This window comes from Gallinula chloropus (genome assembly GCF_964237585.1).
Source record: "Gallinula chloropus genome assembly, chromosome: 10".
Taxonomy (NCBI): domain Eukaryota; kingdom Metazoa; phylum Chordata; class Aves; order Gruiformes; family Rallidae; genus Gallinula; species Gallinula chloropus.
This window is the reverse complement of record NC_140095.1, coordinates 10,069,489-10,141,577: the sequence shown is the minus strand read 5'-3', so window position 1 is coordinate 10,141,577 and position 72,089 is coordinate 10,069,489.

The window sequence follows — 72,089 nt, the reverse complement described above, 5'->3', positions numbered from 1 at the left end:
CCAGGGCTGTGCTCTTGGGCTTCGTCCTCACCAGAACCAACTGTATTGTGACATGGCTGTGCCTGCAGCTGAGACCAAGGAAAGCTTTCAGTGAGCTACTGCTTTGACAGAAACTCTTTAAGGCAAAGATATTTTTAATACATTTTTTCTTGTTCTTTAGTAGTCTTGCCCTGGTTTAGAGAAAGCTGAAGGGCAGCAGCATTTATTTGTTGTCCCTTTGCTTGTTCTCTCTTCTGCTGCAAAGCAACTGTCTCATTTAAGTGCACATTGAGGATGATTTTAAGATTTCCCTAGTAAAATTAAATAACTGGTGAGTGTTTATCTTTTAACTCTAATTTAAATCATGTATCAGACTCTAATGGAAGCTGATGAGGATGTTGTCTGCTGAAGAGCTTCCTGTTACAATTTATGTACCCGAATTGTCATGGATTTTATTTTTCTGGAAAAAAGAGACTGAACTGGGCCCCCAAGTTGAGTTGAGCTGTCTGTATAGTTTGGAGCTGATAAAGAATCAAGTTTGTAGTCCATCCAGAGGTGAAGAGGAGATGTTTATAATAAATGGATGAGCTGGCTTGGTGTTTCATGTCTGTGGATGGGAAAAGACTTTGGGTTTTCCAACTGGAAGAATTGAGTAGATGATACAGGCATATCAGGGCTTGGTGAGGGGAGTTTTGTGCAAGTACCACCAGAAAACATGTTGCTCCATTAGGCAGTCCACTGAAATAATTAGGCAAAGAGGAAATCTGCCTCTTCATGTGCAACTTTACTTCTGAGTTAAATTTATCTTCTTCCCTTTAGATGATCTTTGCAGAACATGACTGCAGAAGTCATTAGAAGCTCCAGAGATAAAAAACAATCAACCTTTGCCTCCCTCTCTCCCCTCCAAGAAAAACTCAACTCTAAAACACCTCCAAAAAGCCACAAAACATCCTTCCTTCTGTCCTGAGTTTCCTGCTAAGGTCCAGCTCTCCCCATCCTCAGCAGGAACACAGCCTGAGCAGCCCATCAGAGCTGAGAGGTGATGTACCAGTATGAGACTATTTCTGAAAGCAGAAGATATCTATAAGTAACCCCAAATTTAGCTTCAGACAGTAAATTTCTTAATTCCCTTCATGAACAGTTTCTTGCAGGAGTTAATTACATTTTAAAGAGATGATTGATTATCCTGATGTGGTTGAAACCACTGCAATTAAATATAAGAGCAGTCAGAACAGTAAAAGCAATATTAATATGCAAAATGCTCAAATAACCTTTTTTCCCCATCTCCCTCAAAGTGTTTCCACACCTACGTGTGCTTAGCTCTTTTTTTCCTCCCTTTTTTATTATAGTAGGTAATTAGCAAGCAAGTTAACTTGACAAACACAGCCGCTGTCTTCTACCCTGGCAGCTGTGATATGGATTTCAGTATTGATATATTTCTTCTTGAAATCTCAGCTGCACAACTTAAGTTGTTTAGTGGCTCTGTAGCAAACTACTTCTATCTGTTTGTATTTGTGGATTTGTGGCTATTGATTTGTTGGGGAAAATAAAAATTTCAGAGAGTAACTCTCCATTTAAAGAGTTAGGGGTCTCAGCTCTCCCTGGTTTACACCAGTTTTGCAGCTTTTGAGAATTCTCCCACTGGCTCTTTCTGATTCCCAATAGAACCAGCCTTAAAATGTTTTAGAAGTTTGAAACGGGTTCAGCTTTTAGCACAAAAAAGTTATTAATAAACAATATTAATAAACAAATATTGTTTTTAGCATTAAAGATGAGCCAGTTCCACTGAGCTCCATCAGTTTATTCCAGCTGGGAATATAGCTGACATGTTTGGCAAAATCCTACCTAAGACTCAATTAACCCACAGGAATGTTTGTGAGGTGGAACCCAGCAATGTGACCACAAGCTTTTCTATTTATATCTGCTGAAAGATTTGCTAATTGTTCTGCCTAATGGGGCCTTGTAGAGTCTGGAAAAGAAGTCTCATTTCCTGCTTCACACAGGCTTTCTGGTTTATTTTTTTTCTCCTTTGCTGTCAAAAACTCCCCAAACATCCATTAGTTTCATTTGCTATATAGACAATGAATTAATTTCCTTTTTTTTCACTGTCATTGTGCTCTCTGCAGATCTAATTAACAATACATAATCTCTCTCTATTCTCGATGCTTGTTACTTCTGTTCTCTCTTTCTTTATTATTATTATTTTTTTTTCCCACAAAGGATCCATCCCCAAAATATCCATCCCCAATCAAATTTCTCAAAATGACCTTCTGGAATGACAAGGCATTCACATCTTCTCCCCAGTCCATTGGGAAAGGGCTGTAAATACAGTGCTGGGATGCAGTGGTGGGATGGAGAGACATTGCATCTACTGATGGAGACTAAAACTCAACCATGCCCAACGCATGCCTCTGTTAGTTAACAGCTACTCCCATAAGCTCTACCTCACAAGGAAACTATATAACTGCCAGGATGATTTATGGGTTTCTATTGCTAAGCTTCCAGTCAGATAATTTTTCAGTGTCCACTTTTCTGCAGTACTGCGTAAAATAGAATTAAAATTTGGAATTCTCTTAGAGCCTTCACTTTGGGAAATGACTTATTTTAGGAAACAATTTCTTTTTGGGAAGTGGGCTGCAAGGGCATGGAGGGGTGCTCTGGAAAATGGTCTCTGCAGTCGGTGTTGGATCTGGTGGGGTTTTGGGTGTTGTTCCCTATGTATCCAGGTTTTGCTGGGGCTTGGATGTTACAGGGAGCAGCTGAAGTGGGGGTATGTGCTGTATGATTCAGCCAAAAAGCTGCCCAGGGAGTTGCAGGGGATCTGGGAAGAGAATTTCAAGGTTTTAGGTGTGAGCAGAGGAGGTTTTTTTGCAGGAAGGTTTTTATGGGAAGGTTGCTGGCATAATTCTGGATTGGCAGGATTATCCAGCTGGAGTCTAGCATATAATATTGTAAGGAGAAACTGTGAGGAAGTGGCAGAGGGGGAGGAAAGCCCACTTGTAAAACAGGGACAATTCAAGGGAACATCTTGGGCCATCCTGCCCTGTGCCTGCTAAATGTGAGTTTGTGATTTCTCTGTTCTTAATGTCCTGGCTGCCACACTGGAAGCTTTGGAAATGGAAAACCACACCTCAAGTTCTGTGGGCATAGCTAATAAATCCTCAGTCATTAACACAGGAGTGGGTGCTGGTGCGACTTTGTTCCTCCAGGCCAGTGGCAGAGGGATGCCAGGTCCTCTCTGGATGAGGCTCCATGCCTTCTGAAGCATCTGTAGCTGCTTCTCACCCTCTTGGCTGTCGCAAGGTGGGATTAAACCATGTTTACAAACCCAAAAGCATCACTTGGTACATCTCCAAGCTACTTTTCTGCAGTGGGTGATGCAGCAGCTCAGCCCCTCAGGGGACTGGTACACTGCAAAGTGTACCGCAACACCTCTCTCAGTATTTCAGAGCTCCTGCTGCCAGCAGCTAAGGGGCTGAGGGAGGGTGTGTTTTAGTGCAGAGAGACAGAGATTCATTACTGCTGCACTTTATTTGTGACAAAGGTGCAGAGCATCCACCGGCAGCAGGAGGCAGCTGATGGCTGCTCTGAAATGAAGCGCTGAGATTTTCCTGCTGGGAACTTTTTCAGCACATCACAGGGTGAAACTCTATCTTGCATGTTCTTCCTCAACCTCTGGTTTCTGAGCTCTTGTTATAACAGGGTGCCGACTCTTCTGAATATTTGATTAATGAAAACTGGCCTTTTGCATGGGTGCAGGGTGCAGTATTTTATCTGTTGTATTAGGTGCTGTGGTGAGCCCGGCAGCTCTGCAGAGATAGAGAATTATGCAACACAGTGATAAAGGATGAAAGGTGATGTGAAGTTCACAAGAGGAAGGAAGGAGTGGAAAAAAAAAAGGCAAAGCATAGACAAATGTGCCTGGGTTTTACAGCTGCTTGATATTCTTGATATAGCAGCTGCTTTGCAATTCTCATACACAAGCATCTCCCCTATGAGGAAAGGCTGAGTGAGCTGGGACTGTTCAGCCTAGAGGAGAGAAGACTAAGGGGGGACCTTATTACTGTTTATAAATATCTTAAGTATGGGATGCAGGGGGAAATGGCCAGCCCCTTTTCAGTGTCTGTGGAGACAGGACAAGGGGCAGCGGCTGCAAGTTGGAGCATAGGGAATTCCACACCAACATGTGGAAGAACTTTTACCCAGTGAGTGTGAGGGAGCCCTGGGACAGACTGCCCAGGGGGTGTGGAGTCTCCTCCTCTGGAGATATTCCAGACCTGTCTGGACACTGACCTGTGTGACCTGTCCTAGGGACCCTGGTTTGGCAGGGGAGTTGGACCTGATGATTTCTCGAGGTCCCTGCCAACCCCTGTGATTATGTGATTCTGTGAAGTGCAGCAGAAGCTCTGAAACACCAGATTGAAGGAGACAAATTTGCCTTAAGGATAAATCTTCATTTTATTTACATTTGTTATAAGCATGTGGTGAGCTACAGATTAAAAAAGAAACATTGTAGAGCTGCTTGGCAGTATTGTAACAGGCAAGCAGAAAGCTCTGGATGTAGGTGGCAGCTAGGATGGATGGGTATCCTTTCCCTATCCTTCTCTCCCCCTCCCTTTTGGAAAGCAAGAAATGCCTGGCTTAGATAAAATAAGTGTATAAATCGCTGTAAATGTGTGTAATATTTACAGTGCTAATTTGTAGTGTTGGATTTATCTCCTGCTTGGTGAAAGAGTCTTTGCTGCTGCCCTCCATGGCTGCCGCTTCCCAGTTTATATCGCTTGTTGTCATTTTTTATATCACTTGAAAGGCGACGTGTGAAAGTGGAATTTGTATCAACATGTTACAGCCTGGTTAAAAATAACTTTGGTGGTTATCCAGGTTTCCTCCTGTTTCCTGGGAGGAACAGAGGGCTTTCTCTCAGAGGAGTGGTTAATTGGGACTCTTGTCTACAGGTATGAGTTTATTCCAGGATTTAAAGTGAGTGATGTGGAGGTCTGGGCAAAGCAGAAGATGAAAGATAAAATGTAATCCTACTTTTTGAAAGTGTGCCCGGTTTCTAAACCGGGCTCTTCCTGGGAAGAGCTTAATGATGTTAAATGGCCTTTCCCTAAGAAATGTGATTCCATGGTGATTTGGAGGAACAAAACTCCCTTGACTTTTTTCTTTCACCTTTGTGAGAATTTGTGGTCCTGGTTTCCTCCAGACAAAGGGCAATGGCTTCCAGTTGGAGCACAGACAGTTCTGCACCAATATGCAGAAGAGCTTCATCCTGGTGAGGGAGCCCTGGGACAGGCTGTCCAGGGGGTGTGGAGTCTCTGTCGCTGGAGAGATTCCAGCCCTGTCTGGACACCAACCTGTGTGACCTGTCCTGGGGAGCTGCTTTGGCAGGGGGGTTGGACCCAGTGAGCTCTTGAGACACCCTCCAACCTCTGTGATTCTGTGATATCACTAAGAAACTATGCTGGTGGAAATGCTGATGGGCATAGGACAGGGTTGGAGGGCTGGGGCTGAAGGAAAGCGACCTGCTTGCACTGCGGTTTTGAGACAACTGTGACCAAGCTTTGATTTTTAAATACCTCTAGACAAATGAACATCTAAAACCTGTGTTATGTTCAGGTCTTGTTCTTTGAGGTGATATTTCTGAGACCAGCAAGACAGCACAGCTCCTGAGGTATCAGGTTAAACCATTTTACCTTGAACCCCACGTATGAATTATTCAAAGCTTCCTCATTAGTATTCATCCATATAACCTCACTTGTCACTCATCAAAGGTTACGTTTTCCATCTATGCCCAATTCTTCTTGTCCCTGTCTAGGTCTCCCAAACCCTTGTATTTCTTAATAAGCACTGAATTGCAGGGGGACAAATCGTTGTGTCTCTTCCCCCCTCTCCAACTTCTGCTGGTGCTGGAGCTTGTAATTTTTGTCCAGGTCTCCTAAATGCCAAGCCAGTGGCAATGCAAGCTGCTGTAGTTAAACCTGTGAAGGACATGGACAAGCAGTTTGCTGGTGAGTGCTTTAATTCCTGAGTTTACACTCTGCAGCTGACTCCATCAGAAATCAAAGGGTACAGACTGGAGTGCTTTTTGTCCCATCAGGACTGGAGAGAGAAGTAATCTGGAGGAGGAAGCAGTGAGGGACAGGCTGGTGGCAAGTGATTGAAGTAGGAGGTGATGTGCAGAGGTAGGGACAGATGGAATGTGCAGGTGTTCAGCTGCCGAGGGCTTGGCAGGGAGCTGGGAAGACTTGAGACTGTTTTACTAAGAAGTTGCAAGTGTTCAGACATGGCAGATTTTAATAGTTTGCTTTTTTCCGTTGTTATTTGGAAGTTGTGTTCTACATGTGCCTTACACACATCAGATGCTTGAAAGCCCCTTCTTGCAAAGCAGCCAGGTGGTGAAGAGGAGCTTCTGGGGTCTGTGGGTGCTTCCCACAGCTTCAACTTGACTTTGACTGTGCCCATCTGGTTTCTTTGCTCTTGGTTTGGGTTTTAAACTCCTTTTAACATTTATCAGTGTTCAGTAAGGAAGGATTTCTTCTCAACTGCTCCCCAGAGCCTTAGCAAGGTCCCAAATGTGGTGGAGAAGGTGGCAGGAAGGGAGATGGTTTCAAGGAGGTGCAGGCACTCCCCAATATGATGAAGGCCAAGAGGAGCAGGAAGGAATCCATGCAGTAGGTTTTCATGACATCCTACACATGTGATAGTAACTCAGACACCACCCAGCCCTAGGCATGTGTCCGGGCACAGGCGTGGGTTGTGAATGGGAACAGTGCTCCAGGCAGCTGAAATGGGGCTTCCAGCTGTCTCTCCTGGGAATCCTTCGGGGGCCTTTGGAGGACCCACAAAAAGCCCCAGGAAAGGGAAGGCTACGAACAGCATGTTCAGACTTTGCCTGTTTGTCTGCCTTCACTTCCCCAGCAGTTTTTGAAGCTTTTCCGTGTGCATCTTAACAAGGAGTCCGAGGGCTTAAAATTCCCAAGAAATTTTGTCAGAAGAAACAGTTGTCTAGAAGAGGGAAACCTAACAGCCATCAGGAAAAAAATCTCCACAGACAAGCAGGAGACACAAACCTTTGTTTTTCCTTGGAACACATCTTTGCTGGCCCCAGGAGGTGAAAACCCATGCCCCGTGGCTGTGCCTTTAGCAGAGCTGGGAGTGTGTAGTAATGGAGGGAAGTGTTGAGCCAGGTCAGGCTGTGTGCTCTGGGGTTGTGGGGGCAGAAAGACTGCAGGCAGAGGGAAGCTTTTGGCAGCTGGAGAAGACCTTTCTGTCTCATCCTGCTGAAAGGATAAAGGGAGAAAAACCCCACTCTCCATCCACTCAACTTCCTTCAGTCGTGTTCAGCTTCATCCTGAATCTGGATTGAATGCAAGTAGTGCATCCAAGCTAATTATAAAATTAAAACCTTTTAGGAAATAATGAATTTACATATGATAACTACAACTTGTTTAAAGGTCACTGGGTGCAAGCTGTTTAAAAATCTATTAAAGATCTTGTGCCGTCCTCAAGACTGTGTGATCAAGCTGTTTGCTCACTTGGTTGCAGGCTTTTCTGAGCTATTCAGGTTTATTCTTGGGTAAGTGGCAGCAGAAGGGGACTTTCCAGTTACTTCTATTTTAGCATTTCACCATTTCATGTGGAAGCTGATGTTTCAACCTTGATTGCTGTTGCGGTGGTGACACTGGATTTTTTTTCATTGCTGTTATGGATATACAGTAAGAAATCTACTCTGCTGATGATGTCAAAGCAAGCAACACATTACACAAAGCAACATGTTTGTGTCCAAACTGAAGCTCAGCAGACCTACACAGGGACTTCTCACTTCCTGCTGCCAGATCTGTCCCTTCTCCTACCCTGGGTCACTTGTTTCAGGTCTCTGTTGCAGGAGTCCTGTATCTGGTAGTCTCTTCCATGCTGAATTTGGACCCGTTCTTGTGTTTGTTAGAACTGTGACAGCAAAGCTGTCATGGGTAGAATGAAGAGCTGGGGCTGGACTGGAGAGTCAGGGTGGGCAGCTTGTCCCATGTAACTTCCAGACTGACACCTCCATAGCAGGGAGAGCAGAGAAAGCAGCAGCTGGACATTGGATGCCTGAACCGGTGACTTCTGAGATTTGATTCCAAGAAATGGATGCTCTTAATTAGGGCAGAGGAATTCCTAATAACAGGAACTTGTGAAGAGTTGAATATCCCCCTTGCAACCTATGGTTTAGCTGCCTTGCCTCCCACCCATCTCCAGGGCCATGCCACTGTGTTTTTCCTCTCCCTCTGCCACAGTGTAGCTGGTGGAGATGTGTCAGCAGGGACCAGCTGAAACCTGGCCCTGCTGCTCCATCACAAGTCCAAACCTGTGACATCTGAGCAACTTCCAATTTTTTTCCCCCAGAATCAGCTGCTATTATCCCAGCTTCTCTGGCTGAATGAACCGACACAATTTATTAAATTAGCCGTTTGTTATATCCCTTGTACACCAGGGAAAGCAATTTCGTAGACTAATGACTGCAAGGCCCCTCACAATAGCAGGAGTGAACTCTCCCAGCTGCAGCCAGCCTTGCTGAGGATGGTGTCACCAGTGCTGGCACCGCGTGGGCAGACACGGCAGCACTGGTGACGTAGAGCAGCTGCCCTTCTCTGACATAAAGCACCTGAACATGGGTCTCGCATCAGATCGAAGATGTCCCTTAGGCTCTGAAAGGGGTTGTATTCTTCCCTTCCACCTTCCACCCCTGTGTGGTGCCACTGGGCTGGTCACCATTTGAAAGAGGGGCTGTGGCTTGTGCAGTAGATGGTGGTGGGACTTCTCCCCAAACCACATCCATTGGAAAGGAAAACCAGCCTGGGTCTGAGGGAAGTGTTCTCCATCCCTCCCATGCTCACAGAAAGATGCCCTTGAAGACAAGAAATTAGAGATTGAAAAGAGAAAAATATAATTTTATAAATGTAGGATACATGAGGAAGTGTGGAGAATGATGTGGTAATGTCAGGAAATGTCTTTCCTTGAGGAGGAGGGAAGGATCTGTGTGTTGGTCTGGAGGAGATGGCAGCAGGGAGGCAGCACTTATGCTACTGGGACTATGTTGCTTTAACATGGAGTTTGGCTCCTCTGATACAGCAACTGCCCCTATGTTGCTCAGCTATTTAGAGCAAGAGGGAAGGTAAAAAGTAGGTGGCTGCCAACCGCTGCACCCTGCTATTCTACTCCTCCAGCCAGCCATGAGGTGTCATCCTCCTTCTGTAGCACCCATGAACTTGCTTTTTTTTTTGTTCTCAGAAGTCTCCAGAGATGGTAGCTCTAAAAATGATGCCTTATCCTGGGTCTTGTCTCTGCAAGTAGGTGGAGTTATGAATTGCATCCCTTCTAGAAAGTCAACGGGTTCCTCATCTACTGAGGCACCAGGATATTTATGGAGCATCTCACTGCATTTCTGTCAGGATCCTTTCTCCTACCATACATGGTAGAAATTTTGAGCTTGGCGTGCAAGAAAGATTATAAAGTCTGCACAATAAATCTGCTCGGATTAAAGCCATGGCTCTCTTGTGCAAAGCCTTTTTACTGCTCCCAGCACCGAGTAAACACAAAGCAAAGTCAAAGCACAATGATATTTTGGAACAACTTGGGGGTGATGCATAATGCTGAGGAAGCCCACACAGTCCATGTCGGAGCCAAGCCGCAGGAGATGCTAAGCCCTGACAAATGGCTGGGCTTTTTTTCCTATGAGCTACAGCAGAGGATTCCTGGCAGTGCTTCAGGTGGTCTGGTAAGCGCTTTCCGATAGAGGACAGTGTTGCACAGTCACACTGGCTGCTTATTAATTAGAATTCAGAATCCAAAGTCATAATGTTATCTAGTTTAAAAAATCCTGGCCCAGTTCTGTAATGGGCTTACTTCTCCTGTTTAAATTCTTGCTGTTGTGGTGTTTGATCCCAAAGCACCCCCGCAGTGGGAAGCATGCTGTGTTGGGCTCTCTGGCATCTCTTCCCACTGTTGCTTCTTCGCCCCTTTTTTTGGTGGGTCCCATGAAATGTTGCTGTTGGACAAGGAGGATGATCATATTGAGAGGGAAATGTGCCAGAGGACATGATGGCTACCCAAAGAGCTGGGGGTGGCTGAGCAGGTGTACCTACATGCCTGGATCTGCAGGCAGGGTGCAAGGCAGGGTGCTCAGACAGTAAAGCCTTACAAGAAGCTCAGGCTAAACAGCCTTGGGATTACCTGGTCTGAAGTTATGTTCCCTGCTAGCATGGATCGTGGTCCGGCCCTTTGGACCATCTGAGTATTTTGCCTGGCAAACTCTTTGCTGTCGCAGAGACCCCGAGCATCCTCCTTTTTATCTTCTGGGGCATCTTGGTGGTCTCTTCAGTAAAGTCTTTGGGGATTACAGACCCTGGGGAAGAGGGTTTGTCGTCTTATCCAGGGAGATATTCTGTAGGCCTTCTGTGGGCTTTTCAGACGCAAACACCCGTTGCAAGGATGTGTGTGATTGCCAAGGACAGTATTGGTAAGGGAAGGGACTCCTGTTCTTGCCTCTTTAGAGTGGACTGAGGAGTTAAATTAGCAAACTAATGCTAATTTATTAGCAGCTAAATTATCTGCTTGTGACTCTGTGGCATGAACAGCAGCCTTCATGCCTAGTGTTGGGGTCTCACACTTTTTAGGAGCCCGGGTGAGTCCTGCTGTTGAGAGGATGCTTGTCTCTCTCTCAGACAGTGAGCTGGTCCAAATTTTAACCAGAAAGTAGCTGGCTTTTTCTGGGAAGCGGTTCCTGCAGCATCCACTCACCCTTAACCTGGAGGGACGGGCACCATCAGTCACTGCCAGATCCCTGGGGAGAAGCCAGTGACATCTGGCACGGGATCAGATACTGCAGCAGATTTCCATCCCAGCGTGTTTTTGGCTGTAGCATCAGAAAACTGGGGAAAACCTCTTGATAAATAGGGCAAATAGATGCTGCCAATAAACCCCATAAGCAACCAAGCCTTTTTTATTGCATTGCAAGGCCACATTTTATTGGTGAATTAATAGGAATAACAGAACTATTTTAGTGGTTAACTGGGAACAGTATATTAGTAGCAGGATTAATAAGTGTGGAGTGACAGGAGACTTGTAAGAGTGGGAAAATGAGATACAGTATTTATCCCTTGTGCAAAATCTCTTTTATTATTAAAGACATTTGGTTAACTAGGGATAGATTTAATACTTCAACTCTATTTTTTTATTGGATAATTAGAAGTGAGCAATCCCAACCCTGGGACAAGGACAGAAATTTAAAAAATCAAGGAAGTAGTGAAAGAAAAAGAGAATACGTAGTGGGTTTGGGGTTTTTTGCCTTTTGATATATCTGTTTACATAGCCAGGCACAGTGTAAAACTTTGGAGCAGGTGGAGGGGCAGCTCCTTGCTCCCTCCACAGTTGCGTGATGGGAAAGGTCTTATTTCATTTCAGTTTCCCAGATAAAATCATGTATCAAGCATAATAAATATAAGGTTTGATTTTTTTTTTTTTTCTTCAAAGAATCAGAATGAGATTTAAAAGCTGGGAGTTGGACTTCTGAAAGACTTGGGAAATACTAAGTCTTGATGAAGGGCACATGGGATGCCAGCATTTTGGAAGGGGTTGAAATGTAACCTGTGCTTCCTTAGGCTAATTGTGCAGAAAAAGAGCCTAGAGCTGCAGTTTCCTCCCCAAAACGGTGTGGCTGACTATGGAGCCATCTTATTTCCCCTGTTTTTTATTATCAGCAAAACTTTAATTACAGCTTACCTACCCCCTTCTGCCCACGTGTACAATGCAATGAATTTCCAGTCTCCCCATGCAATCTGCATCTCAAACAGCGCAGTGCTCCGGCAATGGACGTTATTGATTCCTTGAAGAAATTATAACAGCGTTTGTTCCAAGGAAAACAGGAACACAGAGGCATACCCACCTGCCTGCCAGATATTAAAATGTCCCCTCTCTCCACCAGCACTTGCTTGTCTCTGCTTTATTGAGTGATGCAATTCCAGGTTAGAGACCCAGTACAATTATTTCGAAGTGATTGATGGGAGTCAGAAGGAGCAGAAGCAGGAACAGGGGTTTGGATTGAGTTTGATTCTTGACTTCTCCAAAAACAGAAGCAGATTTTATTTGGGATTCCCCGACTTGGGGCTGTAGGATTATTTTAAACTAGTTTAAATACAAAATCTATTTGTAGCATTTATCTGCTTGTTCTGTTCGAATATCTGGAACAGATGTGGCTGTGAACAGTAATTAAAGGTGGAATCAATGGATTCTTAGCTGTTGGGAAGGGAAAAAATAGCTTGAAATGGAATAAATGCAAAATTTGAAAAGTACTCTGTCAGATTACTGCTGGCTTAAAAACACATACAATGGAATTCATTAAGAGAGTCCGAAGGTGGAAATTTACTTCTCACTTACAGTTTGTGTCAATTTGTCATTAATATTCAATGATTTAATGACAAATTGAAACAAACTGTAAGTGAGAATCAGCAGCAGTTAACTGCAGCAGCATCTGGCTGAACTCAGATGAAGTTCTGTGTGCTTCCACACACTTAATGAAGAAGGCTTCCCAAATACCTTAAATTCATAAGCATGTTGGCCATATTCTCAGGTCTTGTGAACCAGTTTAAAACAAAACCAGGAGAGCTGTACCCATTAACGCCCAGTGCCCATCGTCCCACGCTAGAAGATGCTCAGTCCCAAGGTGTAACCCAGTGGGTGCAGTGCTGGTATATGGGAACTTCCTGTTACTGTCCAGGAAAAAATTAGCTAAAATGCTATGAATAGGGGAAAAAATTAACAGTTCAGGTGATTAGTGAAATGCAAAGTCTGTGACTTTGCTGCTGTTAGTGTGGCGATGAAGGGATGGGTCAGAAGGGTGATGTGATTCACTCAATCAGTGAGCACCCAAAGCATCGCTGCAGTTGGCTCCTGCCTCCTGCTCCTTCCAAAAATGAGCAGGACTCTGCAGGCACGTGGTGGGTGAGGTGTAAAACTGTGTTGGGGACCACATCACAACTCTCCAGTGTTTGTCCTAAGGAAGAAAAATGTCCCTGTTCTCTTACAGTGCCATGTATTGTATGTTGATAACGATGATTTATCTCCTGAGTTAAGCTGGAGGAATATTAAAAGGCTGTAATTGTTGGAGAACAAGCCTGATTTTAAACGTGCTGCATCGTATCCACCTCCATGAGGAGGAGGAGAACTAACTTCTTTCTTAATCTGTGCCTTGCTATAATCTGTCCTAAAACAGCCTCCTGCAATGCTATAGGCTGGGACAGCTTTGTAAAAAATAATTAAAAAAACCCACAAGAATTCAGGAGTGAGGGATGTTAGTTTATTTTGCCAAAAATATCTTGAAGAAGAGGGGAAGGTTGGTGTGGGTCAGGCTGTCCCTGCCAGCCTACATCACCAGAACATCAGCTGGGGCATGGGGCGCACAGGAGCGGTGGTGTGATGCTGTCCTGGGTATTTCAGCTCCACACTGGGATGTACATTAGGTCCAGGCTGTGCCTGTTACTCCCCATCAGATGCTGCTTATACAGGTGAGAGTATTAGTGTATATTTACCCAATGGTCCTGCCTGGCCTTGCTTGTTAACGGTGACTAAAGGCAGGAACAGGGGGCTGGGTTTGGCCCAATACACACCCCAGTTTGCTGAGAAATTAATCCAGCTTCCTTCCATTGTGTGATTCTTTTTTTTTTCCTGTTTTAATTTTCCCCCCAATTTATGCAGTGTCTCTGTTCAGTTCTCAACCTGAGTGAGACAGGGTTAAATGTACGGAGTTTTCAGTATTCTTGGGAACTGCTGATGTAGGAATGGCTGGGTTTAAGTGGATTCTGGTGAGTATGGCTTGGCTTTTTTGGGTTTGATTTTTTTTGGTTTTGATTTTTTTGGTTGTTGTTTAATGTAAGCTGTGATTCTTGGCTGTGGCACTAGATGGTGTTTAACTAAACAGGAATGGGGAGATAAACTGGAATCCCAAACAGAAAGTCGTTGGGTTGAATAAAGGAGTCTTATGATTCAGGTGTTACCCAAGTGAATGAGCACTGCTTTCTCTGCTCTAAAATTTGTTTGAAAAATCCAGGTTTCAGCATCCCTTTTATTCTGAAAATCAATAGCACTGACATGTAACCTGTTCTTAAAAAAAGAAATATAAAAAAATTTAGATTCCACCTCAGCCCAGTCTTCAGCCCTTATATAATCAATACTAATAAAGGAATAAATCTAACAATAAACCTTACGGATTCCAAGAAAATGAAAAATATCATGCCTGGTTCCCTTGAGGAATTTCAATTTATACTAACTCTTAAAGAGGAGGAAAATATTTCTCAAAATGAATTACACTGTCCTTGTCCAAAAGGTTCCCCTCAGCGTGCATGGTATATATGTGAGCATAAACCCTGCTGTAAACAAGTGCCAGGTGGAGTGCAGTTCCACCAGCTCGGCTCTCCAGGGCTGTCTCTTCTAGGTGAGATGGAAATTGGGTGCTGTGTCTTTGTAGCAAGAACAGGACGCGTGAAGCCACCTGATGAACAGACCTGGGAAAAAACCCCAAAGCAAATTAATAACAACAACAACAACAAAAGCAAATTCCTCCCATCCCTTTCTCATGCCAACATTCCCCAAAAGTGCTTCAGGATGCTTAAGCCAACCCAACTCAATTTGCCTGCTGGCACTTTGTGCACTCCCTTGGTGTATAATCCAAAAATAGCCATCATGAGGACTTATCGAGGAAAACCATTTACAAAAATCATACAAGAAGTGTGTATTTTGGCAAGGTCAAGTGTTTTCCCATGTGCTGATGCTGTTTAATACCTTCTGTTACACTGTAAACCCCAGAAAACTCTGGATTTGGTCCGTCTCAAATTAAGTTCTGAAGCTCTGGTAAGCAAAATGTGCACTGAGGTTAAAATAAGCGGTTAAAACAAAGTGATTGATCCTTCTCAGCTGGATCTCAGACCTGAAATACACCTACAGTGATAGAATTAGTGGCTCTTCTATTTTCCTCTAGGTTTACCATTACTAAATGTTTTCTAAACCCCAGCGTATGAGGATATGTGTACAGCTGGGATTAGTCATCTCAGTACCTAGAATTAGCACAATTTACCCCCAGTCATTGTTATGGAGAAGCACTTACAGCACTAGATGCGTTCTAGTATTCCTTGTCATATTCTGAAAGAACAGAAAATAGCTGAAAACAGCAATATTAAAAAGAAATGTTAGAAAATGGAACGTCATCTGCAGTGAAGCCTTGGTGGCAGGGTGCTGGAACTGTGGGGCCACCACCCCTGTTGTTTTTGGGATGTCTGCTCTGAGTGTGCCACTGTGACCATGAGTGACAGCTGCTGTCACCTGATAGGTAATTCCAAGCCCGTTCCATATGAAAAGCAATCACTGGTGGCCACAGTGGACTCTTACACCCAGCCACCCTGGATGACTTTGGGCTTCCTGTGTGCAGGTATCACTATCATTCCTAGCTTCCCTGCTTGTACCTATCCTCCTGTTTCTTCTCCCCATCCTTGCAGAGGGTTGCTGTGTCCACCTCGTGGCACCAGCAAGGGACAGGTTCCCCAGGCTTGGGGTTGCCTTGTTGCTTCTTGGGCTAGGAAACGGGCAAGCAGCTCTTCCTATGGACCAGAGTATCTAGTTTCATGTCCCATGTGTATTTGGGTGCCTGCAGTGTCAATGTAAGGCTGTGTATGCCCAGACAGAAGTACTCAGGGTTGCCCATCCATTGTTTTTTTCCTTGGTAGTGTCCTTGTGAGCACATTGCCCTTACATTAGGCTGTTTCTTGTAACTCTCCAAATGCTCCATGTATGTGAATTACACGTGAGGTTACTTCTATGGGGTGGTGACCAGATGGCTCAGTGACAAAGCTGGGAGCAGTGTATGTAGCTCCTGGTACAGCCCAGGAGCTGGCAGCCTTTGATATGGTCAGTGGTTTGAGAAGATGCTACTGGCCAAAACAAACAGTGAAGTGTGGGGATTATGATGTGGGAGCAGACCCTCTATCTTGACGTTAGTGGGTTTTTCCAATAGCCTGACTCTTCCTGTGCTGATGTAAACTGTCCCCCAGCTTCAAAAGACCTGTTTAATCATCTCTTTCCTCTTTCCTATTTCATTAGCACTTTACACATTTACGTATGTTGTTTTGCATGACTTCTATCAAGTCAGTGTTTCTTCCCCTATAGCTAGAGAAATCAAGTGATGCCTGAAATATATTATGCTCTTTGATTAATATTAAATGTGGAGAACAAATACATTTGGAAGATCTTTATCTTCTGACAGGTCCCGTTGTTTGTGGTGCTGAGGCCAGGGCTTGTGACAGCTCCTCAGGGACACGTGGGGTCTTCTTCTTGTTCTCTCCAAAGTTGTTATGATTGAGTAAAGCAGAGATCTTTGCTCAGTGTTGTGTTTTTGGTGGTTTGGGTTGGGTTTTTTTAGTATGTCTAATATTTTAGGTATTTCCTGGTCCTTTAATGTCTCACACTTATTAAGTTCTGTGATTGCTGCTTTTAGTTTATTTATAAAAGGCAACAAATGACTACTGTTAAGGTTCTATCCACCATCTCTCTGTTTTTCTTGATACAGCAGAAAAAGGCTCCGTTGCACTTTGGTCAAGGTTAGCTTTGTGTGTAGTTCAGAACTATCCAGTATTTTGCCCAGAGTGGTAACCAGGCAGCTCTAACAGCCCTACTTTACTGTATTTTAGATTAATCTCATATTCTTTGGGGATGACAAATGTGAGGAGGAAAAAGGTATTTTTGTGAATGAAAGATGTATTAAGTGCATATGAAAAAAATGTAATGCTCACACAAGGTTCTGCAAATCTGCTATTTTCTGACCAGAAATAGCTTCTTCCTGCTTGCAGATGGCTTTAAATACGAGCAGTGGTATTACCGCCAGTGATTACGTTTTGCTGTTGTGTCTCTTTTTTTCACAGCTTTTTGTGGCATTCTGTGTCCAACTGTGTACTCAGTGAGGTCAGGGAAGCGCTGTAGCTGTGAGTAAATATTCCAGACTTTCAGGAAAGCCTGGAGAATTGTTAAAGAATGACAGCAGGGGGGACTGGGAGCATAGCACGCTCCTGGAAGCATTGACCAGGGCCAGAGGTTATCAGAGAGGGAAGAAAGGATACTTGACAGCAATAAGTACTAATGCCTTCAATATGTTTTGACCTGACAGTCTGTGATGCTGCTGTTGATGAATCAATAGTATCTCCCTGAGATGGGACTGACCTTGGGCACGTTTGTGTGATGTTTGGTGCATAACCCTGTCCAAGGTGGGCAGGTGAATTGCATGCATCACTAACTTATGCTTCCATTAAGCTGTGCTAGCAATTAAAACCAACCAAAACCAAAGGTTCAGATTAAACTTGGATGTGTCAGAGGGACTAGGGGAGAGGGGACCACCCTGTGCCACAGGGAGGAACTGAAGGCAAAGGCTGGAGGTGCTCCCACCCATTGCTTCATTTAATTTCCACTGCTGGACAGCAAATTGGTGGAGTTTTCATGAGGGCTTCAGAAGGCAAGCAGTGTTATCCCTTAGAGCAAATCACCTCTTCTTACTGCTCACCTTTGCAAGTTATTTGTAAATGAAAGAGGGTTGGTTTGGTTCTTATTTTGGCCCATACTAGAACTGCAAAGTTAAATCAGTGCTCAGCCTCTTCACTCTGTGGCCTCCTGCAAATTTCTCTGTAAAGCCTTCACATGGGATGGCCTCTCCAGAGGCTTCACATGAATCACAGAACAAAACGAAACCTGACCTTATGCCATATGTATTTTTTATGACTCGATCTTGTCTTACTAGGCTCATCTCCCTACCTTGCACCAGAAATAAACTCTGGCAGATGCTTCTTAGTAGAAAGAGGAAGATGTTGTTCCTTCAAGGTTTGGTGATACCATCAACCTTGTACATATATTTGACCCAAGCATGAGCTTGGGTCAAAAATAAAACCATTTCTGAGCTCTGTTTTAAGCGTGGCTTAGCAGAAGCCCAAATGCTTGGCGGCAGTTGAGCATGGAGGGAAGGGGTGCTGCGATGGGGCTAACAGCGTGGTGCTGCTGTTTCCGCTTGGCATTGATGGTAATCGGGTTGGGCAGATGTCTCCAGCAGCTCCGGCTAATGGGTTGCCGCACTGGGCAGGGACCAGACCTTAAAACTCTTTCTGCTCCATAGCAAATGTAGAGACCTGAGTGCATGGAAAAATAAAATCAGTCCTGTATTTAGCATTATTATTGAATTCTGCCCTCATTACTAAATCAACAAATTGTTGGGGCTTTACCCTTGGAAGCTGGCCTTCTCTGTGTAAGGTTGATTCTGGTTTGTTGGGGGGGAGGTTTGTTTCCCCCCCATTTCTTTTGTTGGAAATTGCTATTTGTTTGAAATCGCTATTTAAATTATTGATAAGATCTTAAAACTAAGCTAATTCACTTCAATTTATCCAATAGACAAAACTATTTATAATTAACGGAGAAGCAGAGGTCACTTCGGTGTATAATAGCTGCCAAGCCAAATGAATAACAATTAGGCAGTTTTTTATGCTAAGCTAAAAATTATGCAAAGACTACCTTCCAAATAGCCTTGAAGTGATTAGCAAGAGATTCAGGTAGCAGGCTGTGGGGAAGGAGGATAGAAATCTGCGGAGAAGGGGTCCTCAAAACTGTGCACTTATTTATCCGGTTAGACTAGCTGTGTTGGCACTGGAAACAAATGATCTTTTAAAATAAACCTTATCTTTAAATCATAGTGACAGCAGAAGCTATTGTAAGAACATGACCATACATAATTGAAGAGGACAAAGGGTGAGGGTTTTACACAGAAAGAAGAGGATCGGAGCAGTGGCTCGCTTCATCTGTCAGTGTTGTGCCTGGGCAGTTCCTTGTGCTTAGCTCGGGTGGAGACTACTGCTATCACTTACATAACCTTTTGTTTTTCTTATATTATTATTTTATGTATATTTATATATATTATTTCTTTTATATATATTAAAGGTGAGGAAAATAATGTCTCTAAAACATCCTCACTGCACTGCTCTAGGTTCCCTCAGGGGCCTTGCGTGCTGTTTGAGGAAGCAAGGCATGAAGGCGCGGCCTAGTTCGTGCGCCGTCTGGGTAATGTGCTTTTGTTTGCACAGGGCGGTTTTATTACTGTGAAACAATGAAGAAAAAGGAAAATTAACATTGGCTGAGCTACAGAGTTATGGGATCAAAGCTGAAACAAGTGTAAAAAGTAGCACTGATTGCATAATGGAACGATAAAAAACGCTCCTCACTTTTGCTTGCAGGACATAATGCCAGCTCGCAACGCGGTATAATTAGATTGCCGTGTTGCCCCTTGTAAAACTAGAGAGAAAAGAAATGTGGGGGTGCATTAAAACTTCTTTCATTTTCTAATGCCTTTAGAGAGCTATTGGGCATAGAGGACTCACTCTGGCAAAGAGCTCTAGTGAGCTATTAGGTTTTTAACTATTTTATAGGGAGTTTTATTGTTGCCAGGCCTAGTTTTTCAGTGCAATGACTTTGTCCTCTCTCCCCCTTCCAGTCCGTCTCTCGTTTATCAATCTTACAGATAACATCCTCTATAAAGATAAGTCCAGGCTCTTAGGAAGCCCCGTGTCCTGCTGACATCCCCTTTCTTCCACCTGCTTTTTTTATTTAGCAAGTTTCACATGACTTCTTTTATCTGATGATCTCCTGATACAAATGCCTTGTCAGCTCCAGATCCTACAGACAACAGGAACAAAACCTTGTCGTGCAAGGGAGTGGACACTGGACCAGGTTTTAGTGGAATACAGGAGAGGAAAGCAGGGATACTTTTAGGTCAGAAGATGACCTTTCCTAAACTGTTATCCACAAGCAAAGACCTCGTTCTTGTTTCCCGTTAATTACCATAATTATTTTGCTTCCCATTAAGACCATAAGGCTAAAATTCAAGCAGTCAGAAAGGAAGGATCGAATACTGAAAAGCAGCTTCATCCTCTGGGTGAAGCTGATGAAATTTACTTCTAGAAGAAGACAGCTTTTGCCAAGGACAAATGGATGCAGAAATCACTACATTGCCGTGGGTTGATTAGAATTGGGCCTTTTCAAAGAAAAACAATATTACTTATTAGTGGACCTGCCAAATTTTGTCTTGGCTCAAATTTTTTAAAATCTGTGGAAATGTCAGAGCTGCTATAAACGTGCAGAGCTGACAGTGATAAGTTGTGTGTATCTCTAACCAGGAGTTTTAAAATGATGCATAGGGAGAGCCGCTGAAAGAAAACTTGCAAAGTGATATGAGCAAGAAAAATGTTCCTGATTTAATGCTCTGGTAAAAAAAGAAAGTTGAAACTTCCCTGTGTTTATTGTTTTTATGGCAGCAGGAGTTGTAGGCTTAGCTGGGAATTAAGGATTGATCATGAATGTCAGCATCCATGATGAGCCCTCCGAGGCTTCCCAGGCAGCTTGGGAGTGTGTGCTACCAAAACCACACTGAGAAAAAGATAGGATGCTGACCTGGTAAGTGAATGTGCCTTAATGTGTCCTAGTTTCACCTCTTTCACCTGTCTCAGGTTTAATTGCCTCTGACTGCTCTCCAGAGCAGTGTTTTGGGGTCTATGATAAACAAATCTATGCTGCTGTAGAAAGACCAGGACAAACCTGTCTGGTTTCCTCCCAGCCCAGCCATCCCTCCTGAAAGCTGGCCCTTGGGACCTGAGATGACTTTGCTTCCAAGCCTCTGCAGCAGTTTCTGGGGCTAAAGCTGGTCTGCAATGTCTGCAGGCTCTCAGAAATGTCTCTATGACTTTTCCTTGGTCTTAATAACAAAGTTCACAACATTGTTTTGGCACTAATGGAGACCTCAGCTGAGCATTTCTGTTTAGATCTGCATCTTGAAGAGATCAAGAGGAAACTTGTTTTAGCTCCCTGGGTTACGGGACTTTTAACAGGTTGTGTGCTGAGCTGATAGAATAAGGCTGGACCATGCAGTTCCACACATTTCCAGCTGACCTAGGCTGATATGATCAGTGTATTAAATTAAATTCAATACCTCAAATATCTGACAAGACACTGTGAGGAACCTCTATTAGACTTCAGCTCACACAGGTACTGTGTGTGTGTGATTCTACATGCATGTGTATTCTACAGCTTTTATATATTTGTCTAATATATCTATGTGGTTCAATCCCTGCTATTCTTAAGTTTTATCTAAACCTGTGTGGTGACTGTTGCTGCCTGCAGTGCAGCAGTTGAGCGGTGTATTTGTGAGCATCTAGAAGACAACAAAAAGAAAAAATAATTAATAAGAAGTTGTGTCAAACCCATTCAGTTTTCATTTGTTGCAGCAATGAACTGTGTGGGTAGTGAGATGGTTTCACATAGCATTACCAAAAGCAAATGTTTACAGGGTAAGTACATAACCTGCTGGAAAACTATTCCAGCACTGGAATATACGTTGTAAGCACAGCTTGCTCTGTGGAGTGGATGAGTGAAGGGCCAAGAGGACAGGTTTGGTGCAAAATAGAAGTTAAAAAATAGCCTGTTATGACTGAAAACTGAACAATGTGGTCTTAGAACAGAGTATGATGATCAATGGTTGGACTCGATGATCTTGAAGGTCTTCTCCAACTGTAACAGTTCTATGATTCTATGAAGGGATCTTCCAACTGAAGAGGGTAGGACTAGAGTGTATAGGACTAGAAAGAATGAGGGTTAAATTGATAAACCTGGTTGCATAAGTAAGCCCAAAACTCACACAAACCCAAATAAACAGCGAAGCATTAGAGCAGATCTGTTGTACATCAGAGGAGCTTGCTCAGCAAGGCGAGGATCATGGGGACATGTGAAGATGATGCTTGCTTTTTTCTGTCTAAAGCAAAAAATAATGCTGTCACCCAACCAGGGACTGGGGTCCTGCTCCCTTTTTGCCCCTGTACCTCTACCTTGGCCACCAAGGTCCCTGAGTGACTGAGCAGTGTGACCCATGAGTTGCAGCAAGACGGTGGCAGTGCAGTAGGCAGGAGGTGTGGGAATTGCCCTGGCTGTGCGCAGGTTAGGTCCAGGCAGAGAGATGATGCTTTGGGATGCAAACTAATGACCATGTAAATTCCTGGGAATGGAGTATTTCTACAGTGGTACTAAACATGAGAGGAAACACTGGAGAAATTCGAATGAAACCTTAAAAGTGAAAATGTCTCTTAATTGTTTGGTGGTCAAACAATCAACCCTCCAGTAAAGAGTTTCCCTTCGGTCTTGTTTGGCCCTGTCTTCCTGAGGGAAAAATCTGAGCTTTCAAGCATGAGTGACAAAACTGTCAGTGGTTTGTAGGTTTGTGTGAAAGGACTTGCTTTGGGTGAATAAAATAGCTCCTAAAAAGAGGAACTCAATGCCAGTTTTGGGGAGGTTTTCTTTATGGTGACAGTTTAGCAGTATAGGAAACGGTCTAAGGAAAACAATTTTAAGAACGTGCATTAACATGTTAATTATTACACTGTTTCTGCACTAAATCACCTAAGTTTGCTCAGAACATAAAGCCTAGTGCTCAAGTGCTGCTGGGTAATCAGCTTCCAGAAACAACCAAAGATGACTTTTTTATTTATGTTTGATGTTTCTTGCTAATTTAAATGTCACAGCTCATATCTATGTCTCTGTTACCTCAAGGGTAGGCTACTCATGTGTGAACTATAATAGAGCTGCATCTCAAACAGACTTGAAAAGGTACTTCAATGTGGAATGCCTCTGTTTACATTTAAAATGATATATTATTATTTATTATTTATATTGCTGTAATACCCAGCAGCTCCAGACATCTATTAGGAAGCCTTTACGGTCAGTGCAAAACAGACCGTAAAATAATGTCCCTACCCCTGATAGCTTTCCTTCATAAGTAAATCCAGCCATGAATATATCAGTTTGTCTTTGCAGAAACCAGATGCATCTGTGTTGCAGTGTTGAGGGATTAGTTTTCAGCCATACAGCTGCCAGTGGACACAAAAGGCTCCATCCTCCTCCTTCCACACCTAAAATCACCTCAGGCATTCAGGCTTGAGGCTACTCAGGTGAACAAGACAAAGTAGTATTTATGGTTTAGCTTTTAAATTGGCCTTACTTGGTGCAAATAACAACAATTTGATAATAGGAAGTGGCCTTGCAAATTTTGGGGATATTACTGATGGAGGAGTACTGCTGGAACATTCTCTCCCCTTCCTTGTTTCCTGGAGCTGAAAGGTTAGAAGCCCACACCACACAGAAATCTTTTGGGTCTATTTACCCAGAGATTTATTTCTTTCCCCCTGCAGATGTGTGCAGCTGTTTGGTTTTGCCAGTGCATGTTCTGCTTTCTCTGATGAGAGAAGCCCTGTGCTAATGAGCTAATATTCTCAGTTGTGCTCATAAATGATGCAGTGATCCTAACAGGCTTTTCGGTTCCTACCGAAGGTCCCTGATCCATGTTTAAATGCACTCCTAAATGCTGCAGGTGCGGGGTGGGTGTGTGTGTTGCTGCTGCTCTCTCTAGGGAAGCAGGTAGGGTTGTTAATGTGGTTTTGCCCTTTTCCATCCTTCTGGACAACTGTTATTGGATGAGCTGTACGTAGCTGTATCATGGATGAAAAAGGCAATGGTACTGAGTGTGGAAAGACATTGCATCTGTTTGGAATGAGCCTGATGTTATGCCAGCAATACTTCTTGGTATCCTGTGGATGGAAGGCAGGTTGTTTAACTTGTCAGAGGATGTGGCACCTCCAATCCAGGAGGTGGTATGGGAGATAAGAGCTAGGCTGAGGCCTTGGAGACTTTGGGCTGGGACTCAAGGTTCACTCCTGTTTTCTGAGGCCCATATGTAACACTACAACGTGTCATAAAAGATGTGTTGGACAGGCTGCTTTATGTGGAAAAACCCGTACTGCCATGTCTCTCCAACTTCCTATGTGCCTGGTGCCACAGTCAGGCTGGTTGCTGGACCAGTCAGGAGCTCTTGTGTTTTGTAAAATTAAGGTTTTAGCAGACGTTCTATTTTATGAACTCATCATCATCTCAACCAATCTGTGTTGTTTGTCACTCGAGATGGGCTATTGGTCCTCCTTTGGATCATATACTATTGTTTGCTTTTTGGTTAACAAAAAAGGAATTAGTTAAAAACATATAACTGGGTTTATCCAACATGCATCTATTCAATATGTAGAGGCATACTTTTCCTGAAAATCCCTTTTGTTTTCTTTCCTTGACACCAAGACATTTCCTTGCCAGTCTTGGCAAAAACAAGGCTCTACTAAAGCTGTCACAACGGGCCTGTGTGTTCATCCTGCCCCAAGTCAAGGCTTGGGAATCCAGTTTCCCATGCAGTCAGTAGGACACAGCTATGTTAAACTCTCCCCCTTTTTTTTTCTGTCAAAATTATCATTCCCCCAAGTCTTCTTTTTTTACCTTGAAAAAATCCCCACCTGATAAATTGTTGTTGTGCTACACTTGACCAAGAGCAGATCAAGGCACGGTTTGTTCCTCTGTTCCCTTTCTGCTGCGTGAGTCAATGCCTGTGTTTAAGAGGCTTTGTCTGAACTGAACCCAGTCACTGAAATTGCAATATTTAAGGAAATCTGTCAGTGGTGCTATGTCCCTTGCATTTAATCTGGTACCATATACATCCTGAACTACAGAACTCAGCACGACATGTCTTTGTGTGATTGTGAGTGTGCATCTGGCTATTTATCTTCTGTCTTTCTGACTTCTCTTCAGTAGCCTGGACATCAGTGTGATCTGGCCTGCAACTGAAATCCCTTTGTCATGCTCTGCTCATCAGAGTTGGATGTGATGTGAGGTCTCTGAGTGCCTTTTTAGTGATGAGCAGGACAGAGGGGTGAGCTGCTGGAAGATGGAGCCAGCAGTAATTGGTGGTGGTAGATTGTGGAGGTTCCACAATGGAGTGGAACTGCAGTGTTCTCTGTAGTGGTTTCAGTTCCAATATGCTGTCACTGCATGTAGGGAAGAAGTAATGGGAACTTACAATAGGGAAGAACATGGAGATTTGGTTGATTTGAGTGGGTTTTGGATGACTAGGGTTGCTGACTAGTATTTTACTTCAGAAAGGCAAACCTGGGAAGGTAACATGTTGGAGTGAGTAGCTTGTGAGAGACTTGGAGCATCTCTTGCCAGAGGTATAAAGTCTGCCTGCCAGCAGTGTCCCTCCCCTGTGTGACAGACAATTGTATGTAAGGCCTCCAGGCATGTGTAGCTTTTCTGTGGGCGTGCAGGAAACTCTGAAGGGAAAGGGAGATTGATTGTGGGCTCAGAGACTTTTAGTGAGGATTGGGGCTGTAAGGCGGAAACTCATCAGTGGGGAAATGTCTAATGAGGAGAAAGATTCTGGTGTGGTGTTTGATCACAGGGTGATTATGAACCATTAAAGGAGTGTGGCTATATAGAAACCAAATGTAGTGTGAGATTAAACAGCTCAAGTATTTCCTCCCTTTATCCAGAGGCGTTAATTTCCTTGTGGAAGTTATCAGTGAGGTTACTGAACACAGCGCCGATCCCTTATGGTCAAAATAGATGGATTCAAGCTGAAAACTTGTAGAGTATAGAGAGTTTGACAATGATGTGGGAGATAACATCATACAAGATGAATCTGTGAGCGCCACAGTGTATTTGGTCCAGCAAAATGAAACCTTTGAAGGTTGCCCTATGGATGGAGAACAAGAGAAAGGGAAGAACTTCTTAACCTAAAAGATGACTGTGTAATGACATCAAATATGTACAGATGAGCCATGAATTAACGGGAGCTGGGAACAGCGTGGTTCTGGGAAGCCCTTGCAGGAGCTGGCAGAGTAAAATAAAAAAGTCATTTAAGACGATGCTCAAACCAAGTGATGTGGTTACCTCCCTCTCAGGGGACAAAGTGACCCAGGAGAGTCCTTCCAGTCTCGCGTTTCTGACTTTTTATTTTCCCCTTCTCTTACACTTGATCAAGTAATAAGTGCCTTCACTTATGAATTGGATGACTCTCTCACTGTTTGAAAGTAATTCAATTCAGATATCCGTTCAATAGGCATGAAAATATTCGTGAATCCTGATTGTTTTGTGGATTTCACTGCCATAATCACTCAAAGAAGATGTATTACACCTCGGTACCAGACAGTAAAACACTAGTTCTTTGCTCCATATAAAGTGACAGAGATTTTAATTGCATGCTTGAAAGGTCTGGGGTTGTTTCTGAATGAATGAATGAATCTATTAGTGCTGTTGTCTTTGACTATAAATGCTCTCGCATAATGATGAGGCAAAGCTATTACATTCCCTTGTACAGAGTACTCCCACTCCCGTGTTGTTCAAATTGGTTTTAGTCAATGGTCAGTACTGGTGAAACCGTGATCTCAAAAAGCAAAGTGGAAAACTAATGTAAATTACCGCTGACCCTTTCCAAATTTAAATGTTTTTCAGATTATTAGATGAAGTATACCTTCAGCTCCATCACACCTCATTCCCTGGCTGCAGCGAGTGTATCTTGCATGGGTTTAACGTGAAGCCTTATTTATGCTGGAAGGTTTATTATGCTACTGGGATTGGTCAGCTTAAAGGATCAAAGCTGCTTTTCTCCTTCAAAAATAAGGAATATATTTTATTTTGCTGTATCTAGTATGATGTCTTTGCAAAAGGCAATCCCTAATGCCCAAAATACTAGTGGAGGAAAAACCACTGGGAAGGGTTTGTAGCAGAAGCAGCGTTGTATGCTTTATTACTGACAAAATATTATGATGCCTGCTGGCTGCGTTGTTCTGAATCTTGCTTCAGCATCCAAAGTCTTTTAAGAGATTCCTCTGCAGGTACAAACCCCTGTGATACGTGGAAATACTAAGCACTGGCTGTAGGATTTTCTGAGCATGTTGGAGAGCTTTGTCAAAATAGCTGGAATAAACAAGAGTTTATCTTTTCTGCTAGAAAAGATGTTTTTCTTCTTACAAATGAATGCTTGATATAAAGTAATATGTATGAGTGACACCAGCACAAAAGTCACCCCGAAGGCTGTGTGCATTAATTGCAGTGCCTTGGCTATGGCAAGTTTATTTGTGGTAGAACTGAAGTGGTTTGCTCTTGCTGGAGTCTGTGTGCTGAGTGGTTTTAGGCTAAAAAGGCACATCCTTTTTATTCAGGCATGACAAGCTCCTGCAGTAGCCACAGTTAATGTCAACCAAAGAGAGCTTTGGGCACTGTTATTATTTATATCAGTTCTTAAACAGTCTCTTGCTGGGATAACTGGATCTTTGGTGGGGTTTTTATAGCTGCAAAATATCATGCTTATAAACTTATGCTGGGCTGGAACAGTTATCTAGCTGGGACTTAGGCATCCCAGTAAGAGTTGAAGGGTCTGTAGCCTTGGGTGATGGAGAGGGTGAGTCTTGGGTAATGAAGAAATGGGAAAAATGACTTCAGCAAAGGTTGGTCCCCACTGTCCTTCATCGGGGCTGGATTTCTGCTGCTGAATCCAAATGTTTTCCACTTATTGCCTGACTCCATAAAAAGCATATGAAACCACCTCCATATGTGAGCACAAAACTCACCAAGTCACTATTATGGACCATGGGTCTGGGAATGGTGAGAAGTGCATACTTAAAGACAGAAAATCCTACAGCTGAGAATGGTGGAATGGGGAAGGGAGGAGGGAGAAATTCCCATGTAACCATGTTCTGTCTGGGTCAGAGGGACAGATAAAAGTTTGGAATTCATCCTGGGCACCTCTGAGTACTTGTCTGCATATTTAGGAGCCTTAAATACATAGATACTAAGTTCTGTTCTCACTACTGCAGACATGTGGTTTACTTGTCCTCATTTCTTCTTTAGTGCACATATATCCTGAGCAATAGCAAGCTTGAAGGTACATCTTTCATTCCTCACTGCACAAAACCAATAAGGCTAAATGACTGAAATACAGAATTATGGAACAAAACCCTTCCTTCTCCCTCGTTTTCTTCCTACATGACACGAGCTGATGACACAGCCCCAGAATTATTAGATGGAAAAATACTATCTATGAAAGAAATCCTGAGCATCACTTCTTCCCTCCGTGACACAGGGAAGTGGTATCTCCATGGCACAAAATTGGTGCAACTGGGCGTGGGGTCAGGTTCAGAATGTGTGATGATGTCTTAGTGTAATAGGGTAAATTAATTCTTGCAAAAGAAAGCAACATGCCATTTGTCAAGGGTGTCAATAAATTCCTGGCTGTGTTTCCTTTCACGAGCAGAAAGCAGACAAGAGAACTAACAAATGATTCCTCGCCTCCAGTGCCTCAAACATCACTATAATGATGGGGAAACAATGGCAACTTCTATAACCATCATGAAACTAAGAATTTACTGTCATGTTTCTCATGGGATCTAATTTAAAACGGTGTTCTCAGAGAAACTCAGGTCAAGAGTAAAGAAGAATAACTTGACAGAGATGTGGTTTGACAGCTGGAATATCACAGAGCGTACCAGGTTAAACTCTGAAGGGCTTTATGGAAAAGGACTTCTTACAGGGAACGTGCTTGAATCCCAACTAACTGGAAATAAATAGCAAAGCTTTTCTGTTTCTTCATATATAATTTCCCTTCTGTATGCATGCCGTAAATGTAGACAGTTCTGCCAGAAATCTCTTCTCAATCCACTTTCTTCTTGACATGAGCCTTGCCTTTCCTTGGGAAGAAGTCCAGGGGTTTGCACCAGGGTCAGCGAGCAGATAAGGCTGCAGCTCTTTGAAGAGACTCTCTGCCTTCTGATTGCGTTACCTCAATTGGCTGGTGTCCACCTTTCACAAGGATTTCCTACCTCTTGCTAGTCCCTGCAGCTAACTATTTCTTATTATTAAGAAATAATCCTTCTGATTGGTGAGGATGTGGTCATGGTCACCCAGCAGTGTGTATCACAGAATCACAGGGGTTGGAAGGGACCTCGAGAGATCATCGGGTCCAACCCCCCTGCCAAAGCAGCTCCCCAGCTCATATTACACAGGTCAGTGTCCAGATGGGTCTTGAATATCTCCAGGAATGGAGACTCCACACCCCCTGGGCAGCCTGTCCCAGGGCTCCCTCACCCTCACTGGGTAAAGGTTATTCCGCATGTTGGTGCAGATTGAATCCATCTTCTGATCTCAAGTGCTTCTCTTACCAAGGTCTAAGAAAAGGCAGTAAACACCTAAATTAAGCAAAATTTGTCATCTTTGCTGTGGGTGTCTTTGCACCGGGTGATGTTCCTTCCATGCTTACTCTAGGACTAAATTTGGCACAAACATTTGCCAGAAGCACAACAGCTAAATACTTTCTTTTTCCTAATTTCTTGGAGAGGATGGGAAAAGAACATACCCCTTTAGGTTCAGTCAATAATCCTAACTTCAGAAAAGCAGAGAGCAATCCTTAGGATCTCAAGTCCTTGTAACTTGTTTTAAACTTTTCCAAAAGGTCATAGAAGTGAAGAGGTGGGGGGCTACCTGCAAGGAAATGTTTCTTTTACAGTAAAAGCAGGAACCCACAGTTAAGGCTATTTTTGTGGATTTTGCTAAGAGAATGAGTTTTTAAAATGTCTTTATTTTTTGTTTTTTTTAATGTTAAAGGTAGCAGACCACTTCAGCACTATATATATATATATAAATAAAAGGCCCCATGGGGTCTTGAATTAAATGCCCCTTTAGCTTTAAAAGGTTCAAGACTTGAAAATAATGAATGGTGAGGTTTCCTATATTTGAGAGCTTTTCTTTTTGAAGCACTGCTTTTGTTTTAACATCCAAAACATCCTCTGGGACCTTGAAAACACTTTTACAAAGCATGAGTCCAAAAGTCACCTGTTTATGGCAAAAGCTTCTCTCCAGAGGAAGGAAATAAGTGAAACTGAAGTAATTCACCTCAAATAAAGATAAAAAATAGAAACAAATATTATGGAACCTTAATAAAAAATTAAATGTTGCCAGACTGTGGAGAAGGGAAAGCAGAGGATGAGGAAGAGAGATTATTGAAGGGCAGAATCTCATCCTGGGGGTGATACTCCATTTATTGATATTGCTCATTTTAAGGGCAATCAGTGTCTGTTCTGGAGGACAAGCCCTCCCTTCCTTGAATCAGCAGAGGTCCCAAGATGATCTTAAAGACCACAAACATTACAAGCATTGCCATCCTGTAATCAGCAACTGGCTGGTGGTGATCGACCCAAACCCAGAGCAAAACCTCCAACAAAGCTGAAGAGGATTGCCTGGTCATTACAACATAAACCTCTCCCAAGCCTTTTAACAGCATTAATGTAAAAAAAATAATCGATGTAATGTGAAAATAAACCTCAGAAGTATAAAATAATTTGGAAACAGAGTTCTTTCAAACTTTGCAGTCTTCATTTCTTTCTTAGAGAAGCTCTATAAATGCAGTGCCAGACCTCATCTTTTTTGTGAATGTCATGGAGAAATCTCTTTTTCTTTCCTTCCTGTGGCATATTTGCTTAGAAATATCAGAAATTTTTATGGGCTTTAATCAACAAATTCAAGAACTAATGTATGGCACTGATTTTTCCCCCACTCTGGCCATATTGTGTTTTCTCTAAACAAACCTGTGCTCAAGAGCTGCCATAAGCTGGTGAAACTAAAAGCAATATGTCTATGGGAAAGTACTATGTTGTCTCTTTTTTTTCTCCTTGGTAATTTAAATGGGAACAAGAGCTGCTCTGTATGACCCAAATTTTCTTTTGCTGAAGTGGGACGATGGGAGATGGTTCTGCTCTGTGAGGAAAATAGCTCAAGGCGGGCCAGAGAGATGCTCTCAGCCATTAATGAAGCCAAGCTTCATCACAGCTCTTCAGGCCTTTCCTTTCAGTTCAGGTGAAGGACATAGTTTGGTATGCATGGTATAAAAATAGGTTGCCTGATCTGCACTGAGGGAGGGACGTCCAAAGATGAGGATTTGGAGTACCCTGGGACATGTCTCCTGGAGAGAGCCCCGTCTCAGGTCACCAGGGGTCCTTTGCTTTGACCTCCCTTATAAGCTCTAGTCTTACATCTCATAAACATCACATAAAGTGCATTTTCCCCATGTTGTAATATGAAAGTGTGTTTTTTTCCACAAAGACATTTTTGGCAATCTGAGAAAGGTCACCTACACATGCCAGCTATTCTTTTAAAACCTCAAATTCCCCGGTACAATAATGATGCTGAAATGTGTTTTCATGCTTTAGAGACTTGTTTGTTTGGTCTTTTAGTTTAAGTGCTGCAGAATGAATAAGTTTATCTTCAGGTTGGTTTAAAGTATGAGATAAAGTCTCCTTGAACATACAAGTCTGTTAACATGATGAATTAGGAAGATTTTTGGGCTTTTAGTGTGTGAATTCTGAAAATCTTAGCAGCAGTGGAATAGTCCACAAATGGGTTTAAATTTAAAAAAAGAAAAAGAGTGCTTCTTCCTAAAGAAGGCTGTAATCTACAGCTATTAGCTGGAATTTATTGTAAGAAGATAAAAATAACCCTGGTTTGTCTTATCTGCAGTGTAATGGAAAAGGGTGTATCTGAAATGATGGACATCCTGCTGTGAGTTTGAATCAAGGGTTCTGGTGGGAGACTTCCCACGTGGGAGCTGACCTTGCGTGCTACTCCTGTGTGGAACTACAACTGGACCGAATGCATCCTAGGTAGTGCTGTGACTTCAAAGTGCCAATCACCTTATGAAAAGCTAAATTAAAACGTTACCAGCTAACAAGGCCTAATTTCATCATCCTTAGGCGTTAGAGATGAATAAGCAGTGTAATTAGACTAATGCTGTCCGTGGCCTTCAGAGGAGAATTGTCGCTAAGCAAAGCCAACAGAACCTGAATAAGAAAATAATGGGATTTATGGGCTTTGGGGTGTAGGGTTGATTGTGGTTTTGGGTGAAATGGCTGGTGTACAAATGGTGAAGTCCCACAAGGGGTCAGGCATAGAAAGGGCTTAAAAGGAGGGTGCACAGTGATGTACAGCACAGCTCAGCTGCTTTATAGGTGCTAGAGTGATCTGACCTTGCTGCTGTAGGTCTCCTCTTGAGGAGCACCTGTATTATTAGTCCATATGTATAATGATTTTCATACACTGATCAGCTAAAGGTAAATTTAAAGTTAGAAATACGTAGTTCTGTTCAAGGAGCTGCTATCTCAGGTAGAGCTTCTTGACCTGGTCCTTCAGGAGGTCTTGCTATCTGCCTAGTAGCAAATCAGAAGGTGTTCGTTACATCTCTTCATCCCCCCCCAAAAAAGTTTTGTAAATTAACTTAATTAGCAAATGACCTACCATTAAAGTACAACACTATTTTCCATCCAAAGATTTTCACTGACAGGTCTCAAGTTACAGGAATATTTTTATCTACAAATCAATAGCAAAGCTCCCCAACACTTGTCCTATCAGGCAATCAGAGCTCTGATAGCACAGCAATCACTCACAGCCACAGAGAGCACAATGCTGCCTTCTAATGACACGAGCCTTATCTGAGATTTGCAGGACCTGATCAATTGAACGAGACAGTAGTTGACAATCAATAGTTTTCTATCATTATAGCAAGCCTATTCGTACTGCTGGAGGAAGAGTTTTGTCAGCGCTTTCATTTTGGTGGTGTTCTGGGGTTTTATCCTCTCAGATGGCTGAACTTGGTTTCCCAGTTGTGTTCTTGGAAGCAGGTGGAATGTTCTTGGATCCCAAGGTGCTGAGTGAGCTTCTATAATCACTTTTTCCTGAAAATTGTTTTTCTGCATATCCAGAAATGGAAGGTTAATGAGCAATTACCTCAGACAACACTTTTTTGGGGGGACAGAGTTTCAGAGGTGATGATAATGCTGCCTGAGGGCCACAACTGCTGTTGTCACTGTGGATACCCAGGGCAAGGTGACCCATGTTCCATGGAATTGCCACCACCTTGGTTTGCTACTCCATCTGTCTTGTGCCCATAGGTGTGCTTGAACCAGTACTGGGGTGCAGAGTTAAAAGCCTTGATTTTTGGCATTTGTTTTATAAATAGGGCTTTGCAAGTAGAGCATAACATGAAAGTCTTCTCAGCCAATATTCTTCAAAAATAGAAGTCAAAATCGGTCTCCTACATCTGTAGCCAGGCTCTTAAATAGAAGACCTGATTTTCCTCAATGCTAAGCCCCAGCTAGCTCCCATTAATTGGATACTCAGCAGTCTTGAAATCAATTTATTTATGAGCTGAATTACAGATATAAGAGCTTAAGGTGCGATTCCTCTTTCCAACAACCCAGCTTCTGTCATGCCCGTGTTTTTAAGTTTGGCGTTCCAGTTGAGTGTCTGGTTGAGAGACTCACCCCATCTGCAGCAAATATTTGCAGCTTCACCCTCAGGTTGGCAGCCCCAAGATTGCTTCTACCCTTTCTCAGGGATGATGACCACGGCTCTGCCAGGACCAGCTTCTCCATGAAATTTAGGGTAAGATGATTGGGCTCAATAAAGAGGAGGTAAAACACCCTTGTGCCCTGGAACTACTTTGTGCCTTGAGCTTGTTAGCTGAGCTCTTTTAACATGACTGCTGGCCCGAAGTAACCCAAAACTTTCATCTGGGAGAGCAGGAGTGCTTGGGACTTGCTGTCTTGCAGAAGTAATACGTTCTAGCACAGGAGGAGGCCCAGGGGGGTGATTCTGGGGCCAGAGGCGCCTGCAGGGCAGTGTGGGACCCATAAGTTACCTTCAGCTCCAAAGTGGCTTTCTGTGCTCAGCACACAAACCATCACCCCTGTTTGATGGGAGCCAAAGTTCATGGTCTGCTTATAAGGCCAATGGAAAAAATGGTTCTTATTACATAGGCTCATATACTTGTCCTTGTCTGCTAAAACAAATATAACGGAGGTTTAGGATCAGGTTTCCACCTTTGGTTGGAAGTTAAAGTGCTGGCCATGTAGGAAGCTCTGTGCCCTGCTTTCATTCATTATTTTGTTGTGTAAATAATTCAGTTTAATACTTCCACGTGATCTCTTGCCTTTGCTGCAGTTTGCTTATCCCCACAGCCATCAATTTAATCGCATATTACAGCTGGATTTGGGTTGCTGGCTGGATATTATTTCTGAGCTCCCAGACAGGAGCATATCTCTTTATAAATTCTTTATCATATTTGTAGAGAAATATACTATCTCATTTGAATGTAATTAACTTAGTCACTACACAATTAGTTTATAGGATTTATTAATGCAACTATTAAAGCCAGCTAACAAGCTCTGGCAATCCCTGTGTGGATTTTAAACCACAATACAGACAAGCATAATAATAAAAGGGAAACTTTTTAATATTCTCCTGCGAGTGGAATCCTGGCTCCCCTACATGCTTTACAGTGGCTTCAAATTAAAGTGCCTGTCAGTAGTTCAGACCCTGAAGTCCTCACCCTGTTTTTATTTTGGCTGCTTTAGGAGAATTCCTATTGCCTTTTTTTTAGGGGGTGGGGAATATGTGAGGGGATAATTTCTGTACTTATTATGGAATTTGAGACATGTATTTCAGATCGGGCTTTCCTTGTGCTTAAACTGATGTGCTTATGGGAATTATAAAAGGGTAGACAATGGCAGGACAAGGGGGATGGAGTGAAGCTGGGGGAGGGAAGGGTTAGATGAGATATTAGGGGGAAGTTCTTTACAGAGAGAGTGGTGAGGGGCTGGAACAGGCTGCCCAGAGAGGTGGAGCCCCATCCCTGGGGGTGTTCAAGGCCAGGTTGGATGGGGCCCTGGGCAACCTTGTGTAGCTCCAGGCCTGGAGGTTGGTGGCCCTGCCTGTGGCAGGGGGTTGGAACTGTGATCCTTGGGGTCCCTTCCAACCCAGACCAATCTACGATTCTATGATTATCTTAACTTGGAAAGATGATTATTTGTGGAGCTGGTTTTGGCTGTTGCTTCAGCAGCAGTTGGTATACCTTGAAAGGGAAATTAGGATTGCCCTAATTTAACAAGGACAGGCTCAGAGTGTGGAAATGTTTGATTTCACTGTTGTGTTTGAAAGATTTCTTCTTGTTCTATGGTTATGCATTCAAAGCAATTTATATATAGGATAGATACAAAAAAAGAGAACCCTAAAGCCAAAGCTTCTACTCAGCACATTCTTTATTGACGAGGAAATTCGAAAATGCCAGCCTTTTATCTTGGAGATACCTACTTGAGGGGAAACGGCAGAGATCAGGTTTTCATTGGAAGGTTATTAGATTTAGCTTTATGTGGATTCAGTTTATAGGAATTAGAGGAAATCTTAATTGTACACCTTTCCTTGCCCCCATGGCTCTCATGGCAGAGAGAGCTGTCCTCTTTCCCCAGAATAAACAATTAGGTCCTTAAACAAAATATAGTAGTCACAGCTAAGTCCCATAAAGGCTGCATGGTCTGACCAAGTGAACAGGTATGTCTGTGCACAGGGACAGCATCCATAGTTGCAGTGACCCCCAGCCCTGTGGCCATCGGCCGATGGAGATGTCTCCTCTTGGTAAAGCAGTGCGGTGTGGAGCTGTAACCTGTGACTGGAGGAGAGGAAACATCACTAGTGTAATTAAATCACGGAGTGTGTCATGCCTTTGAGAGCAGCAGTGCCTGGGCGAGCCATGGTAGCTACCAAATGTGGGAAGAATTGATGTATGTATCTGATTATCCTCTAAAAAAGCCCAGGTTTCCTCCTGGCCATGCAAAGACCATGCTCCTCATATGAGCCTGGTGGCTCCAAGCCCTCTGCTCCATATGGAGCAGGCTGCTTTGCTTGAATGGGACTTGCTCTGCTCTTGGACTCCAGTGAGAAGCTGTCCCTGGAGCCCATGGATGCTCTGACAAACCTGGGTTTTCTACTGAGAACAGAGGACGTCTGTAGGGGTTCTAGAGTTGATGGAGCCATGTGCCTTCTTCCAGGTCAGGAGCTGTGATTTCCCTGATCCAGACAGGTTTTTGCTCTCTTTCAAAGCCTGTTATGAAGATTTGTCATGTGAGAACGTGTGCTCCCAGCTGTGTTGGAGGTACTTTGCCATATGTCACAAAATGAGATTTCTGACTTCACCCCAGGTAAAGCATCAAATTGATTTACATTTTCTATTGAGTGATGGAAGTTATTCTTGGAATGATATTTCCTTGTTTTCACTGGACAGTTATTTTCACAACAAGACATGGGAGAAACTGCTGGGGAATTAGTGTGGTCTTCAATGAAAAAAATAGAGGATATATGTTTATATAAATAAACATCCAGGGCAAGCAGGCCATTGGTTAGAAATCTTAGGTTTTGAGTCAGCATATGTTGAAGAAAGGACTGAAGTTATAAGCATTAAAAATAAATAACAGTAATCCAAGTTTTTTAAGCCCCAGGCCATTCTTTGTGATTTAGGGAGCTTCAGGTTGAGGTACAGAGGCTGAAATTCTGGCTGTGCTGAAGTTAAAGGGAACTTGGCCATTACCTTCCATGTGGCCAGGATTTCCCCTGAGGGAAGCTGTGGTGAGAGCACAGGGTGATTTTTCTGTGGCAATTTAAGATTTTTTCCTCTTGTTAGGGTATTGACTTCGGAGCAGAGTTATAAAAAAGTGAATTTCAGTTATTTGTAGAACTGAAAAGCAGTGAGAAAGGTTTCCTTTTTCCTGTCCTGCAAGCTGGAAGGGAAGTCTCAGCTCTACAAGGGACAGAGAGAAAAATTACCCAGGAAATGGAAATGCTTCTGAAAACAGCAATCAAACAGAAGTGAGAAAACATCCAAAATAAACACAGAGTCCGATTAGGGGATGGGCAATAGGATTTATGATTATACTGTTATGTTTTTCTAGAGTTTGTAAAACTTCCAGGTTTGATTCAATAATAGCTGCCTTAAAAATCTGGATGGCTTCTTTCTTTTCTCTGTATCCTGAATAATAATATTTGCTCTTCAATGGACACTTAGGTTTTATATCAATCATTGCTCCCTGAAAAAATATTTTCTTTGGGAGCAAGTTAAGCTTCATTAAATAAACTGACTTAATTCTGAGAGAAACTGTCCATGAGCTGGGGCTGTTCAGCCTTGAGAAAAGAAGCCTGAGAGGGGATCTGACCAATGCTTATCAATATCTGAAGGGTGGGACACAGGGGGACATGGGCAGCCTCTTCTCAGTGTCTGTGGGGACAGGACAAGGGGCGATGGCCTCAAGTTGGAGCACAGGCAGTTCTCCACCAATCTGGGGAAGAACTTCTTCCCAGTGAGGGTGAGGGAGCCCTGGGACAGGCTGCCCAGGGGGTGTGGAGTCTCCATCTCTGGAGAGATTCCAGCCCCATCTGGACGCCAACCTGTGTGACCTGTCCTAGGGACCCTGCTTTGGCAGGGGGTTGGACCTGATGATCTCTGGAGGTCCCTTCCAGCCCCTGTGATTCTGTGATTTAGAGTTGCAATGCTGGTTAATTTTCCCATTCTTATGTTGTCCTTTAATTAAATCAGAGGCTCTTCCTTGAGAAGCTCATTCTGGATCAAAAGGTTTTGAACAGAGAAGTTGCACTCAGTGTCACTCCTGGAAGGTGTTTTCTCACTCTGTTATTTAGAAAGGGGATAAAAAAGGCTATAAGGAGAATAAAACTGCTTTGGCCCAGCGTGGGCTGCCCAGGGCATTTCATTGCCGCTTCTTGAACTGCGGCCTCCAAGCTTGTGTCAAGTTTATCATGGCTGTGACCCCCAGGACACCTGCACGTGGCTTGGTGAAGGACAGGAACCCGGAGAGGAGCCTCAGTGGGCTGGGAATGAATTGTTCTTAGTCAAGCTGCTTAGGTGTGAAATTAATTGTCGGAGTAATTTGCATGGAGACAAGCCCTATTAGGACATTGCCCATCTGTGAGGTCAGGAGACTCTTCCACGAGTGAGAAGGTGTAAAAAACCCCAAAATCCAACAACCCCAAAGAAGGCAAATACCCAGAGAGTTTCTCAAGCTCTGGAGTGAGGGGTGTTTACACCACAGACCTGGCTTCTGGGCTGTGCCTGGGGTCAGAGCTCGGCTTCCTTTTACCTCAGTGGTCATTGAGCAGTAAGAAAAAGCAAGTCCCCCAAAATGTAAGTCAAGAAACGAACTCACCAAAGAATATTCTTGTCATATGTTGTATGTGGGGACAGAGGGAAAAGAGCAGGGTGGCACTCCGGCTTGCTCAACACCCAGTTTTGCTTTTAGGGGCTTTATTGTTTTGGTTATGTTTCCTGGAGGATCTGATGGTTATTGCAAACTTCCTCCTCCTCCTTTTGTGGGTGATTTTGATAGGAACTGTAATTTTGAAAAGTAGCTGTTCCTTGGAAGGCAAGAGCACCTTTGTGTTGTAAGTATGGCCTTACATGGGTCTCCGATAGAAGACCCTCCGGTATGTTATCAGCTCATCCTGAACCTCCCACTCGCAGCTCCTCCATTCCCCTTTCCGTGGCTATTTCCCTTTACCTACTCTGGGCATTTCTAAAACCAAACCTCTAAAGAAAACAGTTGCTTCTCTGGACAGAGAGCTGTCATTGCATCCCTTAAAACACATTTCCACCTGGGTTATGCTGACATACCCAATCTATCATTATTTTGTTTACTTGGCAAACATTGAGCCTCCTTTCTCATGTACTGTCTTTGCTCTTAAGTGATCCTATCAAATTTTAAATGATCTGCATCTATTACAGTTTTGGTAGCATCTCTTTTTACGGTGAGTCCATTAACCCTCTCCAAGTTGCAGGTATCTTCTCCCTTAATTTCCCGAGCCAAACATCAGCACAAAATCACAGACCTGTACGAAGGTAAAAGCTAGAAAAATCAGTATTTTTTTTCCTACATCAAACGATATTAGGAGACATTTGTATTGTATTTGCACTGACATTTACCTGTACGCTTCTACATCAATAAGCTCTGCTGGTTTGTGGCTTTTTTTAAATAGAAACAAAACCTGCTGCAGGCACTAATGCATTGAAAAAACCCTGTTCCTTGGCTCCCTTCCTCCTTATCCTCTTTTCAAACTGAAAACCTCCAATATAGATTCAAAATCCTGTCCTGCAAACAGTTTATACCACACCCAAATCCAATTTAATATGCACAAGTGGGCAGTTTTGCACACGTGTGTGAGTTGAAGCTGCTTTGGAAAACATCACACTCCACAGTAGAGGAGTTTAAAGGTTCGATTTCCAGGTTGGCTTCCTCAGCTGCATCTTTAGGTATTGAGCATCCACCTAATTAAAAGTATAAACCATCATCATTTCAAAGCAATACATAAGTCTTAACTGCACATCTGTATCTTCTCCTGCTCTCGGGGTTGCTGTCTGGAGTTGCAGTATTTGCAAAGTCATCCTGAAGCGCTCGGTTTGGCACAGTGTAGTTTAACTTCTCTCCCTGCCTCTACCCTGAGCATCTCACACAGAGGTCCCTTAACATCTGGGCTTCCAGCTGTAAGACTTTCACCTCTCTCCCCCTCTCCCACGCTTGCTGCTGAACCTGAATTGGTTTTATGATGAGATGATGACAGCTAGGCCTGTTTACAGTTAATTTGTTCTGACGACCAGGACACGGACCGAAGGTTTATGTTCCCCATGCTGGTGGCTTTTAAAGTGTGTAGCAATGTTCATTTTCCTTCCAGCCAGCTCTCCTACCCAGAGCACAAGTGTAGAATTTCTTTTCAACAAAGATATTTAACAGGTAACTCCCCTTTGTGTGTCCTTGCGTTGAAAATCTTCTTGGCTGGTCGCTAGGTTTGGGAATATAAACTTTTCCTTCTAATCTTCCCCCCTTCCTGGAGTTTTTGCTTTGCCCATGTGCTTTTCCACTCTCTTAATTTTAAGTGTAAGAACAGATTTCCTGGATATTCCTTATTTGTCTTTGATTGAGGGCTGCACAGATAAACAAACATGTTTTATACTCTGAGCATAAGTGGAATCTGATGGTTGTTGAAGATTAAAGCGTGAAATCACAAGGTTGGAAAAGACCTTGGAAGATCATAAAGTCCAACCAATCCCATCCTGAGCTAAACCACATCCCTAATCAAAACAAAACCAGGATTTCAGTCTGTATTTAATCTGATAAATGGGAAACAACTGAGTTTGGTGCAGGGGAGACAGATTTCTGTGTGACATCAAGCTGCACTCCTGCAGTTCTGCACCTTTAGGCCGGGCCCAGGAGCCCTGTCCCCACCACTGCCAGCCCTTCTTGGTGAGACACCACCGTGCTAATGCAGATGTGAGCGGCTGCTGCTTAGAACTGGAGTTTTGAAATCTCCTTAATTGCCTTTGTCTCTTCTCCTGTGCCAAGTAGAGTCGACGGTGCTGTGTTGCTTGCCAGGTGGTGATGCTCCCCAGGTTCTCCCCTCTGAAAGTAGCTAAAAATATCTCCAAGCCTTAGCAGGATCAAGCCTGGAGATTTGCTAAGTTGTCAAAGGCAGCCAGTGCCACAGAGCACAGTGGCACCACCTGCGTCTAAATCCTTGGAGCAGAAGTTTCCTTTGGAAGTTCACAGGCAGATGTAACAAATATCTGTAGCTTCCTGGGGTAAACTGCAGCCCTGGGTATTCCTGCTGGAGTGGACATCTTGGTGAGGGGTGGGGTTGCGTTGATCTGGGGGTTGCATTGATCTGGGGGTTGAGTTGATCTAGCCTGCTTCATATGGCCCAGTGGCTCTTCCAGTCCTCCCAGGTGGGTCATGGTGGGAATTATTCCAGAGAACATGTGATGGACAAGAGATTTTGACAGCCTGTGTTCTGCTCCCAGCACCCCAAAGGGGTACTCGGGGTACTCCAGAGCGTGGAGCTGGAGCTATAACACTGGCTTGAGACTTTTCTTCACTCCAATGAGAATGTGGCACTATTCTGTTGCCTTCAGGGCAGCCCTGGGACAAAAAGGATTTACAGTGAGAAAGCCAAAGCTGCTGCTGATGTCCAGCCACATAATTCTCGGCATCTTGATGTTTGCACACAGAGATACTACTATTGAAAGCTGAAATCACCGTATGAACCTTTTCTCTCTGAGGTCTGCTTTGGTAACCTCGGATCTCAGGGAAGGTGGTTCTTGACAGCCCCATAAGGGAAAGGTTCCTTGCCCAGAAGAAATGATGGCTCTGTCCAATCCACCACGTGCTAAGCTTGGTTTCTGGCCTGATCTGCATGTCTGGTTTTCCTCTCAGCGCATTCCCACCTTGCATCTGCATGTGCTACTGGTGTATTTGGTGCTCTGTGTGTGTGTGGACACTGATAACCCTCAACTGCTCCACACACCCAGAGCTGTTTTGGCCACGTCATTAACATGTTCACTGCCTCCCCACCGAGTCGTCCCTAAGGATTTGGATGACTTTATCCATCAGCTCTGGAAAGAAATATGGCAGGATAGGATGGCATGTTGTTGTGTTGTTATTCAGTATCTTGAGCTATTTGAGTGCTTTTCTGAGTGGAATTAGGTGAAAGCAAGCGGGAAGGGATTGGATGGCTGCATTTCTGTGGGAAAACACACAGTCCATTTTCTTTACATTATCTCCTCTGAGGTCATGAAAGGATGATGGAATAGGTCCCACGGGATGTGTTTGAAGTAATTATTTTCCCAGGTTCTTTAGTGAGTGGGGTCTCCTTTTACTTACAGCTCTGCTATTTGGAATTAAATAAATGATTTGCTGTAATAGTTAGTCTCCAATCATTGTATGAATTATGTTTGCTGTGCATAATGAGAAAATTGCACTGTGCAATTTTAATGTGTACGTTAGCATATTTATCATTGGACTTGGCTTATGCTTAAAGAGATGAGTAATCATCTAAAAATGTGTTAAAATGATATTTGATTATTATTTTTTTTATGCCTTAGCAACTAAACCAAGAGTCCAACCCATTCTCTCTCTGACAAGTGGAGACCTGTTGTGGTTTGAGGTGGGATGCGGATGGTGCTGCTATTGTTTGAGTATTGTTTATCTGCCCAGTTTGACCCTGTGTGTTTCAGCGTGGCAATAATAATATTAATAAAAGCAGGTTTTAGCAATCTCACCCAGTGTGGAGAGAAGTGAATGCAGCAATGAGGCACTGAGACGTTCTGAGCAGGGAAGATGGGAGATTGAATTGATTTCATGGGTGCAGCCCCTGTCCTGGGATTGTTGCTGGGGGAAGTGAGAGAAGGAGGGAGAGTGACAGTAGTAAAAAGGAAAAAAAAAAGCGGGGGGAGTACACACTCCCTCCCCCCATGGGGCAATGGGTGATGCTGTGAGCAGGGTCAGAGTCGTGCTTGGTAAAGGACTGGGAATTTGTGTCACTTTAATATAGCTGTATTCATTTCCTTGGGCTGGTGATAACTTACTGTGTGTGACCCGTTCAGGCAAGTGTCCTTGGGAGCGATGGCTGTGATGCTGCAGCCAGCTGCCGCTGTGTGTGTTTGGGGGACAGGGGGACGAGGTGTTTCCTTGGCCTCGGTGGGCTGCAGGGGTGATTCATGCTCCTGTGGCTTTTGTGCACAGTATCAGCTCCCAGCAAGTCACTGTCCATCAGTCCCTGTCCAGTGCATGGATAGGTATCTTAATTAGGAATTTCAACCAGCTCAGGAGGAAAGTAAACCTGTTCCTTACCCCCCAAACCCAGCGTGTTCCTGATGAAAGAGGGCCTCAGGTAGGTCTCAACCTCTGGAGTTGTGAAACTAGCAAAACCATTAAGCAAGGAGCCTTGTCTTCTACGTGAAGCTTTAACCCATTGCTGAGCACACGCTGCTGGGTGAGGAGAAATCCCTCCCACTGCCTCTGGGCTTGTGCAGCCATGGGGGAATCTCCTTAATTCATGTCCTTAATTCATCTCACACAGAGCTTTAAAAAGAATCCACAGTTCCCTTTTTATTAGACTGATTCTTAGTCTGGATTGCTGTAACTTGGGGCAATGTTCCCACATTCCACTAAGCCTTGAGGAAGAGGGTTGAGATCTGTCCTCTTCCTCCAACACCATAAGTGCTGGGGTCTAACTCATGTCCTGGGTAATTTTTATTTCCAAAAGGGAAGAACTAAAGCTTAATCTGCATCGGAAAGAAATCAGAAGATGCAAATCTCATACAGCATTATCGTTTAGCTTTAAAAACCTCCCATCTCCAGCGTATTTGGATAAGTGTAGACCTTGCCTGTGTGCTAAGAAGGGCTTTACTACCCTAATGGAAACTGCTTGTGATGGCTTAAAAGGTCTGGATCGGTGGTGCAGGTGGCAGTCACAGAGATCTCTTTTAAGGCCTCACTGAACTCTGTGGAGAAGCTGATCTGATGGTGGAGGTGAGGGCTCTGCCCATCCCATCTGATTCCCGCACAAGGATGTAATTTTCCGTTCAGCTCTGTATTACAGGCCAAAAGCTGCTATTTTCTGTCCACTGAACCGCTCTTTAAAAGTTGTCACAGAGGTTAATAATTGTACCTCCGGGGATCTAAGGTTAGGAGGGTGATTTTTCTGTCAGTGTAATAGAGCCTGCTTAAATTTACGGATTTAACAGTGCATGGGGACCAGCAGAGAATGTTCCCAAATGCTTAATGAACAAAACCCATCAATACAGATCAATATAATTTTCAATTTATGAAAGACAACTGTTTCACCTTCTCCTGCTTTGTGTGGCTGTCACTCCCTGCCTTGCACAGTGAATGTAGATCTCTTTCTATTTTATTTCTTTCTTTATTTTTAAATACCACAGCAAAAGAAATCAAAAGCTTGGTTATTTAACCACGGGCAGTCCAGCAAGAGCAAGTCTGGCTCTGAGATAGTGAATGTTATGGGAAACCAGTGGGTGTAAGCAGACCTAAGTGTTTCCATACGCTTGCTGTGCTTCTATAGCCATGGCAAATTGAGTTAAGGGAGAGGAGTTTCATTTTCCAGGATACGCTTAGTTTCACTGTTTTCCTCCTATAAAACCAGTGGATTGTTAAAATGACCGTGGCAGGGACGTTTTTTCCCTCACCTAAGCTGATCTAAGCTCATCTACTGTGAGCTGAGACCTGACGTGCTGAAGCACTCGTTGCATGTGGCTCATCCTGGGGCTTAGTGGGGAAGAAAGGTCAGGCATGTGCTGAGTTTTCCCCATCACCCAGGACTCCTCCTGTGTTTGCCAAAGCCTCTCTTTACCTACACTTAGATTACATCTATGTGGGAGCTGATGTTTCCCCATGCCAGAAGTAAAAAAACCTAATTTAGTTTTTTCATCCTTAGAACATTATTGATGTATTGAGTTTATGAAGTCTCTTAACACAGACTCTTTGGGGCTGTGCTGAGTCTGTGGGGTGGTTGTTGGACAGATGCATGGCTGGGAATTCAGTAGCAATTCTTGGCATGGACTTGGAATTCTTGGAATAAACAAATTCCAAAAATGCAAATATGCAGAAGAACTTCTTCCCAGTGAGGGTGAGGGAGCCCTGGGACAGGCTGCCCAGGGGTTGTGGAGTCTCCTTCTCTGGAGAGATTCCAGCCCCATCTGGATGCCGGCCTGTGTGACTTGTCCTAGGGACCCTGCTTTGGCAGGGGGCTGGACCCGATGATCTCTGGAGGTCCTTTCCAACCCCTATGACTCTGACTTTGAACTATAAAGACCAGGGCGAATTGCTGGGAGTAACAGTATAGGGTATTAAAGGGACCTTGGCAATCTCTGCCTGTGTGTGTATCTTGTGGTGAGGCTCCAAAAATGGGCTGCTGATATTCATGGACTTAGGGAAGCAGAGGCATGATGGAGCAGAATTTCCTTGGGTGGGTTAGGGAGCTGGAGATGTGCCATTGTGGGACTTCACATGCCCCTGAGCTGCCCAGCAGCCTGGAACAGGAGGAAAATATTCCTGTGTCTGCCAAAACAGGAGAGGAGTGAAAGCAAGGGTCACATACACTAATGTCATGATCTGGCTCATTGAACATTTCTATTCATGTCTCCTGTAAGGAAGGGACTGAGAACACGAACTAAATAGGCTCTTCTAGTAGAAGAGGTTTCAGCTTGTGTCTGGAAAAGTGACCTTTCAGATCCAGGGGCTTGGCTGTGAAGAATTGTTTGTTGGTCCAGTATTATCTGTGTTTTCAGGGCTGCAGAGATGCGGGATGCTATGAATATAAATCTTCACTAAAAAGAACTAAGAAAAAGAGCAGCAGCAGAACAGCAAACCTAGTCAAAAATGCTGTTGGTCTTAAAGCTAGAACGCATACAGGCACAGTGTTCTCATTTATTAGAGCTATTGGTGTTTCTCTTACAGATTTCAGAATTTAATGAAAAATTCTAAGTAAAAATATTTTAAAATAAAACAATAATAGCTTGTTTGATAATTTTAAATTGGTATTCTGATTAGTTGCTTTTATCATTGGTATTTTTATTGGCTCAGCAGTCGGTGCTTGTTTTCCACGTGCGATGGGCACTCCGTGTCCCTTGTAGCTGAGACCCTTCCACCCTGTCTCTCGGGGTGGACGACAGGGACTGTGGTTTCAGGCTTTGTTCCTGTTGAGCTGCTGTGGCTGAGGAGCAAAGAGAGCAGAAACAAACTCCCAGGCTCTTTTTAAAATTTATTTAAACTTTATTTCTTGTTTTATACTCTGCGTTTATTCTCCCAGAATGATGTTAGAAGAGGGACCATGCTTCAAGTGACAACCAGAAACCCGTAACTGCTACCAAAAAGTTGCACAGAGTGCAGTTTATTCACTTTTTGCCATCTAGCTCAAGTCTTTAAAACAAAATATAACATCCCCCCCCCAATAATACTTAAATAACCCCTTGAATTCATTGCTGCTACTTTTTATTTGATGCACAAAATTATACTCTATAAAATAGCAGAAGCATCTGAGCACTTTGAGGAAAGAAAATGTGCTTACTGAAATATTTTATTCTGTACCTGGTTTCAAACCTTTGTAATAAAATGAAACAGGACCTGGCTCTGAAGTGAACCTTAATTCAAGCAGACACATTTCTCTCTCGAGGGGGACACACTTTCCTGATCAGTACGTGTGGTGTTGTAGCCTTTAATACTGGGGTTTTTGCTTTAGTGGTAGACATCCGACTTTGAGAGGAACATGAGGGAAGTTTCCTCTTGGTGGATATTTCCTGGGAAAGGCTGGCTGTGATACACAACCCCTGGCTTGTCTCATTCAGGGGAAAAATGCTTTTGAGGAGGAGATTTCTGAGCCTGTGGAGCTGGAGAAGGTGCTGTGATGATGCGGTGCCTAAAATCTTTCCCAAAACCAACTTGTGGCATGTTTGTTCATCTTGATTAACATAACAAACTTTAAAATGCAGGTTTAGAAAGCCCACCTCATACAGATACCATTTTCCTCCTAATTTCTGCATCAGATACTTATGAAATTGACTGAGAGCCTATAGATGACAGATGATTCCCTACGTTCCAATTGCAGGGGGCAGGTTTTGGTCAGAATTACACCAGTGTGACCCTGTTAGTGGGAGTTCACCTGCAGCACCTGGGATGAGCTGAACACCAAGAATAAATGAGCTGTAATTTTGAATTCCAGATTGAGGTTGTAGGCTTTTTCATAGAGACTTACCACGAGATTCCTGAAAGATGGTCAAGATGTGATTGTGCACAGTGCTGTCCTTAGAGCTATGTCTCAGGCTTGTGCTACCCTATCAGAGATGTTGTTTCACCTCTTCTTTATTCTCATATTAGAGTTGGTAAAGAATTGTAAACTTCCCCAGCTGTGTGAAATCCAACACTTAAAATGTGTGTCTTTATGGATTTTTATGGATCTGTGAAGAAAAACTAGTCATAGAGGAGGATGATATTTATTCATCTGCGAAGCAGCGTGATGTGATGGACCCAGGAGATACTGTGACCATTAGTAGTGTTGGCATGTCCACCCTGCAGACGCACAGGGTTGCTAAGCAACCCCCAGGAATGCATGCCTAGTGTGGCACGTGGGCATCCATCCTGCAAAATATTTCATGTGTTACCCAAGCAGTTCATTTAGATTCAAGCAGGCACTGACCCATTTGTGGATGTGGGGCTGATTTGCTGGCCTAACAATGGGTGATGCCGCCTGTCTCCACCGCAACATGGATTGGATATCCCTGTGGTGATCCTTAGGTACAGTTGTGCTCATCCTCCCTTAAATCCTGTCATTGAGGAATGCTGATGTGGGTGTTTGGTGTCCTCAGCTTGAGGGTAAAGCAAGGGGTATGCAGGTAGGGGAAACAGCTGCATTTCAGTGGTAGGTTTGGAGGTTCTCGGGGTAATTGGTTTGTGCTCTGTGATCTTTGGCTGCAAATCTCTGGGTGTCAGGCTGGATCACCCCCTGCAGATCCTGGCAAATGCATAAATGTTACCATTTAATATGTTGCTTATTCTGAACTCTATTATAAGTTTCTGTTTTTAAGGCTATTGAAATCAAACTGGATTAGCTAAAATTTAGACTGCTGAGACAACTAAAAGAACATTTTATTATCAGTTATTACTGTAGCACTGAGCTTTTAAGATACAATTATTGTTTTACTTTGCTGCTGACAGCTCCCTACACCCTTCACCCATTCTGATTTAACTTCCCACTGGTCCCTTTTGGTTTCCCTTGTCTGCCAAGCATTGTTTCACAAATACTGAGGAGCAGAGCTTCCTTTCAGCAGATAGACAATAGGTGAAGGGAAGCCCTTGGGAATCGATCATGTTAAAACCACAGAGATGTAAGTGAATTATTAGCATTTTGAGGATGTACTTGGAAGGATAGACATTGGCACATGAATGATTTGGTAATTAATTCATGCAAAGAGTATAGGTTGGAGAGGACTTCTATGGAAAACCCTAAGCTTGATTTACTACATCTTCTACCAGCTCTTGGTCAAATCTCATACACCAGCTATGAAACTAGAACTTCTGGTAGAGTCAGTAATGTTTCTATGTCTACATCAAGCACAGGACCAGACATCTAGCACAGCCACCCCTCGCTTGAATGATAATATTTACTTGCCTGGTGTTCCCTGACCTTTCATGAAGCTCTGCACTGTGCAGGATAAATAGCTGGGTATATTTATACCAACTGAAAGAGAGGGAATTCAGAGTATGATTTGTTCCATCCTCTGACTGGTTTGGTTGGCAATAATCAGAGTTATATAGCAGCTATTCTGGTAGCCGTGCTTTTTACATAAATAAGGAACAAAAGAGATCAAGGTCCAGAGGGTATTCAAATTTGGTTGACCTCATCCCTTAACTGTGCCAGGACTCACACTGGGATGCAGCAAGTACAAGAAAGGGAGGCGTGGATGCTGATAACCATCACAGAAAATTCTCCAGGAGTTCCTGGTAGCAAATTCATCATAACAGGCGAATTTCACCCTGGTACTGAGTGTCACTACAAGCCCTATTCATCATTTATATCTCCAAACACTCTATTTGGAGGAGGTAAGTGGTGCGTGGGCATTTTGCTAGCTTGCAGCTCGGGGTGAATGTTGACCTACATGCTCAGAGTTACTCTGTGCAAGCAGAGTAGAAAGCCAAGCTATCCAGCCCTGAGGAAGAAGCATTCCTGCTCGTGATCAGAGTTTGAGAGGTGACAGCTCGAGGTGATGAAGGGTGTGCATGGTGAACAACTGATGATTAATTAAAAAGAGAGTGTTTACGTTCTGTGCTGTTTCATGATGATGACATTCTCCTTGAAATATATCCAACATCTGCGTGCTGCAGTTCAGCCAGACACAAGACATCAATAAATACTCTGCTCTGAAAAAAAAATAGAACTTCTTGATAAATATTGCATTAAAGAAGATGATGCTGGTGTCTGCTCGGTGTCTGTTGGGTAGCCTGGCAAGATGTCATTGAAATTACTTACTGCATCATTTTGGGCTCAATCCATCTCCTGCCGAAGTCACTGTTGGGTTGGAAGTACCTTTGCTTTGTGTCATCTCCATCTGCAAAGGTCCCAGCCCAAAAGGAGATGGCACCTTCTAGAAAAGAACTCTTCCTTGCCAATTCTGCAAGCGTTATTTCCATCAATATCAAACTAATTAAAACCTTGGTGATCAATATTCTAGCCTTTGTATTAGGTTTTCTTATCTATTTAAACATGTGTTCTTGCTCTGGCTCTTCCTTTTCCCCGAGAGGTCTTAATTAAAGATTAACAAATCAACTGGAATCAAATAAGAGCAACTGAGCCAAAGAAAAAACCTGAACTTGTAGAAACCCTGATGCAAGCTTGGAAAAATGATCTAGGGCTTTGTTTTTTGGTGGGGTTTTTTTTTTTTTTTTTTTTGTGTTTTGTTGTTGGGTTTTTACTGCTTACAAAGCATCTCATCCTCACGGTGCCCTGCAGAGAGGAAAGCAGAAGCTCATCAGTGCTGTTGGGGGAGACTTCTGTGTGATTCTTCTGATGCAAATAATGGCATCAAGAATGCTGTGGCTACCAGTATTCATGCCAGAAATATACTTCACTGTTTATTTCAGTGAAGTGGGTTTTTGGATGTAGGAAGTGATTTGTTTTGATTGAACCAGGTTGCCTAAAACGCAACAAATTCAAATATATCCCCAGTGCCTGTCAGCACCACGTGGCAAGGGGAAGAGAACAGAAAACACTGAGAAGAGTGTGGGAAGAGAGCAAAGAAGGGGAGATGGTGAAAGGAGAGCTGAGGGTGTCATATTAAGGGTCTGCTAAATTATCATTAGTGTTAATTAGCAAATAGGAAACATGAGTGTGTGTGTGTTTGAGGCTTCTTAGCCTGACTCAGCAACACTTCCAAAAGTTTCTGAAAGCTAGAAAATAAATCTTTGTGTCTGATGGACAATCTCAAGGCAAAGCCCAATGCTTCAAAACTGCCTACATGGGATTTGAACCTAATTCTGAACTTTGCCAGTAGCCTGGTGGTGTCCCATATCACACAGATAGGAGAGGTTTAAGCCTCTTCAGAAAGCATCTTTCTGAGGCTTGGTGGTGTCCCAAACCCTGTCCTAAACCTTGAGCTTCTGGAGCTCTCTGCCCTGTGGAACGACCCTCCCTTTACACAGGGGAACACAACTGGACTCAGTGCAGGTGGGACGTGGGCCAAACCTGCATCTCTGCTTCACCTCGCCCTGGCATCAAGAGCTGATCCATGAAGCACTTCCCTTTGTTTGAAGAATCAAACCACTTGGCAGTTGGTGATGTTTCTCTCTTCAGCTACACAGATACGGTGCCAAAAGCAAAGCTTGTCCTGCTCCTTTTTTAACCTGTTTTTTCCTTTTTTTAACTTCTTTGGCTGAAAGCAGCGAACGGATAAATGTGTTGACAAGCAGTAGCTCAGCAGAGAACAAAAGTGGGAAAGAACAGCTTGAAAGAGGTAATCTGCTGCTGTGTGAGAAGCAAATGCACATGGGAGGGAGAGATGAGCAAGTAATAAAGGTACTTTTTGCCTTTAATGCATCCAGATCTTGCTATGCAAGCAGCAATGGAATGAGAAGCTATTCCTTACGAATGGCTGGCAGCAAGCGCTGCATACATGCAGTGGTACTGGGACTGCCATGGACTTACTACTTTCTTGGTACCCAACCCGTTCAGAGGTATCAACAGCAAGAGATGATGCTACTCTTGGGGTTAGCTTTTTCCCTTTTATAGTATTACTGCACAACTGTGGAAAAGTTTGCAATAAAACTTGCAGCAGTGGGGCAGAGAGAAGATCACAGAATCACAGGGGTTGGAAGGGACTTCCAGAGATCATCAGGTCCAACACCCAAGATGTAGACACTTGTCAGTGACTGGATAACGAGATAATTGGGAGGGATTGCACCCAGTGGGATTTCCCAAGCATGCTTCTCTGTTGTTTTCCTCATAATTGGTAGTTTTCACTCTCTGAGGGGGACTTTTGGGATATACAGCTTGTGCTCATCCACCACCATCATCAATAATTCCCTGCTTGTCCACTCCTCTTTCACCCCCCTTCCCTCTCTGTGTCTCCTTTACCCTTGGAGTGGGGAGATACACATTGTGTCTTACATGGATTTCCACTTTGTTTGTGCTGAAGTTGTGTCCTGCTTAAAGGAGAACATGGGTCCAGTGATGGTTGGGGATGCAAGTAGAAATGAACACCAGTAGCCAGGGAACCCCCAAATCTCTGGGAGAAATACCAGCTGAAATATCAACCCTAAAGTAAAAATTCCTATCACGTGTTTCTGCTCACTGTAGATCATGCCAATGCACCAGCCAAATGTGCTTGGATGTGGCAAGATCTTGTTCAAGCCTTGTGCATCTCCATGTGGTCTCTGGATCCAAATGCTTTCCCAACTCATACCTGCCTTGCTGCAGCCAGACCTCCTTCTCCTACTCTGAGTAGACCAGTAATAGGATTGGTAGTAGGAATTTGACTTTTGTTTTCTGTTAATCACACTTAGGAAAGCAAAGCCTTGCTTTTTAGCTGGCCGGTCCGTGCTTAATAGCGTTTATTCTCTGAACAAGAGAATACTGGGCTTGAACCCTTCTCAAACTGGAAATTAACTTTCGAAGAAAAGAAAGCTCAGCTGAGTAGCGTTTCCCAGACCCAGGGACTGCAGAGATGGTTTGTTCCCTGCACTCACTGGCCTTGTCACCCACTGTCCTTCCACACCAGCTAAATGTTCTGCAGCCTTCTGGGCTGGCAGGGAAGAAAACCATTCTCACACATTGCTTTTTTTCTTCTTCTCTATTTTGTTTGGTTTCTAAAGAGATTAAATTTCCTGCTCTAATATTTCCAGTTTCCATTGGAAATGTCTCAAATGTCTCTCTCAAACAACCTATAAGCATAAATAACAACGCACAGAGACTGGAAATATATATATATAAACTCTAAGATGTACATGCAGAAAATGTAGCAAAAGAGATTTTCTTTAAAAAAAACAACCATAAACCACAATGTAATCTCACTATTGATTTAGAATTATGCCACCCCTTCTCCAAAACCCATGAGGCAAAGTTTACATTTACATTTTACAAATCTAATAAATTTCCATGCAAATAAGTAATTTCCTACCTGGTTTGTGCCTGCAGCGTCTTTTCAATAGCTCGAACGTAGCAGATGGGTGTAATGGGTGCTCTCCCGTTGGCATTGCGCTGTCGTGAAAAAACAAGTAGACCCAAGTTTGTGCTGTTAATAAGAGTTGTTACAGAGTTGCTTAAGGATATGGTTCAGATTTGGGTATATAGATAGTGTTGTTATGGGTATGCAGCATTTCCAAAGAGTTTCAGCTGACCTTGTGAAAAGCCAAAGGGTAGGCTGAAGGGATGGCCAGGGGTGAGGAAAGCTGCATCTGAAAGTTTTCTGAAAGGTTTGGATACCTCTCACCCTTGCACCCAATGGAGCTATGACCTAGGAGGTCAGGCTGGATGATGGTGGTCATGCTGCTTGTCCCATTATAGTTTTTCTCCCTCTCGTCCTATCTTGCAAAAAGCCTGTGGAATGTCCTGTTCAGGAAGCCCTTGGCAAAGCTCATGTGCTCCTTAAGCCTTCAAATAGGGAATCATAGAATCACAGAATGTGTAAGGTTGGAAGGGACCTTTAGAGGCCATCTAGTCCAACCCCCTGCAGTGAGTAGGGACATCTTCACAAGATCAGGTTGCTCAGAGCCTGACCTTGAATGTCTTGAGGGATGGAGCCTCTACCACCTTTTTCAGCAGCCAGTGTCAGTGATACACCACCCTCATATTGAAGAGCTTTTTCCTAATATCCAACCTAAATCTGCCCTTTTTTAGTTTAAAGCTCACTTTCATGGCCTCCTCTACACAAGATCCAACAGGTCCACATCCTTCTTGTGCTGAGGGCTCCAGAGCTGGACACAGCATTCCAGGTGAGGTCTCCCCAGAGCAGAGGGGCAGAATCCCCTTTCTCTGTCTGCTCGCCACACTTCTGGTGATGCAGCCCAGGACGTGGTTGGCCTTCTGGGCTGCAGATGCACACTGGTGGCTCATGTCCAGCTTCTAATCCAGGAGTACTCCAAAGTCCTTTTCCTCAGGGCTGCTTTCAAGCATATCATCTCCTAACCTGTATGGGTAACGGGGATTGTCCCAACCCAATAATAGGATAAATAGAACATAAATAGATCGTGGGTGTTGGCCCAAGGGGGGAAGTCACACCAGCAGCATTCAAATATCCTTCTCTCCTTGGCTGGGCCTTTAGCTTTTATTCTGTTTAATAGCACTGGTGGAAGAAGAAACAAATTACAAAACCCCACTTAACCGGATACAGAATCAGCAAAACCTCACAGTAACGGATATAAGATTTCTTTCCCACTCCCCTAGACCTTGTGTGTAAAAGAGGCATCAGCAGTTTGCCCGTGCTGGGGGCCAGAATTGAGCTTCAGTGGGACTGAAGAGGTAGATCCGTTATCCCCTCTGCACCACTGCGATACTGATACGGATCATCAGAGTGAGAATTATTTATTTAAGGAGATTGAAATGGGGGGAAGGGGAAAAAAAGTATGTAGCAAATGGATTCTATTTATCCTTAATATTTAGTAGGATGGTGGACTTAAGCCCTTAGTAATTTCCAGTGGCTTAAATCTTTTCCCCACTACCCAGCAAAGCAAAGCTCTTGGCTATATATAAAATTTGACAGCAGATCTGTCTGTCACAGGTAGCTTCTCTGTTATGAACTGATAGAAATCTCCAACTGATAGGGAGAGGTTAAACCAGCAAGTTGTGTAGAAAGGATTTAAGAAAAATCTTGAATGAAATCTCCAAATAATATATATATATAAAAGTATTTATAAGCTTAAACAGGATCCTGAGAAGAGGTGATAAGTATTGTGTGGTTCCTGCTAGATTGAGGGGTGTTTTTGTGGTGGCTTAGGAAGAGATAGTATTCATCTTTATTTGTGCTACAACTCCGATAGAATGGGCTTAAAAGGTAAGATATATATGAGCTGTGCTCAGTCTCCAGTAGCAATGACAGTTTGATTTTATCACTGCCAAACGCAATATGCAGCCTTGTGTTCAGTAACCCTCCAGAAATCGAGATGCATTTTAAATCCAGGTGTAAAGGATTTCTTCTTTTCTTCTATTTTTTTTTCTTTATTTTTCTTCCTGGAAGAAGCACCAGAGAGCCTGGGAAATGTCATGCCTCTTCCAGGACTTGGTCATTACTTGGTGGCACAGCTGCAGATGGGATTTGTGTTCCTCTCTATATATGACTTCAGGAGATGAAGAATTGTGGCTTCTAGTCCGTGGGCTGCAGTTGCTGAAGTCTAACTTAGCGGAGCATGTATCCTTGGATTACTGTCGTGCAGCCTTTTGGTTGTATCAAAGCAGCTGGCAAACAGATAATAGTTGCTGTCCTGAGTTTGAATGGGGGTATTGAATTGGTGCAAGCTGCTGTAAATTGAAGCAAACAGGGCTTTTCAGGGATCCTAAGAGGGAAGGGAATAAGCAAGGCTGAATCTTCCTGCTGTAAGGATGTGTGTGTGTGTGCCTTTTGAGAGGAAAATAGATACGTACCCAACCAGTTCCCTTAAAACTAAAATCTTCCTCTTGCCAGCTTTGAAATAGGGCTGTGTACTCCTGAGACAGAGACGTTAGCAATTGCCAAGAGAACTGCTCTGAGAAAAAACCTGGTTGGCTTTGAGACCTGACATTGGAAATGAGGGAATTTGGGGTCTATTCTTGGTTCTGGCCTGAATGTTCTGTTAGAGAAAAGCTCTTGGAAACCCAGTAAAAATTCAGTTTCGTGGTAAATAAAATAGCAGTAAGTGCACAGGTTCGTTGTATGTTAAATATTAGGTGACAGCATTATCTTCCTTGGCCATCAGGATGTGTAATGTGTGTGGAAATCTTTGAATATGGAGCTGGGGTTTTGCTGGGTGGTGTTGATGTTGTAAAGCACAAGTAAATGAAGAATTAAATAAAGGCAAATAGCAACTCTGGAAGATGTTGCTGATATTTGCTTCCTATAGATATTTTAGGTAATGCAGCTCAGACTTTGGATTTCTGGGAGTAAATATAGTCCAGCTCTGCAGTGCCTGATTCGTGTGGGTAGTTTTGGGAAACAAGCAAGATTTTGAATATATCCTGAAAAAAATGTGTCACAAATATCTCCAGCAAGGCAACGACCATATGGAAGTGCATATATACACACTCTTGCAAAAGGAAATACTGATCAACCCCCTGTTGTTTTAATGGCTCATTCGATACTTTTACATATTGCAGTAATAGGAGAAAATTACGTTTCATGACTTTTCCTACCAGGAAAATACATTACATGCTTGAGTGAGTGAGAGGCTTTCTTTTGGGAAGGCCAGATAGTCCATGTTGGAGCATCTGTTGAACCTTCGTTATATGTCTTGAGAGTAGAGTACAGTTTAGGTGGAGAAACTTATTTAGTGTCAAGGTCAAGAAAATCATGTTTAAGTTGGATATAGTTAGATGCTACTGAAATGGGTAGAAAGGACTTGAGTTGAAGGAGCCCACAAAGATCCCTTGCTGCCAGCTTTAGAGAGGCGTGCTTTTGGTTTATTTAAACAGAATCAAAAAGATTTGCCTTTTGTGATTGCTCATGGGGAGTCTTCCTTCAAAAAACAAATGGCAATCTTTCATAGAATCATAGACTGGTCTGGGTTGGAAGGGACCCCAAGGATCACAGAGCTCCAACCCCCTGTCACCGGCAGGGCCACCAACCTCCAGGCCTGGAGCTACACAAGGTTGCCCAGGGCCCCATCCAACCTGGCCTTGAACACCCCCAGGGACGGGGCACCCACCCCTATCTGGGCAGCCTGTTCCAGCCCCTCACTGCTCTGTTTCTCGCCAACCTTTTTGGCCTTTTCATTCCCTCATGCCTTGGGACAATGTTGATGGTGAATCCATGAAGTTTGCCTCTTTCCCTTCTGAGTGGTTGTGTACAATGAACATAGTAAGATCGCAATCCCCGTAGCTGACTCCACACCCTGCTTCGTCTGCCCTCCACATCACTCCTAGATTTTACTCTTTTTGGGGAATCTAATTTGCAAAAATATGCTTTTCTTATGAAACGTTATTTGCAGACCTGCTATTAAACTCTCACTGCATTTATATTTTTGACAGTGTGCACCAAATTGCTCATAATTCCATTATGATCTGTGTATCACCGAGTTGGGAGAGTAATTCTGGCATATGCTAATGCCCCTTGGTTTACACACATAAAATGCTATTCTGGTAACAAAGTAGTGAGTGTGTTTTATAATGGAGCATATATCATTATAAATGGAACACTGGTTTTACAAAATATTTTAAGAGGAAGGTAAATTAGATCATGAAAAGTGCATAAGGGCTATAAATTATGCAATAGCCTAAAAAATTATTATAAAGAGATTTGGTTGTGGCCTGATTCTGTGGAACCTTTAACTGTGGCCATTAAAATAAACCATATCAACTGCTCACAGCCACAGAAGATTTATTGCCACCCATGGAATGGTCACCTGAAACCTCGTGTACTGCATGAAAATAGTGGTCACCCCTAGTTCTTGATGCAGATGTATTTAATGAGGGATATGAAATGGGAAAGGGTGGTACATGGAATGGGAAAGGGTGGTACTAGAAATGGGAGGTTTTAGAGTTCTCTCTCAACATTCAAAACATTTTTTTCCCTCAAGAGGTGCCTCGAATTTTGGATAGGAAAAGCTTAATGTCTGATTTGGCATGTGAAGGACACTGAAGTCTGTTTGAAGGTATCACTGTCATTGAGGTGCTTCCGTGGTTACTGGGGAAAAAACCTTTCAGTCTTCCTCCAGTCTAAACCAGGCATCTCCTCTTCTCTCTCTCTTTTTTTCTTTTATTTTCTTTTCCCTCTGATTTTCCTGTTCTTTCTTTACAACATCCCATAGTTTGTCTTTTGGCCTTCATCAACCTTATGCAGCCAAACCCTTCTCTCAGGGGGACTCAATGCAGAGTCCGTTCATGGACTTCCCTGAAAACTTCCTGTTTAGGTGTCACATCACAGCAGCAGGACAAGAATATTTTTGAAATTAAATTGTTGGAGAATTAGCAGCACTTTTGTGACCTGATCTCTGCTGGAATAGGGCAGCATGTTGGCCTGACAAGCACCAACGAGGAGTCCTGTGAGTTGAGGCCATGTGGGAGAGACTTGGGACACTCATCACAGTGTGGCTCTGTGCTATTACAAACCTGCTTAATTTTTACGTTGATGAGAGATGAAGTCTCAGGTTACTGTTGATGATGAGCTCTGTGGTGGAAAATGCCCATCAGAAAATACGAAGAGGAAACTCATATATTGAATTTGTGAGCAGCAGTAGCTTTGAGTTTAAGACCTGAAAAACTCTCTGTTTCTTCAGATGAACTTTGTGATTGCACTCATGATAGTGCTCCGCACCTGGGCTGAGATTTGGAGTAACTTCTCTAGGTAGCATCACAAAGAAGTGCTGTGCAGGAGAGAAGCAGAGGAATGGGATAAAATGAAGTATCCTTGTAAAAAATGAAATTAGATAATGATTAAGCATTAAGCAGGTCATTAATTTCTGGGCTATTTTAGGGAAGGACAAACCCTGCAGAAATGTGTGGAGGAATTGTTCTTCTCCCCACAGTCCTGTTCTCTCTGAGATTCCCAAACTCCCCCTTCCTTATTCCCCAGCGTGGGCTCAGCTCACCCTCTCTGTGGGTGGGTCAGGCTCCCCAAGTGCCTCTGTATGTCTGAAGAGTCGAATCCTTAAGTCTCTTTAAGTTTCCATTAGTCACCAAAAATTGCCACTTTTCTAACTGCAGTATGGGGCTTTTTGTCAATGTAGAGTAGTTTTAATGTTGCTTCCTGATCATCATCACAGCAGTAGATAACGGTATGTTTTTTAAAGATGTGGGTAATTTCAGTGCAGCTGAATTAGTGCAGAAATGGATCCTTGCAAGGCAGAGATCCAGCAGCCAGCTGGGCTCTTTGGGACTGTGTCCTCCCTGGCATCCAGATTTTGGTGTCTTGCTGAGAGACAGAGCATGGCCAAGGACTCTGAGCACCTCAGGTGGCACTCAGTGACTCCAGAGCATGTCTGCAGACCTGCCCCCAAGCAGGGTAATGCTCCCATCCCAGAGACATGTGCTGGGTACCGCTGTACGGACTGAGGGACAGTGAATGTTCCCTTTGGAAGCTGCATCTCATCAGCACTGAATGATGTAGCCATCCCACTTCAGACACAACAGCCTGCAAGCTCTATCCTTCACATGGAGGAAACACTTCACTTCTGTTATTATTTTCTCTTTTTCCCTCCTATGTACATGTTGTAAAAGCCCATTAATTTCAGTGGTGCTGTTTATACAGCTACCAAACAGAAATTAAGGAAAAATCTGGCCATTGCACTTATTCTCCTTCCTTTGACGCTCAGCAACTATGGGGAGAATGATGAAAAATTAATGCCACTGCCCATCTGCACCTTCTCTCAGCACATTAGTGTCAACAGTAAAGCAGTCCCATGCCTTTTTTCGTAAGAAAACCCCCCAACACCCAGGTTTTCTGCATATTATACACCCTGTGACAGCCTGCACACACTTTGGTTTGAATGCATTTTGTTGTTTGTGCTGTGTGACAGGGTTTGTGCCAGCTCTGGGGATTTTATCATTAGTCTCCTGACAGGTTTTTTTGGTTTGGGTTTTGGTTTTTTATTTTAATTTCTTCTGACAACAGTGCTGTGTGGCATTTGATAGTTTAGCCTAGTTTGATGTCAGTTGATAATAATTATTCTAGTAGTTAACCATACTCTTACAGGATGGCTGTAATTTGTTCTGTAATTGTAGCTGGGCTGATAGCAACATATCTCTATTTTTTTAAAGGAAAGTAAAATTCTAACCTGCCTGGTACTGGGGAAAAAGAGCTTGAAAATGTTATTTTCCGAAGTTTAAAAGCTGGAGGGCTAAAATTAAACCTTCAATTATATTAAAGCCTAATCTTGTGATGCTAAATCCTTTTTTTATGTTTTGGGGAGCTGACCTGTGATTTCTGTGTGTCTGGGGCTGACAGTATCAATTACATTACAGCATCCCGTTAAGCCAGTGGCCTTTGGGCACTGACCTTTTCATCTCTAACGTTGCAGGAATTTATGCAGGCAGAGTTTGAGATGAGTCTATTTGTTTGCTTTCTCATCTTCCACCAGTTGGCACTAACATTAACCATTGGTAGTTGCTGGGTGTTTTGCCTTGTGCTGGTGGCACACCGTGGTTTCTATGGGTCCCTCTCTAACACCCACCTGCTGCTGTGCAATGCCACCACGCAGGATGCAGTAACCCCGGAGCCTGTTTCACTCTGCAGACAAACCTGGCACATATAAGGTGCCCATCAGGGAGCTGGATAAACTGGGAATGTCTCTGTAGTGATAAAGCAGGTGCAGTGTTGGTGCCAGCCATGCAGACACGATCCCACTGTCTCACCGACACAGAAGGTCCTATAAGACAGGGATGAGAAAATGATTCAGTGCCATCTATTTTTTGCCACCCATCACAACTAAATGAAGTTCCTGGAAAAGGGGAAAGAAGCCAGCAAATCACTTCCTAAGGGATATAAGCAGGTTTTGCAGAATTAGGCTCTTTTGTCCTCATGGTATGTGCCCAGCTGTCTCAGCACTGGCTGTGCAGCACACTGGTGGATAGCATGAAGGTAGAGGTCCTGCATCAGCTTGCTGATGGCTTAGCCCTTGGTTTTGTTAGTCTACAAAGTCTCCTGAAGCCTGCTGAAGTTGCTCGATAATCATAAATGGTAATAACTTGAGGCAATACAAGAGGTTAAGGCTTTCAGTGGCTCTGTTTGGTGAACCGTAGGAAAATGTCTGAGCAAAATAAGGAACAAGTCTCGTCTTTTGCCTCCCCTTCTCTCGTCTTTTGCCTCCCCTTCTCTCGTCTTTTGCCTCCCCTTCTCTCGTCTTTTGCCTCCCCTTCTCTCGTCTTTTGCCTCCCCTTCTCTCGTCTTTTGCCTCCCCTTCTCTCGTCTTTTGCCTCCCCTTCTCTCGTCTTTTGCCTCCCCTTCTCTCGTCTTTTGCCTCCCCTTCTCTCGTCTTTTGCCTCCCCTTCTCTCGTCTTTTGCCTCCCCTTCTCTCGTCTTTTGCCTCCCCTTCTCTCGTCTTTTGCCTCCCCTTCTCTCGTCTTTTGCCTCCCCTTCTCTCGTCTTTTGCCTCCCCTTCTCTCGTCTTTTGCCTCCCCTTCTCTCGTCTTTTGCCTCCCCTTCTCTCGTCTTTTGCCTCCCCTTCTCTCGTCTTTTGCCTCCCCTTCTCTCGTCTTTTGCCTCCCCTTCTCTCGTCTTTTGCCTCCCCTTCTCTCGTCTTTTGCCTCCCCTTCTCTCGTCTTTTGCCTCCCCTTCTCTCGTCTTTTGCCTCCCCTTCTCTCGTCTTTTGCCTCCCCTTCTCTCGTCTTTTGCCTCCCCTTCTCTCGTCTTTTGCCTCCCCTTCTCTCGTCTTTTGCCTCCCCTTCTCTCGTCTTTTGCCTCCCCTTCTCTCGTCTTTTGCCTCCCCTTCTCTCGTCTTTTGCCTCCCCTTCTCTCGTCTTTTGCCTCCCCTTCTCTCGTCTTTTGCCTCCCCTTCTCTCGTCTTTTGCCTCCCCTTCTCTCGTCTTTTGCCTCCCCTTCTCTCGTCTTTTGCCTCCCCTTCTCTCGTCTTTTGCCTCCCCTTCTCTCTTTTCTCTGGGTTTGTGTGTGTATATTTGTTGTTTTGTATGCCTGTCATCCTGAGCCTGGAAATATTTCCTTGGAAGGTTTTAAGCTTTACCCTGGGGTGGATTTAACTCTTTGCTTCATCCAGTGAGTCCTCTTGTGCTTTCAGATGGTTTATTTGATAGTGATCCTATCTGAGCTGGAAAACATGTTCCTTTTGTGGGTAATTTGTTTTAGCCAATCTGCACAACTGGAAAATGAGCTCAAATGCCTCAGAGGAGCCAATTCTTCCTAATGTATATATTGGATGTCATGTATTTCTTCTTTACTCTTTAGACATTTACCATCCAGCCTTACACAGGGTAATGCCCTAAGTAGAAAAATGCTTCTAAATGTACCATTAAGCAGAAGAAAAGCCCCCAGCTAGTTTTAGTGGTGATTTAATTAATTCCAAACAGCACAAACACTATGTACATTTAGTCATTCTTCTTACATAGCAATTATGTGTACTGTGAGGCTTTATCTCTGCTTTCTGCATGTGGACAGGCAAATATCTTTGTAATTTAATATTAATTGCATCTGAATGAAACCATAGTATATTTGTGAGTATACATCAGCTAATTAGAGCTGTAGATTGAGGCCTGATACTCTTTGCTCCTTTTCTGTTTGAGGGTTTGAAGCTGGTCCAGCCCCACCCTTGCTTCCTGCTCCTCAGCACGAAGCATCATCACCATCAGATTTTCAGCAGCCTTCATCACTGTCTCTGCCTTCCCATGTGCTCTGAGCACCTTGATACTCATTTCATGGAAGCTTTGGCAAAGTGGTCATGAGTGATGTAGGCATGTATGAACAGACTGTACATTCATGTATTTAGTTTTACACTTTATTTTCCTCCAGCTGAAGACATGTCTTTGGAAGCTCAGGGACCAAACATAACTCTTGGCTTAACTTGCAACTGAGTTAGCTTTAGTTTAGCACATGCCCAACCCATGATCCTTGGACCCTATCTCCTGAGACCTTAGCCTAACCTCAGACATAAACCTACCCCAGAAATTCCTGTAGATATCAGAATGAGCCATGAAATCCCTAATTTCTCTAATGCAACCACTGCAGAGACACTGTCTGGCCTCTGATGTACCTTTAGCTTCGGGCTAAAGTCTGGGGCCACTATTCAGGACCAAGCAGAGTGCAAAACATTTTATAAACTTATTTGTCCAGTAATTCCAGGGAAACCACAGTTGCTCTTTCAAGGGCTGATGGTGGAGGAGAAGCTGAGGAAGGCTGGAGCAGGGGAGTATGACATGAGGCACTCCTGACACTTGTCAAATCTTATTTTCTCCAACTGGTCATCAAGTATCCGTGGAGTAGGTCACATATCTGGAGGGAAAATGAATTATCTGATTTCTGAGCTCTGAGGGAGGCAGCAGCTCAACCATGACATCAAGATTGCTTTTCAGCCACCTTAAAAAAAAATCATGTAGAAAAAGGCCTGAGGTAAAATACTGAAGCAGAGAGAGAGTCTGGCAGAGCTGAAGGAGAAGAGAGTTGTGTCCCAGAAGGTGTAGCTTAACCTTCCTTGATCTTCTGTAGCACGAGAGAGGGAACAGCTTGAATTGCAAGGAGAGGGCAGGCAAATGGTCACCTACACATGGTTTAGGCTACTCTGAACTTTCTGTCACCAGGGCCTTAGAGTTGTACAACCCAGGGAGAAAAAACTGGTAACATCATAGAAGAACAAGTGGAACCACTTGCAGCTTTGGTGAGGGGATGATGTTCTCTGCAGGTGTTTTTGATGTTTCTGCTGGGCTTTCACTGATGCAACAATGTCACCATGTGAACAGGTTGTACACTTTTTATGGAAAACACCCATGAGGGTATTGGAGACCCAGGTACCTAACCAAGAGGTAGGTCCAGAATGATGGGTGGCTTTGGGGACCTCATTGTATGGGCTGAGCCTCTTGAGGATTTAATTTCCACACATATAAGCTGGACTTGAGTGAAATTTCAGCTCAATTTGAGGTCTTTAGTAAATATTTCAGCCCTTACATTGGCATTGGCCCCTTTCTGAGTAATGAAAACAGGTATGATAAATAAAATAATAATGCTATCATAGGAGATGGGGACTTCTTTCCCTTTTGTGCACGTTCCAGCTCTGGCACAGTAACACCGGAACCAATATCCAGAATGAGCTCTCAAAAGCAGCTTATTAGACAGGATTTGGGGCAGGACTCTACTTCTGTCCCTTTGTTTCTAGACGAGGAGGCTGAGGGGAGACCTTATCACCACCTACAACTACCTCAAGGGAGGTTGCAGAGAGGTGGGCAATGGTCTCTTCAGGCAGGGGACAGGAGACGGGACAAGGGGAAATGGCCTCAAGCTGCCCCAGGGCAGGGTCAGAGCAGATGGGAGGGAAAAATTCTTCCCTGGCAGAGTTGTGGGGCTGTGGCACAGGCTGCCCAGGGAGGGGGCTGAGTCCCCAACCCTGGATGTGTTTAACAGATGGGTAGATGAGGTGCTCAGGGATCTGGTTTAGCACAGGGCAGAACGGTTGGACTCAGTCTTGAAGGTCTTTTCCAACCTGGTGACTCTGTGTGTGATTCTGTGTGGGACTCTGTCTCTCTGACTTTTGCCAGTTTATACTTGCTTCTAAATTCTTAAAGACTACTCTGAAAAGAAAGTCATTGAGGAAAGGGATAACTGAAATTTCCCAGAGGGAATGCTTTAAGGTGGCAATGACTCAACGGTTGGCCAACACTGTTGCAAGGTTTTCATCCCGTTGTCAAAGCTGGTTAACTAAAAGGTTCTCTCTTCAGGTGGACTGTCAGGCTGAATTTGTCTTACAGCACGAGGCTGAATCAATGGACTGATTAGCAAATGTTGAGTTGGAGATTTTTGGAATTAGTGCTGGTATGATTTCAATGTCTTGTTTTGTGTTTTTGAGTGAAAAGGACCACGATCAAGCCAGGTATAAATAGGAGCAGCTCTTGTCATTTCAATGGCTGGATTTGTACCAGGGGAGGTTTTGGCCCACCATGCAGCAGAGAAGATATTGGAGTAGAAAGCTTTCAAACAAAGTAAATCAATTGCTCTTCCTTCCTCTATTCCTTTTCCTTTTCTGTTTTAACATTATTGATGAAGTGACCAAAATGGTATCTGGGCATATCAGAAAAATCAATGAAAAAGTAAATCTTAAAAAAAAAAAATCAATTGTCCTGCAGTGTGAATTTAAATGTGACCTGGTTTTGCTGTACTGTATATCTAGTAGATAAAGTACTGTGCTGTCAAGAGATATATTTTGCTTTATTTTTTACAATTGGATTTTTGTAGGAGCTAATTTCTTAAGACAGAAAGTGGCTGTTAATTTTAGTTTTTTCCCAGCAAAGGTCCCAAATGGAAACCCCTTTTGTCAGGAGTCTTCTGAGCTACAGGGTGTGGAGCAGGTGCTGGCTGTGTGCATGAGTGGGATGTGCACCAGCTACCTTTACCCCCTCTTCCTGACGTACAAAGCAAAGCACAGAAGCAACTTATCCAAAGTGACCTTGTCCCAGGAACCAAAGCCAGGTCCTCTTATTGCAAGGGCAGTATTCAGTCCAAGAGCCCTACTTCTGCAGGGATGTGACAGCATTGTGTAGTGGGACTGTAATTTACTGTGCCCCGCTACGTGTTCCACTCTGCAGCCAGGCTGACCAAGTTTGTAATTTTAGTGTATTTGATCAACATGCTGCTCATTTTTCCATTATCTGGGAAGTCTGTAATTCATCTTCCTCACTAGTGGATCATACCAGAGCATTTAATTTCCATGACTGTGAATTATCAGCACCCAATCCTTGAAGGTATGATTGGAGATAATAGCCTCAAGTTTCCCAGGTGAATAATTACTTCAGCTGTTCAAGTTGTGATATCTTTGAGGGCCTTTTAGGGTTTTTTTTGCTTACAGAAGGAAGTGCTCAGCATTTTCTGAAGACCATGGCCTTCTACAGTGACTAAACCCTAGGTTGTTTCAACTCTTACTTGTATGAAGTCTGTTATTACATGTCCTGGGTTTAGTTCTCCCACTCAGCCTCTGAAATGTTAATAAGTGTATGGCAGAAAAAGCACAATGCTTGTGCCACTGGCCATTTAACCCCCAGGTTGCTGCCTGTATTTTGAAATAAGGTTTTGCAAAACTGCCCAAATTGCTCTGGACATCAGTCCCAGTGAAAGTTCTTGAGATCTGAGATTTTTCACTTGGGTTTATTTAAAAATCCTGGCCTTGTTGCCTGGAAACCCCTGTTTACAGCAGTCAGAATAAAATGATCAGTTTGATATTTTGAAGACATAAAGTTAATTAACATCTCATTTCACACTCAAAAGGAATTAGGTGCTGTTAATGAAGTCCCGTTACTACCTTTGAAACTCTCCTCTAGCATGGAAACATGGTATTTGGTGCAACTACTTGTCTTAATTCTACTCTGTATTTTGCACAATAAATATCTGTGTTAATCTGTAAATGAATCCAGCCTCTCCAGGGCCTTTTGACACAGCAGCATCCCCTAAATATGTGGTCAGCCTTAATACCCTTGTCTCAAATACCATTTATCCTGAGTGCAGAGCTCCAGATGATGCCTGCAGGACACTGAGATGTGTTGAAATCCAGTGAGCCTTGTTCCTGAGTGAGCCAGTGGCTTCCCCAGCCCCATGGGCTGCCTTATGCAAAAGCTCCATCTTTTAATAGAACTGGGTTTGGGAATTTCCTCCAGTGAAACAGAAGGCTGGGGTAATTTCCAGCAAGCAGATGTTATCCAGGCATTGCTGTAACCTTGCAGTCGGTGTGAGCTTCAAACCAAGAAGCTGTGAGTTTTAAGCATCCCAGAGAAGTGCTTCGTGGGGTGTTAGTGAAGAGCGTGTTGAAATGCTGAACATGTGAAGAGAGGGTTGTGTGCGCACATGTGGGCAGCCTCTTCTCAGTGTCTGTGGGGACAGGACAAAGGGCGATGACCTCAAGTTGGAGCACAGGGAGTTCCGCACCAATGTGGGGAAGAACTTCTTCCTGGTGAGGGTGAGGGAGCCCTGGGACAGGCTGCCCAGGGGGTGTGGAGTCTCCTTCTCTGGAGAGATTCCAGACCCATCTGGGCTCCGACCTGTGTGACCTGTCCTAGGGAGCTGCTTTGGCAGGGGGTTGGATGATGATCTCTGGAGGTCCCTTCCAACCCCTACGCTTCTGTGATTGTGATGTCCATGCCTACAGTTAAAAATGGGGCAGTTTTAGTACATCAACAAACAGGATGAGCTGTACTGGGCCATCCACAAGCTTTTCCTCCTGTTGGTACAGAGAGCAGCAAGCACAGTATTTCCCTGGAAGGACAATTTGCGTGGTCTATCATCTGTGGAAGTGAGAAGATTTAAAATGCTCTATTGTAAGTTATAGGGAAGCCCAGGCATTGATGTTGTGGGACTGTCAGGACTCGTGCAGGGTGTAGTTGATCTCTGCAGCGTTTGGCTTATCTTCCTGGGTGCATCTGTTCAAAATTCATTTCTTCTGACTGTGCAGCTTTGTTCCATGACTTGTCACATTCACGAATGTTGATCACTTCCTCCCATTACTGTCAGGGCACCATCCTTTGCCATAACTGGACAGACACATCACTGTAATTGGTCAAAACATTTCAGAAATGTAGGTATTTTTCTGAAAGATATTACTCAGGTTTGTTTTAAGAGGCTGGAAACAAGAAAACCACTTGCTCTTGCAGAGATTTTTGCAAAAGGATGTCATTAGATTTAGGAAAAGTGCTTGACTACAAGGTTTCACTTATGTAATTTATTAAACAATGTTAAGAATTTTATTTTTTATTCTTTTTAAAATACCTCAGCTTTTTTTTTTGTCTGCTGTAAATGCAGCATGAAGTTCCTTATTTGTGAGAGGGATGTATTTCCTGGGTATTTGAAAATTTGCAAAAATAACATTTCCTGTGTTACAGCTTAATATAGGCTGAGGGGAGACCTTATCACTGCCTACAACTACCTCAAGGGAGGGTGCAGAGAGGGGGGCGATGGTAATTTCAGCCAGGGGACAGGAGATGGGACAAGGGGAAATGGCCTCAAGCTGCCCCAGGGCAGGGTCAGCTCAGATGGGAGGGAAAAGTTCTCCCCTGGCAGAGTTGTGGGGCTGTGGCACAGGCTGCCCAGGGAGGGGGCTGAGTCCCCACCCCTGGGTATGCTTATAAAAAGGGCAGATGAGGTGCTCAGGGATCTGGTTTAGCACAGGACAGAATGGTTGGACTTGGTGATCTTAAGGGTCTTTTCCAACCTGGTGATTCTGTGATTAATGTTTTTATTGATAGTTAAAACAGCAAAGATGTTTTATTGATCCCAGGTCATGTGTTAGGAAGCGCAGAGCAGCTCTGACCCCTGAGAGTGTCATGGTTTGGGTGAGGGGGTGCCACTGGGTTGTAAGTACTGCTGCAGGTGCGGTGACAATCCTTTTCTGCTGAGGACAACACATGAGGAGCTGGGCAGAGCTCATAAACATCTCTTCATGGTCATCAAATAGTCATCACTTGGAATGACTTTTTATTACTGACCCGTGGAGCAGAGTAAAACTTCAAAATCAAGTCAGGTTCTCGAGCTGGTGCCTTGACAAGTTGCCCTGATACAGGCCCTGTAATTCTTAAGGGTCATTGTTTTAAAGGTGTGAAGTCAGTGCCAGCCTGGCACAGACGTACTTGCAGAGGTCTGCCCCAGCATGGGCTTCAGAAACACCCCAGTGCTGCAGAGTGAATGACACTGCTCCATTGACAAGCAACACAGCTCGCCCTCCCGCCCCCACCCATGGAATGGAGTGAGCCGTTAAATTTCACATGTCAAGTTGGGAACTGTGGTCTCCTGGGAGCTGCTACGTGCTCCTGCTGTGGGAGCAGGAAGCTGTGGGGTGGGTAAGGTAGAGAATGAGTAGCAGGAGTTGGCTCAGCCCTTGCAGTAAAGTCAGCAACTGTGCCTGATCCCACCCTGATCCCATCATGCTAGGGAAATGCTTAGACTATACAGGCACCTTGGACTGACAAAAGAATGTGGAAGCTTTCCCATTTTTTAAAAGTTTTTCTTAGGTTTGGGTATTTTTTTAATATATCCTGGCAGGTTCCTTCTTTCCAAAGGAGCCACACCACCATTATTACAATAAATGAAGAGAAATATCCCCAAATTTGTACACTTTTTAATCAACAAGTGGAGTCATGTCTGGTTAGAATTGCAGACTGACAGAAATATATTAACATATTTCTTTTTGTCAAGAGCTAAGCCAGCAGCACGTGATTCTAATGGAATGGCTAACTATTGTAATTGGGAATTGCATCATATTGTATGGCTTTAATTTAAGAAAACAAGCAGCAATTCAATAGCATAGATTATTGTATTGCTTTTGAAACACTTACATGCCTGAAGGATAAGTATCTTAAAAGAATTCTTGTTTGTTTCTCTCACAGTGTATAAAACAAAAGAAGGAGCAGAAATAGCTGGGGTTTAAAAGAGCCTGGTACTTGGTCTGGGCATCCTGCACCCTGCATCACCTCGTGGGAGTTAGGGTGTGATGCAGATGAGGGAGACTACAGTCCAATGCCTGTCTCTCACCATCACCTAGCAGAGCTCAGACAGTCACACGTTGTGTTCTTCTGTATCCAGTCTTTGGAAAAAAGCTTTTTCATGAAGTTTCTGTGGAAAAGGAAACCATTGTGAGTAGCACCGTGCCACTGCTGTCCTGGCAACCCTGGCAGGATTCAGCTTGGGTATCAGCATTTAAGCCACTCTGGGTTTTGGATTTGTACCATGAATTGCCTTTGCACCACATTCACCACGTCTGTGAAAGAGCAGATGGACAGTTTGAAATTTAAGGCAGTTTTTTTTCCCTCAGCTGAATGTCAAAGCCTGTGGTGCAGCCATTGTGGTCCAGCAAAGAAACAACCTCTGTGACATATTCTCCCCTTCTTGTATGATGACACCCACAGTACTTACACCATGTAGTGAAGGGATGTGGTAAAAATCTAACATGTTTTTTAAGCTATATGCTTAAGAACACTGTGAGAGAAAGGGAAGGGGGTTGTTTCTGGGTTTGTTGTATTTTTTTAGGGAATTTGTCAGTGAAGGGAACTGGTAGATGAAAACAGAGACCCAAGTCCAGAAAGGTACAGCTTAGCCAGCAGCACAAACTTCTCTAACAAATGTGCTTCAGCTCTGCTTGTGACATGTGCTCCCATCACTGTCACTGCCAGTTTCTGCTGCACTGCATCACCCCCCTCACCGCATGTCCATCATCTCCTGCGCGCCGAACAGCGGCGTGCCCGCTCCTCCAGTGCTTCCTCCACGCAGCTGAGATGAGGCTGACGGGCTGTGCAGCTGGAGGTGATGCATTGGATGAACAAAGCTTGGTAGAAATAAATTAGCCCCTGTGTTGCTTAAATTAATGACGCTGTTGACGATGACAAGCCAAGGTAAACTGGGAAAGCTCTCCTCTCCCAAACAGGAGCTCGCATCGCGCTTTTTAGGTCTATGAACTGGAAAATTAGTATGAGGTTTTACAGCCTCCTGTTGTGCTTGGAAATGGAAGGCTGTGATACGCTCCTCAGAAATACAGATTCTGAAAATTATACTTAAAAAATAGTGATTTCTTCAAAGGAACTTTAAATGTCATATTAATGATTTTTGCCACATGTTTTATTTAAGTGCATAAATATATTTTACAGAATGATATATTTTACAGCACCACATTTAGGGGCAGTACTTCTCCAAAGCATCTTCAGAGCAGTGTGAAAACTGTTCTTACTATACGAGCTATTCATTTGCATGTGTAAATCTTCCTTCCAGGATGTTTTTTGGTACCCTGATGGGCCACCCTGGCATTTGATTTCTTTCGCAGTCTCAATGTACCTTAATTTTAATTGGGAATAGTAAATTATCACGGTAATTTGAGGTATTCTCATGTAGAGATTTACAAATAGCAGGAGGTGATCAACATTGTTTAACTCACTGCTGGGAAAGAGGCCTGGGAAGGTGATGGCATGAGGAAAGCCAGAGAAAGGCAAATTATAGGTTGCATGTGAATTAGAAATGTTGAAGGTAGGAAAAGAGCTTATAAAAGCATCTGCTTTTTCCAGGGAAGAGGAATTCAACACAGGTACACAAAGTAGAGAGGAAAATAACAAGCAGAAGCTTGACTTCATCCTCCAGTGATCGCCAATGATTTCTCTGATACATCAGCTTCCTGCATGATTTAATTTCTTCCACTGGTGATTATTTCAGCGACTGTCACACCTAAATCCAAAGGCATTCTTCTGTCTTCAGTGAGGAAAAAAACCTGTGAGTCTTGGTCCCAGCTGTTTCTGATGCATGCTTTGCTCTGGATTCCTAATGTTATTAATCTTTTTTTTACCCTGCAAAAATATCCACAGTTTTATGAGTATGGTATGAAAAAGAAGGGCCCAACAGCCCATTGTTAATGACACACAGTCTGTTATTCCACCCTATACCTAACTGGTTCCTATCTCCACCTGATCCTGCAGTTCTTGGTTGTATTTCTTCTGTTGCTAGGCTGGCAGGGGAGTTAAACCTTTCATCACTCTCCATTGACTTTTGAGTAACAGTTCTGTTGGGTTTGTTTGTCATTCTGAGGGTTGTATGTATCTGATACTGTTTTCATGGACACTTTTCCCCACCTCTTTTCAGTCCTCCCCTATATCACCCAATATTTGCTGTCCACCTACTTCTTGTACGTAAAGAAAATGCAAAGTCTGCCTTGCTGTCTGCAAAATTGTGAGAGCTTGGGCTTCCAGTAAAATTTCTTCCAGTAATTTTCTGGGGTCCTGGTTGATGACAGGCTGGCCATGAGCCAGCAGTGTGCCCTGGTGGCTGAGAGAGCCAGTGGGGTCCTGGGATGCATCAGGACAAGTATGGTCAGCAGGTCAAAGGAAGTGATCCTCCCCTTCTACTCTGCCCTGGTCAGGCCCCACCTGTAGTGTTGTGTCCAGTTCTGGGCTCCCTGGGATAAAAAAGACAGGGATCTCCTGGAGAGAGTCTGGAGGAGGCTATGGAGATGATGAAGGGCCTGGAGCATCTCCCCTGTGAGGAAAGGCTGAGTGAGCTGGGACTGTTCAGCCTGGAGAAAATAAGAGTAAAGGGGGACCTTATTAATGTTTATAAATATCTTAAGTGTGGGATGCAGGGAGAATGGCCAGCCCCTTCTCAGTGGTCGGTGGGGACAGGACAAGGGGCAATGGCTGCAAGTTGGAGCACAGGGAGTCCTGCACAAACATGTGGAAGAACTTTTACCCAGTGAGTGTGAGGGAGCCCTGGGACAGGCTGCCCAGGGGGTGTGGAGTCTCCTTCTCTGGAGATATTCCAGCCCCGTCTGGATGCCAGCCTGTGTGACCTGTCCTAGGGACCCTGCTTTGGCAGGAGGGTTGGACCCAGTGAGCTCTGGAGTTCCCTCCCAACCCTTGTGATTCTGTGATTCTAACGAGCAAAGGCACAAGCACTGCAAATCTTTGCTTGACTCCAGCTGCCATTGTGAACCTCTTAAACCAGTCAGGATCTCCATGAAGCTTTGCTATTCTCCTCACTATCTCCTGAGATAATCCACGTTTAGCCTTTATCTTCTGGAAGTGTGTTTTGCTGAGACTATCAAAGGCTTTTTCAGAGTCAATAAAGTTAATGATGATGGGTGCAGGATTCTGCTCCGAATCCTCCTTGTTTCTCTTTTAGCTGCTTGTGTGTCTCTGATTTCATCCGTGGTACAATGATCCTCTCATGAAGTTTTGTCTGATGCTGACAGGAAGTCTATGCCATACCGATTGGGACAATCTGTCAGGTGACAGTAATTTGGCAGTTTGGCAATTAAAGCCTTTTCCTCGTTACTTCCTCCATTCTCCAGGTTGCCTTGTGCTTGTTTAAGAGCCGCAGAGTTGTTTTCTTGCATCCTTTGCCAGCCCCAAAGGGATTCTGCTGCAGCCTCTGCCTTCCTGGAGAAGTTTCCTCTGCAGCCCCCAGAGTCAATGTTAGGGCTGAGGGGATTTCTGTGTGCATACTCCCCACTCTGAGGGCATTTGAGCCTCTTTTTTTTAGACAGTCCTCAGTCTGTCTATCTCTCTCTATCTTCTTTCTGTTATCTATCTATCTATCTATCTATCTATCTATCTATCTATCTATCTATCTATCTCTTCTGTCTATCATCTGTCTATCATCTGTCTATTTATCTATCATCTATTTATTTATCATCTATTTATCTATCATCTATCTATCATCTCTCTCTCTCGCCTCCCTCCCTCCCTCCCTCTCTCCCTCCCTCCCCCCCCCCCCCCCCTCTCTCTCTTTACTTATTTTCTGTTTCTCTGTGCTTTCAGCCTGCAGAGATCTCTTTGATCTCTGTGTTGCCGTGGAGGAGAGGCAGTGGGCTGCTTTCTCTGCCCGGCATGGAAGGACACGGGTCCCAACAGGATGCCCAGTGCCGCAGCATCTTCCCTCACAAAATGGACTTTATCTTGCTGAACTAAGCCAGAACAGGCAATAATTTGGGGGACAAAGAAGGCAATTTACTGCTTTTTCCATCGATCCAGATTTGATTAAAGCATAAAAGGATAAACAAATAGGGGAAAGCTTTCCTGGGTGTGGGGAGAAAGGCTGTCAGTGCAGTACTTTGGTCTTACATCAAAAAGCACAAGGAAAGGTTTCTGCCGGGTTTTTTGCCAGGTTTTGCTTTGTTAACATCTGCTTCACACCT